Genomic DNA, 72,089 nt, shown 5'->3' on the forward strand with positions numbered 1-72,089 from the left:
CCTTATAACTCAATTTTCACTTGGAACCAACTAAGGGACAATTTCTTAGCACATTACTACCCGGTCTCCAAGAAACTAAACCACAAAGACAGAGTGAACAACTTTGTGGCACTACCAAGAGAGTCAATTAGTATTTCTTTGGATAAATTCACTTGATTTTTTAGAAGTATCCACAATCAAAGCATAGATGATGAGTCACTGAAGGAATACTTCTATCAAAGACATGATGATAATAATAAAGCGGTATTGGATACTATAGCGGGTGGTTCTTATGGGGAGTGTCCTTATGCCGAGATCACTGAAAAGTTATAGAAAATATCCCTGAATAATAATGCTTGGAGTACTAGGAAGTTAGATATTGGGAGAAATACCTTCGTAGTACAATCCACTCACAATCCATCCAAAAATGAGATTCGTGAAGAGATGGCTCAGATGAGAACTGAGCTCGGGTTGGTATTAAAACATGTCACTGGGTGCAGAAAAGATAAATGCAGTTAACTACTTGTCTAAACCACCACCACCAAATTATGAATGTTATTATAAGGAGGATTCCTATGCGGTAAATGAGCAGACGGGGGGGGGGGGGGTTTCGAGCGAGTGCCCTAGGCTCAAATTAGGAGAACTTGCGCCAACGTCAAGGAAACAAAGGTCGGATCTATGATAACTATAAATGTGAGGGTTATTATGTCCGAGATGAAACCACAACCGCGACAACAACTTCAACAGGGGTAACTATGGAAACCGAAATGATAGAAATGTGCCCTATGTCCCTCCTCAAAATCGTGAAGTTACTCCTAGGGATGGTGGATATAGTATGGCGCGAGTTGAGGATATGTTGCACAAAATGATGAGGAGGTTCGATACTAGTTATGAGCACATTAAAAAGTTAAGGAGTGATTTAGCGGGTATTGGGCAGAATGTCGATACACATGCAATATCAATTAAGCAGCTTGAGTTGCAAATGGCCCAATTATCTGCGACTGTGAACACACGGCAACGGGGCACTCTTCCTTGCAACATTGTCCAAAATAAAAAAAATGATGGACACTGTATGACAATCACTACTCGGGGTGGTAAGAAAATCATTGAGCCACCTATGCCATCTAATGAGGAAAAGATGATAAAAGATAATGATAAAGTGGTAGAGGTTAGTGGTGAAGTACAAGATAACACTGGAAAAGATGCTGAAATGCCTACAAAGGTAACTCCCATGCCTAGACCCCCCATTTCCTCAAAGATTAGTGAAAAAGACAAAGGATGGTAAATATCTGTGATTTATAACAATGTTGAAGCAGCTTTCTATCAATGTCCCTTTGGTAGAAGCTTTAGAAAAAATGCCTGGTTATGCCAAGTTTATGAAAAATCTGGTTACAAAGAAAAGATTGGTCACTTTTGAGGATGATGACTGAATGCAGCATTGTAGTGCTATTGCTGCAAGATCTCTAGTACAAAATAAAAAAGATTCGGGTGGGTTCACTATTCGATGTGCACTCGGTTCATTACATTTTGCGAAAGCATTACGTGATCTGGGGGCAAACATAAATCTCATGCCCTTCTTAATTTACAAGAAGTTGGGTTTGGGTGATCCAAAGCCCACTGCGATGCGGTTTCTGATGGCCGATCGAACAGTAAAAAGCCTATAGGGATACTCCACTATATGATAGGAAAAGTGGAGTTGTTCATATTTCCGAAAGATTTTATTATTCTTGATTATGAAGTCAATTATGAAGTGCCTATTATTCTTGAGAGGCCATTCCTAGCTACGGGTAGAGCTTTTGTTGATATATCTGAAGTGTCTGAAATCTCTGACCTAGCATGTGTAATTCAAGAACTAAAGAAATACGAAGCTAGGGTTCTGAAATTCATGTGATAATCGGAATAATAACATGATAATCTTATTTGGAACATATATTCTATAAATTCATGAAGTTCTAGCAAAAATCTAGAAATCCTAGGTTTAATCATGATAAGAGAATCAGGAACCGGACTAAAAACTAGGGACCCAATGGGTGAAAGGGACCCACTAGCGAAATTTCACATACCTGTTGATGAAATCCACTGAAATATACTTAAGTTTCAGGGCTGAAACTGATGAAGCTAGTGGCGTTCTTGAACTAGGGTTCTTGAACTTTTTCTCCTCTGTTGCTTCTAATTTTCTAGGTTCTGATTTGATGATTTGACTTAGATATGTTTTAGTTATGTTTCTAGGCTTAAACTTACTGAAATATGATTATTTAAGGTCAAAATGACGTAACTTAGGGTTTAAGCAGAGTGGGAAAGTTCAAAAAGAACCCTAGGAAAGTTGATGTCGGGACAAACAACGGCCAAGATTGACGGTCCATTGTCTGCCCGACGCCCCGTCATTGGGTCCGTCGTTAGGGCCTGTTCGACAGGTCTTTACTAAAATGGGCATAAATTTTTACTTGGAGGTTTTATTTTAGCAAAGTCAGTGGATATGGAAAGATAATCCAATTATCTATCTTTGAGTAGGTTATGGGACACCTAATTCATTTTGTGCTATGAGTTATGGCCATTTGAAGTTGACCCAACTTTATTTTCTCTTATCTGTTTGCAAATTTTGAACCTACGGAGCGTGCTAGTCATCCGTAGAATTTGTCAGAGAGTGGGTGAATGGGGGTCTCGATCGACGGTCACGAATTACGGACCATCGTCTGTCATATGGACCGTCAGTTCGTCCATCAATCAAGACTTAGCCAATTTTTCCTGGCTGAGTGTTTTGAGAGTTTCTGATCCCATCAAAGGTTGTGCAGGACGGTTTGTCGTATGTCCTACGGACCGTCGGTGCCACCGTGTGTTACACTTGCAGATTTTTCTGAAAAAACTAATTTTTGGTCTATTTTGGCTACGGGGTGTTACATTATCTCCCCCTTGGAAAAATTTTTCCTCGAATGAAGATTAAACTAGCTGAAATAGAGGGAGAGAGCTGCAAATTCAACTACTAAACACTGAGAATTGAGCTTCTGACTGAATTGAGTTCTGAGTACATGAAAATACGCTTAAAATGCAAGAACAAACAGAGGGAACGTGATTCTAAGACTGAATTTATGCATGAAGGACTGGAAAACTGAAGAGGAACTATTACCTCAAGCAGGAGTGGAATCAGAAGGAAAGAGGTGAAGATTCTTGGCTTTCATGGATCCTTCTGCTTTCCAAGTAGCTCCCACTATGGACTGACTGCTCCACAGAACCTTTACTAAAGCCACTTCTTTGTTTGTCAACCTTCTGACCTGACGGTCAAGAAGCTCAACTGGTACATCCTCATAAGAAAAATTATCTTTCACCACCACTTTTTTCAATGGCACTGTAGAGGATGGATCACCCACACACTTCTTCAAGAGTGAGATGTGGAAGACCGGATGCACTACTTCTAATTCTGCTGGCATCTCTAATTCATATACCACCTTGCCAACCCTTTTCATTATCTTGCAAGGGCCTACATATCTAGGACTGAGCTTCCCTTTCTTTCCCGATCTCATCACCCCTTTCATAGGCGAGACTTTAAGAAATACCCAATCATCTACTTGGAACTATAGTTCCTTTTTCCTTACATCTGCACAAGATTTCTGACGACTTTGGGCTGTCTTAAGTTTATCTCTAATGAGTTGCACTTTCTCCATAGCATAAAGGACTGAATCTTGCCCTATCAAGGCTGTTTTACCTACTGCAAACCAACAAACAGGAGATCTACATCTACGCCCATATAACACTGAATTGGACTGCTAAACTGAGTTACAAAAGACAAAGTCATGTTTGTTGTCTTTCCACTGTGGGAGCTACTAATAACCGATAATAAAACCATATGAGCTAAATGTGGAGTCCGATGTATACGCCCCATCGAGGGGACCCAATATACCCTGCCAAAGATATAAAGGCATGCAGGCATGATCACTAAACTGATTGCCCACAGAGGGGACTTACAACCTACTTGGCCAGTAGATCTGGGACTATTTGGGTATGCTGAACCCTAGTCCAAGTCGGTATTATGGTACTCCCAATGAATTCTGTAAATTTATAGATTATGTTTGAATTTTTGTAAATACAGGATAGCTCGAAACCGAACATGCAAACTAAGAATTCAATATTAATCTGGTAATTATGTATTGATAAATGAGGCATGTATATCTGACTTGTCTAAAATATCTTACCTAATATGTGTAATTAAAGAAATAAAGAAATACAAAGCTAGGGTTCTGAAATTCTAGCGATAATCTGAATAATAACATGATAATGTTATTTGAATATATATATATAATAAATTAATAAAGTTCTAACAAAATTCTAGAAATCCTAGGTTTAGTCATGATAAGAGAATCAACAACCAGACTGAAAACTAGGGACCCAATGGGTGAAAGGAACCCACTAGTGAAATCCCACATACATGGTGATGAAATCCACAGAAAAATAATTATGTTTCGGGGCTGAACTGCTGCTGGAGCTTGTGGCGTTGTTGAACTAGGGTTCTTAAGCTTTTTTCTCCTCTCTTGCTTCTAATTTTATAGGTTTTTATTTAATGATTTGACTTAGATATGTTTTAGTTATGTTTCTAGGTTTAACTGACTAAAAAATGATGATTTAGGGTCAAAATGACGTAACTTAGAGTTTAAACAGAGTGGGAAAAGTCAAAAAGACCCCTAGTTAAGTTGCTGTCGGGCCAAACGACGGCTTGGAATGACGGTCCGTCGCCTTCCCGATGCCCCATCGTTGGATCCATCGTCAGGGCCTATTCGACAAGCCTTTAATAAAATGGGCATAACTTTTTACTCGGAGGTCTCATTTTAGCAAGGCGGTGTCGATGGAGAGATAGTTCAATCTCTATGTGTAAGTGAGTAATGGGATACCTAATTCGTAATGTGCTTAGTGTTATGACCATTTTAAGTTGACACAACTGCATTTCCCCTTATCTGTCTTAAAATTTTCCACCTATGATCAGATGTACAGACCCTGCTGGTCATCCGTAGCTCTTGTAAGAGAGTGGGTGAATAGGGGTCTCAATCGATGGTCATGGACTATGGATAGTCGTCTCACCTACGGACCGTTGGTCCGTCCATCAATTAAGACTTAGCCAATTTTTCACAGCTGAGTTTTTTGGGATTTTCTGATCCTATCGACGGTTGTTCAGGATGGACCTTTGTCTGTCCTACGGACCATCGATGCCACCGTTGGTTGCACCTGTAGATTTTTCTAGAAAAAATAGATTTTTGGTCTGTTTTTGCTACGGGGTTTTTCAACAAAGGTGCGGGGTGAAATTATTTAGATGACGGACCAAGTATTTAAAGATACCTTACTTATCGTTTGCATGTATTACACCAGAAAAGGATTGTTATTGCTAGGATTACCACATAATGATCTTTTGGGGAAAACTTATGCCCTAGTTCTTCTCTCAACTTGATAACTACAAAAGTTTGAATATTTCACATTAATTACTTACATAATTTTCCGAATTAGCTACATAATTCCTACCCCTTTAATTACTTTTCTCCAGAAATAAATTTGATAACTAAATATAATTGCTAGTTAACTTTATGTCTAAAATATTTTTCTCGTGAGGTAGAGCCCAGCCTACAAGTTGGGTTCTTATCTTGATAACAATCACTTATGCTTCTTTAGGGAGGTGTAATTGGAGCGTATCAAATTTTGTTACCGATGCCGGGGAAATTGGCTTTTAGATTTATTTTAACGACATCGTTGAACATTAATTAACTATTTTTTTCCTCTCTGAGGTTGAAACTCTAGTCTATGCCAAGTACACGGAGTCAAGGATAACCACTCACTCCCTACAATATAGAACTCAACCTAACACTATGTAGAATGAATAATTAGGGAGTACAAGTTAACCCTATCGGAGGAGAACTAGAAGATTGTGTCGGAATGCAACCTACGAGGGTTGTTAATGAAAATAATCAGGATCCAACTGAAAATCGACTGAACGATGCACATAGGATGTAGGAGCCACGTGAGGCACAACCCTAAAATAGATATAGGGGTAACTATAACAATGTTGTATTTGATGGATCACTTGTTTTACCCCCGTTACCACTGGGTAACACCTTTGTGGTAAGTAGTATTTGATGCAGATGCTCATGAAAGAGGCTTATTTGTAGGGTTGGCATTGGCTGACCCTCATGCTCACATAGCCAAGATTAGGGTGGTTTGTAAAAGTTGTTTAGGACGAATGAGTTGGGATATGGATATTATCGGGCTGCGAGTGTTCCTTATAACTTTGACCAGTGAAGGAACAATTTGGCTTAATGAACTCTCTTAAAACTCTATCTAAGCATTGGACCAATTGACTGAAGAATTCTTAGCAAAGTTCTTTGCAATATCCAAGAAGCTGAACAAGAAGGATAATATTTATGATTTTGTGGCACCACCTGGAGAGTCTGTGAGTAGTTCTTGGGATTGGTTAACCAAATTCATTAGAAGTGTTTTGAATCACTACATTGTTGATGAGTCACTGAAAGAGTATGTCCACTGATAGAAGAGTGACAACAGTAAGGCGGTTCTTCATACTATTGTCGGGGATTCATATGGAGATTGCACCTTTAGGCAAATTATGGAAAAAATAGAGAAGATCTCTCAGAACAACAAAGCTTGGAGCACTAGAAATTCAGATACTAGTAAAAACACATTCGCAATCAAAGCCATCGGCAACGGATCCGCAGATAATAAGCATGAGGAGATGGAATAAGTGAGAACGAAATTGGGGTTTGTATTGAAGCATGTGAGTGCAGGTGCTGAGAAAAAAATGCTGTGAATTATTTGACTATAACTCAACCATTGGTTGAGTAGCATTATTATGAGAAAGATACGTATGCGATGAATTATCAGACGGGGAGTTTCCGACAAAACGCCCTAGGTTCTAAAATGGATGATGGCACCAAGATCAAGGAAACCAAGGTCAAAACTATAATAATTACAAAAGAGAGGTTTAGTATGTCCAATATGGGAGGTACGATTGCGACAATAATTACAAATGGAAAAACTATGGAAACAAAAAAGATCGGGTTGGGCCTTATGTTCCTCTCCAAAATCATGAATCTGGTCTTAGTTAAGCTAGAGGTATTATGTAAGATATTGAGGATATGATGCATAAGATGATGAGAAGGTTCAATGAAATTAATGAGAATAATATGGAGATGTGAAATCATTTGTCTTGTATTGGTCAAAAAGTTGAAGCTCATGCAGTATCCATAAACCACCTAGAGCAGAAGATGACGCAGTTGTCCACCATAGTAAATTGAAACCAACCCGAAGCTCTTCCAAGAAACACTATCAAAAATCCGAAGAACAATGGACATTGTATGGTAGTAACTACTCGCTGGTGTAAGAAAACTATGGATCTACCAATGCCGTCTAAGGTGGACATTGATACTAGTAGAGATGATGACGTGGTTAAGAAAGGGGGAGATTTCGAGAATGAGACAGAGAAAAATGTTGTGGTAATAAACAAAGTGGTTCCATACCTAGACCTCCGCCACCTTTTCAATATAGATTAGCAAAGAAGATCGAATGGGGAAATTACCGCAGGTTCAACAACATGTTAAACCAACTTTCCATCAATGTTCCGTTGATAGAAGCTTTGGAGAAACTGCATGGGTATACTAAGTTTATGAACTACATGGTTACAAAGAAGAGATCTTAAGTTTTGAAGGTGATATATGTTGCAACATTGCTGCTCTATTTCTACATGGTTCCTTGTGAAAAAAAGAAAGAGCCAGGTGCTTTAACTATCCCTTGTACCATTGGGTTATTGAACTTTGCAAAGGCATTGTGTGACCTTGGTGCTAGAATTAACCTCACACCATTATCCATTTACAAAAATTTAGGATTGGATGATCGAAAACAAACTATGATGAGATTGTTCAGGGTTGATAGAACTAATAAGAGGCCTATTGGAGTACGCCACGATGTGCGAGTAAAAGTGTAGTCATTCATCTTTCTGGCCGATTTTGTTATTCTTAATTATGAGATGGACTTTGAGGTTCTCATTATTCTAGGAAGACCATTCCTTGCCTTGGAGAGTTCTTTGGTTGATAAGGAGAAAGTACAGATGATGTTCAGACTTACCAATGAAGAGGAAACTTTTGACATTGTTGGTCTATGGAGTAGAATGTTCAGCAGCAACCGGTATCTGCCCTAACGTATAGAGTTGAGAGTGGTTTTCAGGTGCAAATAGATGAGAGACTAGGTGTTGAGGCATTAGCAGTAGTGATGATGAATTTTGAGAGTGATTGCATCAAGAGTATGATGAGTTTGTGGCCTCACTTGATAGGTGAGACTACTTTTTGAAACCTAAGAAACTGGAGTTGGATATAAAGAATCATGAGTCCCTACCCAAGAGACCGTTTGTGAAAGAGGCACACAAATTGGAGCTTATGTATCTATCTCCACAATTAAAGTATGCCTTCTTGGGTAATGATTCCAGTAATTATTGGATATCTCAATGGGCGACAACCAGAGTGTGTGGTATCAGTGTTAAATATGGTTCAAGCAAGCTACTGGGTGGACCATTGCGTACATTATTGGACTATCTCCCTGTGTTTGTTCTCACAACATCAAACTCATGTCGGATCATTATCCTAGCATTGAGCATAAGAGAAGATTGAATCCACTTATGCAAGACGTACTTAAGAAGAAGATCATCAAGGGGCTGGATATTGTAGCTATAAATCCCATCGCACACAATAGTAGGTATGACCTATTCATTGTGTGCCTAAAAAGGGAGGTATTATTGTGGTCCAAAAATAAAAAAATGAGTTTGTCTCAATGCGGCCGGTGAACGGATGGAGAGTTTTCATAGACTAACGAAAGTTGAATGTTTGGACGGAGAAAGACCACTTTCTAATGCCCTTCGTGCATTTGATATTGGATAAACTTGTAGGTAAGGGATGGTAATGCTTCCTTGATGGGTATTCAAGCTTCATTAAAATCTGTATAGCCCTAAAACACCAAGACAAAACCACCTTAATTCTCTCTAATGGGACCTTCTCTTTAAAACACATTCCACTGGGTTGTATAATGCTTCGACAACTTTACCGTGTTGTATGAAGTCAATTTTCTCTTACATGGTTGAGGAAACTATTGAGGTGTTTATGAATGATTTTCGGTGGTTGGTAACTCTTTTGATAGATTTTTGGATAAATTGATCGGGTAGTGAAAAGGTGTAAAGACTGCAGCTTGTTGTTAAGTTGGTAGTAGTGTCAGTTTTTGGTGAAAGAGGGTATATTGTTGGGGAATTGAATCTCCAATAAAGGTATTGAGGTGGATAAATCTACAGTTTAGGTAATAGAAATGCTTCCCCCCACCTATCTCCATTAAATGTGTATGATGTTTTCTTAGGCATGCGAGCTTCTATCAGAGGTCCATAAAAGATTTCTCAAAAATTGCACATCCATTGTGCAAACATCTTGAAAAGGAGAGTAAATTTGATTTTTATGATGCTTGTCTGATAGCATTTGGAGAGTTAAAGAAGAAGTTGGTCTCCGCTCCCATCATTATTGCTCCAGATTGGGGGGGGACCATTTGAGGTCCTGTGTGATGTAAGTGGGGTTGTGCTTGGCTTGGTATTGAGACAATGGCTTGAGAAAATACTTCACCTTTTTTACTATGCAAGCATGATCTAAACGCAGCCCTAAAGAATTAAACTGTTAGTGAGGAAGAGCTTTTAACAGTGGTGTTTGCATTCAAGATATTTCAATCTTATTTTCTTTGGAGTGTGGTCATAGTTCATATGGACCATTCGGCGTTGAGGCATTTGATAGACAAGAAGGATGTAAAAACAACAACTTATTAGGGGGGTGTTGTTAAAGTATTTTGATTTTGTGGTGAAACAACGCAAGGGGATAGAAAACCAAGTTTCCGATCACTTGTCTAGATTGGACGATGAAGCATTTCTAGATCTTGGTGATAAGGGTGCGATAAATGATATGTTCCTAGATGAAAAGGTATTGCCTGCTTCCCATGATCCCATTCCTTGGTTTGACGACTTTGCTAATTATTTGGCAAGCGATTTGGTACCCATTAATTTTTCGTCTCACCAACAGATGAAGTTTATGCATGATGTGAAAAATTTCTTTTGCGATGAGTCATGCTTGTATCGTAGTCGTGCTGATGAATATATTCATCGTTGTGTGCCCGAGGTTGAGATGTGGAGTGTTCTTGAGGCATGTCATTCATCACCAATTGGTGGGCATCATAGTGGTGTCCGTACTGTGCATAATATTTTGCATTGTTGATACTATTGGCCGACAATCCACCAAGGTGGTCATGACTTTGCCAAGTCTTGTGATCGTTGCTAAATAGATGGAGGTATTTCAAAGAGGCAAGAGCTTCCTATGAACCCAATCATGGTAATCAAGTTATTTGATGTATGGGGCTTTGATTTTATGGGGCAATTTGTGAGTTCATATGGGATGAAGTATATTTGTGTTGTTGTTGATTATGGATCAAAATGGGTAAAAACAATTGTACTACCCAACAATGAAGGAAAAAGTGTCACCGCATTCCTGAAGAAGAATAGTTTTCCCAATTTTGTGCCCCAAGGTAGATATCAATGGCGGACTTTTCTATTTTTGCCATAAGTTATTTAAAACATTTCTTCTGAAAAATAATTTCCAACGGAGCCACTCCTTACCATCCACAAACTAGTAAAAAATTCGAAGTATCCATCAGAGAGATAAAAAAATCTTGGCGAAGACTGAAAAATAACTAAATGAATTATTCAAGGAATCTTGAAGATGCTCTATGGGACTATCACACTGCATATTAGGCTTCCACATGTATATCTCCATACCAAATTGTATATGAGAAGTTTTGCTATTTGCGGGTAGAGATAGAGCATAAGTCCATGTGGGCAATGAAGAAGCTAAACTTGGATTGAGGCGCCACATTAACTCAAAGAGTGAATGACTTGAATGTGCTCGATGAGTTTCAACTAAAAGAGTAAGAAAGTTCATCCTTGTATAAAGAGAAGATAAAGAAGTACCACGATCAAAGGATTGAAAAGCGGGATTTTTTATTGGCGATAGTGTGCTTCTATTAAACTATAGGTTGACCTTTTATCTAGGAAGCTCAAGTATAAATGGACCAGCCATTTCTACTAAAGCGAGTGTTCACACATGGAGAGGTATAACTCAAAAACAGTGAGGGAATAAGGTTCAAGGTGAATAGGCAGAGGATCAAGTTTTATCTGGGGAAAGCAGAAAGTGTGCAAGAAATAATTAAAGCCTACTATCTTGATGAAGTCCTAGTAATCAAGAGGAATCTTTCATGGGGCAACATTAAATGTAGCGCTACTTGAGAGTCAACCTAAGGTGTAAAATCTATCCAACAATAGGTTGAAGATTTTCATTGAGTAGATTTCTTTGTTTATTTGATTTTTATACCAAAGTAATCACGTGTTAATTTTTGTTTTAGTTTTGGATAGATATATCATAGGGTGTGTGTCTAAAACCTATCCAGAAAATACAAAAGAATGGCCTAATGGTTGATATATGTGTAGGTGTACAACAAAAAACCTACAAAAAAAGGTCTGGTGCAGACTACAGAGGTCTCCGGACACCATCAACGATATGTAAGTCATTCCATTGACCGTAAATGGTGACCGTAGCTCCTAGGTACGTTCTCTATTTTCTTTATGTCTCAATGTGATATACCGTCTTCACATAAAACCCCTAGATTGACCTACGGACCGTAAATAGAGTCTAATAGGTCCAAACCATAGCTTGACCGACCCGATCCGGGTTGCTTATTTCTTAAACCCCAAATTTTCAAATCATTTCCCTTTTCTTGCAAAAACTCTCAAACCGCAAATCAATCCCTAATTTACACATATCACTCCCGAATTACCACATATCACTCCCTCCCATCACCAATACTTCATCAATTACAATCAAATCATCTTCCCTGTTCCCCAAAACAGTAATTCCCAAGTACTCCGGTGTTCGGCACCATGCAAATAGGTGAAATTTTTGTTGGTTATCATTGGAGTCCTAGTGTTGTCTCACAATCACACCAATCCTCGTTTCTTGTAAGGTAATTGGCTTTCCCCTCACTTTTAATTTTGGTTCATAGTTTGATTTTTTTAATTCGAGAGCTGGTCTTTACCTCGGATAGTTAATCGTCCATGAATGCATGCTAAATATAAAATATAAAAACCCGAGGGACGATAGTAAGTGATTCTGTATAATCATACCATAAAACCAATGAAATAAGCTGGTCTATATATAAGTTTGACTTAGGGTACCATATTGTGCTTTGAAATGTTGATTAAATTGAGTAATTGGAATCCTTAGGATGAAGAACTAACATTATTGAATGTTGAAATGCATGAGTATACTAGGATGCTATTGCAATTTATCTAATAATGAGTCTAAAAAATAGGACACATCTAAGACCTGGCACATACCCCATCTACGAGACCCCATCTATGGACCGTGAGTCAAATTATAGACTGTTGATCAGGTCTTTAAGTGGATGCACTCGAAAGTTCTTTAAGTGTTAGACTACTGACGTGGACTATGATCCGTAGCTCAATCTATGGATCATTCTTTATGTCCATAGTTTCCATTAGAGACCATGTACTCTAGTACTCTAACTTAAGGAGGGGTTCTACATACCGTAAGTCCTATTACACACCAGAAGTCCCCACTGTAGAAGGATATTGTAGCATGCTCTCTTAATTCGTATATTTTTTGTTTTTTGTTCTAAAATTATTTTGGGTGTATTCTAGGTTTCTTTGCTCTAACTACTACTCTCTAGGTTTAATGGCACCAAAAAAGGCACAAGTCACAAAGGGGAGGTCCAAATAAACTAGACCTTCACGAAATATGGTTTTGGATGACTCGTAGGGTGACAAATACCCCAATTACAGTCTCACCACCTCACGGACCCCAATAACAGCAGCCCGGGCTAATCAAAATCAACCCAAAAAGGTGAACACCAATGTAGTCACTTCCTCTCTGTTTGATGTGGAGGATACACTGATTGTGTCACAAGAAAGGTATGCTTCTGGTTCTTCCACACATTCTGGAGTCGGGTCTTCTTTGGAATCTACTCCTGGTTCCAGTGCCCGGAATTATGATGCCTCATCTAATGAGCTTGTAGCTCCGAAGAAGTTCCAAGCCCGGAAACCGATTGTGCATATAGGGGCAATGGAAAATCTACCGGGATGTTAAAATTATGAATGCTAAGGAGAAAATGGTCCACACCATTACAGAAGAGCGCAAAGTTGTAACAGAGAGCCTACATATGGTGCCAAATATCCACCGATTATATCAACGATATAAATATCAGTGGATGGCTCGTGATGTCAGTATATATAGCGAGGATATTATGCAGGAGTTCTATATATCCTATGCGTCTACTCTCTGGCAGTCTATTCACAAGAAGGCTAAGACCACAACACAGGATCCCTTGATCTCCACCATGGTACGAGGTGTCGCGGTGAACATCTCTCCTTCAACAATTAGTCAATTCTTATAAGGACCTAACCCTCACCACACTTGGGTATGCAACACGACTGACTTTGTTTATAGGTGGTACATTGTTCAAACTAGGCCCTTTGCATGGAATGAAGAACAACAGGAGGCTGTTATACTATGGTTGGCAAGGCATATGGCCCTAGACAGTGAGATAGCTGAGCAGGTCGCCTTACCCAAGGTAGGCATTCGAAAGGCCACCCTCGCTTTGGTGTCTAAGTTTTTTTTTGGTCTTGGTATGGAATAAAATGTCACCTACTCATGCAGACAACCTTGTTACTTGGGATAGAGCAGTTATAGTGGCTGCATTGGTCGTAGGGATTGAGATAGATTTATCCCGCTTGCTATTGGTAGAGATACATGATAGCGTGTTCAAGACCACTACCACTTTCCCATTCGCTTGTATGATATTTCAGATTTCCAAGGATGCTAGAGTGCCTATCTTTCACTTTGACAAATGGTGCATGCCATAGTGACGTTAAATATATAAAGTATGAGGCTAATGTTGCAGCACCATAGAGAGGGAACGAGTCAATGTGCCTTTAGGCACTGATCTTGTAGATGCAGTTGAGCATATGTAGGGAGATCGACATGTATCCCATACTCAATATGCACTGACTTCCTCTTCAAAGGAATCTATCCAGTCTCCGAACTCATCTAGCGGCACTGATTCTTACGCAACCACTATGTGACCACTAGGATGACTCTTGAAATTAGAGGCTCAAATGGACACCCTATTGCACACATCGAGCTCTGGATACGGAAGTTGATGCTTTTGACTGGAGGGTTTTAGAGAGGCTGGCCCCACTATTTATATGTCCTCTTTCCATGTCGATCTAGCTAGTCCCAAAGAAATTTATTTATGCCATCCTTGCTACTTTAGTTTCTAAGCAACGGGATGCACCTTCTTCACTTCACAGTGATTCGGTCCTTGGTGCGCTATTTAGTGGAGATTATGTGGAGGAGCAGCTCGAGCCAGCACGTGACAAAGGAATAAAAAATCTGAAAATACTGAGGCGAAGAGGGCTGAAAAGAAACAACTCAGGCTATAAAAGAACACAAAGAAGGACTCCATCATTGATGAGCAATTGAGGAAGTAGAGGGTTCATGAGATAATAGATGGGGCATCGATTTTTATGCCCGTTGTTGAGGTTCTGCATACTAGGGCGGAGGCTGTGCGCACTACTGGGGTGAGGTGAGACTAGCAGAAAAAACTACAGAGTGTGTTGTGATAGTTTATGTGGGCACTACTCAGGGTGACCCTAGTGTTGAAGCGAAGTTCGGGATACCGGATCAACCCTCTTGTGATTGATTCTTTGATGCTAAGTGCCATAAGTTTGCTTCATCCAAATACATTACTTTTTATCATTTTTGTGTGTGTTGGGGACAATTTCACCTATTTATTTTAAGGATGGGGTAACTTGATTGTGATTGATATAGTGAATTCTGAGTAACCCAACTCAAAGTCGTCTCTTAAGGTTTTCTTGCATGTGTTCTTTTGCCTCAAGAGACTACTTAATTTTCTATTGAACCAACTTGTTTTAGGAATTGTATGTGTACAAGAATGACAAAAAAGAAGCATGATGACATATTCTTGTTGAAAAATGATACCCGTTAAAAATTTGAAAAAAACATATGCTTAAAGTTGTAGACTATAATAAATTGAATGTGCTGGCTCTGAGCGTGACATGTTAATTAGCTGAATTCATTTACTGACTTAGCTAGAACATGAACTGGGTAAAATTATAATCTGGTAATTAAACTATGTGCCAAGAGTGTGTGAGAATTGTTGATGATTCAAGCAATGTTGTGCCAATCTAGAACTTGTGTGAGAGAAACTTAAAAAAATGACAATAGTGAAGGAAAAGAAGAAAAGAGAAAAACTAAGAGCTACAAATTTTAAAAGTGATATGAATGGTTGAAATGAATGAAGGGAGAGAAAAGAAAGGGTAGCATGTTAAAAAAAGGGTAAAGAGAGGAATAAAAGCCTATGTAATGTCAAGGAGGGCAGAAAGTCACTAAAAGTACCCAAAAGTTCCACACATGACCCTGAGCATACATAAAAGTCAAGAAAGTCCTATAGTGATCGTAAAATCTAGTTTGGAGAGTCTATTCATTGAAAATAAAAGGACATATATAATATTGAACACTAACTTGTGCATGAACATACTTCTGAGCGTCAGTTTTGAATGAATCCTTGTACTCAAAATTATTTGTACTGTGTGAAAAGAGGGATTTCATTGAAGTAAGGGCACTAGTGATACGATTTGAAAGTTGGTACCTTGGGGATAGTGAAACACTTCATGTTGTGTGTTGATTGGTCTATCGTTGTCATGTTTGGATCCGAAAAAATTAACTTGTTGAGTCTACGAGAAAACAATTTGTATTCTAAAAGGAGAGTTTACATAAAAAGTCATGTGAATGAATTTCTTGCTTCTATACAAGTGTCGTTTAGACTCTTAGTATGTCGCTTGAAGACAAACATCGATTTTAAGTTTAGGGTCTTCATGTACCATGATTTTATGGTACTTAAAGGTATTTTGCTTAGAAATTTTGTGTGTCTCATGATTTCAGGAAATAAACTCAGACATGGGGATTCGCCGATACAGTTGAAGGAAGTGCAGAAAAGGACATTTATGGAGGCAACGTACCGATCGTAGGTCAAATTACGCTCTGTAGATGATGACCATAGAAGGGCAAGTCAGACATTGCTGAAGATCAGGGAAGTCTTTACTAAGTGTGGAACCATAATGATGACTTACTGACCATAGAGTGATCTACATACTGTACTGTAACTCTATCGAAGTGATCTGAGAGGTGGTTTCAATACTTGTCGCTGAAATATCTAAGTGTGGATCAATAGAGAAGAGTTACGGACCGTCCTCTGACTTAAGATTCATACTTCTAGATCGTAAAACTTGACAAAGATCATGAACATTGTGAAGGTTGAAAATTTCATAAGTCCTGAGCGTTAAAGGTGTTTATTTGTTTAAATAATTTCACATAAATAATGTGGTTTAGTTGTTTGAATTAAGTCAAAACTAGTTAAAGTTAATATTGTTGAGTTATTTAAAAAAGTTCAAATAAATAACGTTGTTTAGTTGATAGATTTAGTTGTATTTAAATAAATTTAAATAAATAATGTGATTTAGTTGTTGAAATGAAGTAAAAACTATTTAGAGTTGAATAAGTTGTTTAGTTGAAATAAGTTCAAATAAATAATGTGGCTTAGTTGGTTGACTTAGTTGTTGGAATTACAAACTATGCTTAAAATCTTAGTGTAAAACCTAATTTATGAACACATAGACCGGTGGCCTACCACCTCTTGTAGGGGCCCTGGAAATTATCACTCCTGATTTTCCTTTCTACCTTTAATCAAGAACACTGAACCGAATGTAAAGCCTAGTATGTTTTTTTTACTTTTGCAGATTTGCAAAATCAAGCCAATGTAAAGGTCCAGGAAAATGTCTATTTAAGAAAGGAGATCACCATAGTGGAAGGAATTCCATTGATTAAATACTCAGAGAAGGAAGTCAATCTAACGAAACAAATTGAAAGACTCCAATATGCATTTATTGGAAAATTCATGTTTGATTGGGAAGATTTAGATGAATTGACGAATATTATCCATCAACAATGCGATGTGAATGGAAGTTGTCAGATTGGATTATTTCGTTGTAAATATATTTTGATTCAGTTATATAAAGAAAAAGACTTTGATAATCTAATTTTGAAAGGTGATTTTTATCTCACATGTAAAGATGGGTATTCCTATCTCATACGTACACTTATCTATAATTTGAAGTTCAATGTCAACGAGGAATCATCTAGTGCCATTGTATGGTTTTCTTTTCCTAATATTCTTCCTACTTTCTTTGTTAAATAATGTGTGTTCTCTTTAGCATCAGTTGTAAGAAAACCTACTCAACTGGACCAAGCTACCATTAATAAGACAAGATCGAGTTGTACGCGGGTGAAGGTGCTGGTTGATCTAAAAGGAACTTTTCCTAAATCAATGCATATCAACATTGAAGATGAAGATACTAGAGGAATAAAAACTAATGGTGTCGACATTCATTATGATTATCTACCCAAGTATTGTGGTGAATGTATATGCGAGGTCATGACAAGAAAATTGTAGGGTGATTAATCAAGTAAATAGCACCTAAAATTGACTAGAACCGAAGCACACACAAGAAACACAAAAGCAACTAGTGATACTTTTAGAAAGGAAAAGTTAGTGTCCTTTCAAGTGGCGAAATGGTGGGGGATCTAGCAAATTGGAATGTTGTGTGAGACAATCACAAATTTGTCAACAGGAACAACACACTTTCCATCAATGTGAAGAACGCATTTCAATCACTTAATCAAGAAGAGGAGATACAAAGAGTGCCAAGCAATGATAAAGTACAAGAGACGACTTCAAAAGAGTGGGTTATGAAATCTTTTGGTGCAATGTTACAAACTCATGGGACCAACCAATCATCAAGCCCTACAAAGCAAATATTTATAGCAAAATTAAGATGTACAAACATAAAGCGAAATAAGGGGAGGACAAAGAAGTATCTGGTTGAGGAAAAGCTAGCCGAGATGACAGTTAGATTGACGATATAAATGGTGCCTATGAGGTGAAGGACGAAAATTCACCTAGGAACTGTTTGGAGACATCTCTCTCCCTGCAAAACTACAAGGTTTAGAAGATATACAAGAATTAGTAGAGAGTGGTGAGGCACAAGAATGAAAACCTCGAGAATCATTCTTTTAATAATTTAATATTGGAGTTTATCCATGAAAAAAGACAAATCCAATGGAGAAAGCAAGCCTATAGATGATAATAATGATGAGAAAGAATTCAACTTGAACACCAAAGGTAATACAACAATGCAACTCCTTATTCATGGGTACGAAGGCAGAAAAATGAGCACGAATGACACACAATAGTAAAGCAATAATTCAAACACATATTGTTAAAATACATGACTTTGTTAGCTTCTATCCTACTTTATAGGAGCTTGTTGTCGGTAGGTTTCTATTCATAGGTGTAGTTATGATCCTAGAATTTGATCCGGAGTCAGTAACTTAGTAGGATATTTTATCTTTAACTATTTAAAAATTATTAAGCTACCAATTACGCTAGTTCCTATTTTTCTGCACTTAGTCGTTGTAACTCACTTGTATAAAGAGAGCCTGCAATAGTACAATAAAGACACATTTGCTTCATACATTTTTTTAGTATTCTCTGTCTTTCTACTGAATTCTTTATAATATTTGGAATCAGAGCTGGAAAACGAGTTTCTGATATCGAGTGTAAGTGTTGGTACTGCATATTGAGAGTTTTTTTTGCAGAACTATTGTAGTAGAAAAAATACTGTGGCCTCTGAAAATTTTGTTCAACATGTTATTCCATGCATTGATGTCATTATGACCATTGGATCATGATTATGGAGAATTTCCTTAGGTCCAAAGAATTCTGGCTATTTGTAAGTACTGGCGTGTAAGAGCCAGCGGCTGGAACCGCCTTGTCAGACGTACAAAAGGCAGAGTTGAACAGTTTAAGGTTGAAACATCATAAGGAAAAGAATTATCTTTTCTATGCTATTGATCTCTCAATATTGGATACTATTCTTTGAAAAAATACTTCTAAACAAATATCAGATTCCATGAAGAAGTATCAAGGATCAGCGGAAGCAAAAAGAGCATTATTGCAAACACATTGTGTTGATTTGTGACATTATAAATGAAGATTAGAGAATCAATTTCAAATTATTTCTCAAGGACTATGTGCAATAGCAAATACGATATAGATTTATTGTGAAAAGATGGACAATGTCACCATTATTGAAAATATTCTTCGCTCCATGACATAAAAATTCAACTATGTTGTTTGTTCAATTGAGGAATCAAAAGATACTACTGAACTTTCAATTTATGAATTACATAGCTCACTATTGATTCATGAGAAGAAAATGAATCGATAAAAGTAGCGAGGAACAAGATCTTCAAGTCTCATCTAACTAAAATCTTCAAAAGGTGGTGGTCGCGGAAGAGGTAGAGAGAGGAAACAATTTTGATGGTGGGAGGAACTCGCACCAGAAATTTGAAGAAAAATCTTAATATTCTCATGGAAGAGGAAGAAGTTTTGACGACAACAATAATTCAATTGATCATAAACCGAAGTCAATTACAAGTCAAAGATTGAGTGCTGTAGATGTCAAAATTATGGTCACTAAAAATGAGAATGTTGAACTAACTTGAGTAGAGATGGTGGACGGTAGTCTAATTTTGCAGATAAGGAAGAAGAAATCTCTTTGTCAATGTCCTATCAAGAGAAAGAACAAGCGGCTAAGGAAATATAGAAAAATATATGTTACTTAGACACGGGTTTCATCAATCATATGTGCGTAAACAAGTCAGGGTTATCCATATTAGATGAGTCATATCGAGATTCTGTGAAGTTTGGAAACGATGCAAAAGTTGTAGTCACCAATACAACATCTTATTAATAGCTGGGTCCCTACAATTTAGTCAGATTCTTTATTTTCTTCATTATGGTTAGTCTTAGGGTTCCTAAAACTTCAAATTATTGATTTGATTTAGTTGTTAAACTAATGTAAATAAGAATATTGTGTTTTCGTAACTATGGTTCTTTTAAATTCAGAACCCTAGTTGTGAGAATTTATTTTGTTCATGAATAAGACTTGCTAGATCGTTATATATATATATATATATATATATATATATACACACACACACACACACACACACACACATTACTCTTACCCATATGCTTTTAAAGAAAACGTATTCCTCTTCAATATTTAAGATAATTCTTCAAAAGATTTCTCTTATAAAGTGATGATGCTCAAAACTCCTCATAAACTAATTTATAAATAATTGGTTCTCTCATTTTAGGTGTAAAAGTGTTACATACTCGGGAATACTTAGTCTCCTCATACTCATTTTGAAAAATGAACTCACCTTTCCTTATCATCATACACATTTACTCAATTCTTAAAACAAGTTATAAATCATTGTAGAAGACTTGTCAAAATGACTCAATGACTTTCTCTAACTTTACTCTTAATATTTACTTTTATTTTAAAAGAAGCTCTAAGAGTTTTGATTTTGAATGTGGGATCTCTCAATTATTTATGAAGATTAGAGATTTCATGTTATGAAACGAGTGAATACTAAAAATAGACAACACTAGTGCTACGCGAAGTGTGAATTATATTTGTGGTTGCAAAAGTAAATTTTTAGGTTGAGGACTCTGTATCGTCTCCATGATGCAGAGACATGAGTTACTATCTTAAGGCTGAAAATCTTAAGTGTCTTCGCGACGCAGACCTTGGCAAAATTATTTTCCTAATGTTTTGTTTCTCTCCCAACATTACCCAACTCATACCCAAAGCAACTTTATCGTCCAAATTAACACATTTCACAAACCCGAAACAATTTTGATGAAACCCATATAAAAATCTATCAAGGGACTAAACTTGTTTGCAAAACCCTCACCTCAAGAACTCAAAGACCTGAATTTATCAATTTAACTCAAGACCTTCTCAAGAAATCAATAATAACCTTCAATATTTCAGTCACGAGTAAAGGTTTACATGATTGGAGTAAGGAACAACAATACCAACATTATTAAAGCTTACGTACCTTGAAAGAATAAGGTTCTTGGCGATTTCCCCGAAATCTTGAATAACTTCTTGAAAACTTCCTCTTTTCTCCTGTTGAACTTTGCCCTAGTTTCATAAATGCTTTAGAATGAATCCCAATTTAATTGATTTGATTACACACCATAACATAGGTTGATAAACGTTTTAGACTAGTGGGGTAAGTAAAAGACCAAATACCCCTCTTTAAAATAAATGAGTTTCCTTAACTAGACAAGTTGTACTCAAATGGCCATATATCATTCGTCCGAACTCGGAACATAGAAACTTTGTTTCATTGGAAATACGAATCAATGACCTTTGATTTGATATCTCATGGGCCACCAAAATCGTCTTGTGCTGAAAGTTATGATCATTTGAAATTATTCCAAGACTCACAATTTATGAGTAGGTTGAACAAAATCTCAGTTTAGCTCTTTCAAATTTAGTTCTTTCAAGATTTAACGCTTTCTAAGAATGAAGTGTTAAAATATCTCTCCCTTAGGAACATTCATCCTTTAATGATATCATTGTAAATAGAACTATAGGTAGGAACATCTAACACCTAACTCAAAAACACCCAACATTCGATTTAATACAATATAACATATCTATATGTATATCTATATCTATATCTATTTATCTCTATTACCTTAAAATATGAACTCTTAACTTGATTGTTAAATTACTATAATATCCTTAACTTAGATTGTCACTTTTTTAATGAGTCATGATATTTCTGATAGGTTGTGACTTTTTTCAAAAGGTTGTGATTATTACAAAGGGTTGTGACTTATCCAAAGAGATATAAATTATTCAAAAGAGTTGTGACTTTTTCAATAAGTTGTGATTTTTTCAAAGGGTTGTTACTTCTTGGAAAGATCATGAAGAAGACACAAAAAAACACTTGTTCACACTATCCTTTCTTGACTATAAATAAAGGGGTTTCCTCTCATTTGTCAACCACAATATTTTTTTTTAATCTTCTACTCTTTTCTTCTTGCATTTTAAAAAATTCCATGTGATTTATTATCGTTGTTTGAGTTTGAAGTTTACTAGAATATGAGATACTACTATATTCTAATGAAGTAGATTGTTCTATCCTATGAGGCTATGTTCCTTAACCTCGAGTACTTGAGGAAACAAATTCTCATGATATAATAATTTTTTTTGTAGTATAAACATTAATATGCAATGCTCCAATATATAAAGTTAATATGATATAGTCTAAATTCGTTTGTTTTTGTTAACAATTTTTAGATGTCATCTTTCTCATAAATTGTCACGACCCAATTCCGGGCCACGACTGGCACCCACACTTACCCTCCTATGTGAGCGAACCAACCAATCTAACCTTAACATTTCAATATAATATCAACAGAAAGTAATGTGGAAGACTTAAATTCATTAAATAAAGACCAATTCATTAACTTCTAAAATTCAACATCTATTATTCCCCAAAATCTGGAAGTCATCATCACAAGAACATCTACGATCAAATGACTAAACTAAGAGTATTCTAAAAGCTAAAAATACATAAGAAGCTAGTCCATGCCGGAAGTTCAAGGAATCAAGACTTGAAGAAGAAGACCCAGTCCAAGCTAGAAGCATTAGCTCACCCTGAATATCCGGTATGACCAAGACTGGCTAGAATCACTGCTGAGTTGAAGATGACGGAACGTTTGCTGCACTCCACAAATAACAAGAAGAAAACATAAAAGTAGGGGTCAGTACAAACCACGGGTACTGAGTAGATATCATCGGTCAACTCAAAATAGAAAACAGTATGTATCAAGCAATATCATGAAATCAACTAATATCCTTAGCATGCAGCATTTACAGTTACCATAACCCTTGGTTACAACACCAAGCACATCAATGAGGACTCACACTTCCTCATCATACTCATTTGGGAATTTAGTTCATTAGATTGGATATATTAACATATTTCAAGATTCATTATCTTTATTCCCCTCGTGTCGGTACGTGACACTCCGCTCCTCAATATACTATCCTCGTGTCGGAACGTGACACTCCGATCCTCATTCTATCCTGGTACCAGAATGTGGCACCCGATCCATATTCTATCCTGGTGTCGGAACGTGACACTCCTATCCTCATATACTATCCTGGTACCGGAACGTGGCACCCGATCCATATTCTATCCTGGTGTCGGAACGTGACACCCAATCCATATTCTATCCTGGTGTCGGAACGTGACACCCCATCCATATTCTATCCTGGTACCGGAACGTGGCACCCGATCCATATTCTATCCTGGTGTCGGAACGTGACACCCGATCCATATTCTATCCTGGTACCAGAACGTGGCACCCGATCCATATTCTATCCTGGTGTCGGAACGTGACACCCGATCCATATTCTATCCTGGTACCAGAACGTGGCACCCGATCCCCTAATCTCACCACTTTCGTTCATCAAGCCTTCTTTTATACCAAGGCATCATCATTAACAAAGTAGATTAGGGTTTCTTTTCAAGATTTGGGATTCAATAGCTTCATCATGCTTATTTATTCACAATTACATAATCACATCATTCATGCAAGCATACAATTAAGCATATAGAAGGTTTACAATACTACTAACACATATCATTCGCTATTAAGAGTTTACTACGAATAGCATGAAAACCATAACCTACCTCCACCGAAGATTCGTGATCAAGAAAGTGATTTTCCAAGCTTTGTGTTTTTTTCTCTCGTTCGATCCTCTTTCTCGTTTGACTTTCTCTCTCTTTCTCTTGTTCTTTCTTTTTTCTTTATTCAAACCCTCTTTCTTTTACCCTAATTAATATATAATTAAGAATAAAAGATGACAATAATAACCCACTAATTAACTTAAGGTTACCTCTTTTAACCCCCAAGTAATTAGACTTATTAACATTAACCCTCTAACTTTATAATTAAAGTAGGAATAGTCCAAAACGTCCCTTAAAACGTGTAAAGAAATCCGACCCAGACTGGGATTTCGCAGTCTGTGACGGCCCGTCGCGCCTGCGACGGTCCGTCCTGCTGCCCGTCACAGAGTTCAGAGACTCAATTTCTCTAAAGAGTCTGTGACGGTCCTTCACACCTGTGACGGTCCGTCCTGCCATTCCGTCACAAAGTTCAGAGAGTCGATTTTCAGTACACAATTTCAGATTTTCTAAGTGTTTTGAAACGAGACCCTGCGACGGTCCGTCGTGCCCTTGACGGTCCGTCGTGGGGTCCGTCGCTTCTGCCAGTTTTTCCAGAATTGAAGTCTGTTGCTCAAAACGACTAAACAGGTCGTTACAATAGATACCAATTTACCCATCGTTCGTCCCCGAACGATCACAAGAAGGAAAACAAGGGAGAAAAGGAGTACCTGAATCTGTAAACAGATGTGGGTATCTTTCTTGCATATCTGCCTCCTTCTCCCAAGTGGCTTCTTCAATCGGTCGATTCTTCCATTGCACCTTGATGGATGCAATCTCTCTTGACCTCAACTTGCGAACTTCTCTATCTAGAATAGCAACAGGCTCCTCCTCATAAGACAAGTTCTCATCAAGCAAAACTGAATCCCAACGGATAATGTAGTTTCCATCCCCATGGTATCTTTTCAACATCGACACATGGAATACCGGATGTACTCCGGACAGCCCTAGAGGCAAGGCTAACTCATAAGCCACCTCTCCTACTCGCTTAAGTACTTCAAATGGTCCAATGTACCTTGGACTTAGTTTACCCCTTTTACCAAACCGCATCACCCATTTCATTGGTGAAACTTTCAACAAGACTTGTTCACCCTCCATGAACTCTAAGTCTCTAACCTTTCGATCTGCATATTCTTTTTGTCTACTTTGCGCCGCTAGAAGCTTTTCTTGAGTAGACTTCACTTTTTCCATCGAATCCCTCAAGAGATCAGTACCCCAAGGTCTAACCTCGAACGCATCAAACCAACCAATGGGAGACCTACATCTCCTACCATACAATGCTTCAAATGGAGCCATATCAATGCTTGAGTTATAGCTATTATTGTATGAAAACTCCGCTAAGGGTAGGAAGCTATCCCAATGACCACCAAACTCTATCACACATGCACGAAGCATATCCTCCAACACTTGAATCGTTCGCTCAGACTGACCATCGGTCTGAGGATGGAACGCAGTACTAAGGTCCAACCTAGTACCCAATTCAGCATGCAATGTTTTCCAAAACTTAGAAGTAAACTGCGTACCTCTATCTGATATGATGGATAGTGGAACCCCATGCAATCGAACAATTTCAGAGATATAGATCTTGGCTAACTTCTCGGCATTGTAAGTCACCTTAACCGGAATAAAATGAGCAGATTTAGTTAACCTATCAACAATCACCCAAATGGAGTCATACTTACCCTTTGTCCTTGGAAGACCAACCACAAAGTCCATTGCAATTCTTTCCCACTTCCATTCCGGAATGGGCATTCTCTGAAGTGTTCCTCGGGGCCTTTGGTGTTCATACTTTACTTGTTGACAGTTTGGACACTTGGCAATAAAGTCAACAATATCACGCTTCATTCTACTCCACCAAAAGTGTTGTTTAAGGTCACGATACATCTTGGTTGCACCCGGATGTATAGAATACCTTGAACTATGAGCCTCTGTCAGAATAGTGTTGATCAAATCATCGACGCGGGGTACACATACCCTTCCCTTGATTCTCAAAACACCTTCCTCATCGATTTGTGCTTCCTTAGCCTCTCTTCGCAATACCTTATCTTGAATTCTGCGCAGTTTCTCATCATCAGACTGTCTTCCCTTAATTTTGTCAAGAAAAGAAGATCTTGACTCCACACTAGCCAACAATCCTCCCTTCTCATTTACTTCTAATCTCATCAAGTCATTAGCTAGAGTTTGAACCTCTCTAGCCAGTGGGCGTCTAGAAGCTTGCAAGTGAGCTAGACTTCCCATGCTTCCCGCCTTTCTACTTAAAGCATCCGCTACAACATTCGCCTTCCTCGGATGATACAAAATAGTGATGTCGTAGTCCTTCAGTAGTTCCATCCATCTCCTCTGTCTCAAGTTCAAATCCTTCTGAGTAAAGACATACTAAAGGCTACGATGATCCGTGTAGACCTCACACTTAACCCCATATAAATAGTGTCTCCATTGTTTTAATGCAAACACTACCGCAGCCAATTCCAAATCATGAGTTGGATAGTTACGTTCATGCACCTTTAATTGCCTTGAAGCATAAGCAATCACACTCTTCTCTTGCATTAGTACTGTGCCCAAACCAGAATAGGATGCATCACAATAAACAATGAAGTTCTTACCCTCTACTGGCAAGGTAAGGATAGGTGCGGTAGTCAACAAAGTCTTGAGCTTCTGAAAGCTTTCCTCACATTCGTCCGACCATACAGATGGAACATTCGTCTTAGTCAAGTTCGTCAATTGGGAAGCAGTAGAAGAGAATCCCTTGACAAATCGACGGTAGTAGCTAGCTAACCCAACAAAGCTCTTTATTTCTGACACATTAGTAGGTCTTACCCAATTCTTCACTGTCTCAATCTTAGAAGGATCCACCATCACTTCATTCTTAGAAACCACGTGTCCCAAGAAGGACACCGCATCTAGCCAAAACTCACACTTAGAGAACTTGGCATAAAGCTTTTTCTCCCTCAACATTTCCAATACCATTCTCAAATGCTCTTCATGTTCCTTCTTGCTCTTTGAGTATACCAATATGTCATCAATAAATACGATCACGAAGAGGTCCAAATATGGCTTAAAAATACCATTCATCAGGCTCATGAACGCAACAGGGGCATTCGTAAGACCAAAAGACATCACTACAAATTCGTAATGCCCATAATTCGTTCGAAAAGCAGTCTTTGGCACATCCGTTGCCCGTATTTTCAATTGATGATAACCGGATCTCAAGTCAATCTTAGAGAAGACACAATCACCTTGTAACTAATCGAACAAGTCATCAATGCGGGGAAGAGGATACTTGTTCTTTATGGTTACCTTGTTTAGTTGTCTGTAGTCTATACACATTCGAAAACTCTCATCCTTCTTCTTTACAAACAAAACCAGAGCACCCCAAGAAGATGCACTTGGTCTAATAAAGCCTTTGTTCAATAACTTTTGAAAATGTGCCTTTAACTCTCTTAACTCTGCGGGAGCCATTCTATAAGGGGGTATAGAAATGGGGCGTGTGCCCGGTTCGAGATCGATACAGAAGTCAATATCCCTATCTGGTGGCATACCAGGAAGATTTGCAGGGAACACATCCAGAAACTCACGCACTACTGAAACCGACTCAATCGAAGGCACTTGGGTAGTGTCATCCTTGAGATGTGCCAAGAAAGCTAAACACTCTTTACTAACCATTTTCTTAGCACGAAGAAAGGAGATGATACGCACCGGATTGGAAGTGTAGTCACCCTCCCACACTAACGGATCTGCCCCAGGCTTGGCTAACGTCACCGTTTTGGCATTACAATCCAAGATCGCAAATTGCGGAGAAAGCCAAGTCATACCAAGAATTACATCAAAATCGACCATTTCTAAGATAACCAAGTCTACATAAGTATTGCTCCCCAGAAAAGTTACAAGACACGACCTATACACCTTTTCAACTATCACAAACTCACCCATCAGAGTAGAAACACGAATAGGCATATCAAGTAATTCACAATGTAAAGTTAGACCATTAGAAAATGAGGAAGATACATAAGAAAATGTGGATCCAGGATCAAACAATACAGAAGCCATGCAATCACAAACCAAAAGATTACCTATGATGACAGCATCAGATGCCTCCGCTTCAGACCGCCAAGGGAAAGCGTAACAATGGGCCCTATCGTTCGTCTGTCCATTGCCCCTACCTTGTTGTGATGTAGTGGCTCCAGTTTGCCCATCACCTCGGCCATTTTGGTGACCACCACTTCCTCGACCACCACGTCCTCCAGAATAACGGCCTCTACCATGACCACCTCTACCTCTAACATTTGGAGGTCTGTAACTCCATATTGGATAATATCTCTTAATATGTCCAATCTCCCCACATCCATAGCACTCTCTGGGTTCATGCATAGGTCTCTCAGAGAAGTGTTGACCGGTCGGAGGTGGACCCCCAACTACAGTCTGTAGTGAAGACTGAATTGGTCGGACTGATTAACTTCCGGAACCTTGTCCTCTAGAGTAAGAACCATTAAACTCACCTCCCTTTCGAAACCTTTTTGATGTCGATGATGGGGTGAAGTCGTCTGGCTTCACTCCTTCCACTTCTATCACAAAGTCTACCACCTCTTGGAAGGATTTTGCCGTTGCCGCTATCTGTAAGGCCGAAATCCGCAATTCTGACCTCAACCCCTTCACAAACCGGCGAATTCGCTCTTGTGGACTGAAACGCAGTTGGGTGGCATACCGGGATAATGCACGAAACTTAGCCTCATATGCATTGACTGACATCCTACCTTGCTCTAGGCTCAAAAACTCATCCCTTTTCCTATCCCTCAAAGTTCGGGGGATATACTTCTCCATAAACAAGCTAGAGAATGAGGCCCAAGTCATAGGTGGTGCCTATGTTGGTTGACACTCAATATGTGACCGCCACCACATTTTGGCGTTCCCTTGAAACTGATAACTCACAAACTCAACACCAAACCGTTCTACTATACCCATCTTGTGTAGTAGCTCATGACAGTCAACCAGAAAATCGTAAACATCCTCAGATTCCGCACCCTTGAAGACTGAAGGTTTCAATTTCAAGAACTTACTGAAAAGTTCATGGGCATGATCATTTGTCATTATAGGTCCAGTAGTCAGACGTGGAAACGTGCCTATTTCCAATGGAACATCCATGCGGGGAGCCATAGTAGCCACATGTTGTACCTCCGGAGCCTGAGGTGCTGGTGCAGAAAACACTGGGGGTGTCTGCCCCTGATCAGATAACCCGCTAATATAAGCCAGAACCTGATTGATCATCTCTGGGGTAGGTTGGGGTGGCAATCCCTCATTCTGCACTTGTTTAGTTTCCCCATCATCCCCTTCTCTTATTACTTCCTCAGTCGGTGGAGGAGTCACTGCCCTAGTATCAGATGGGCTAGGCGCTCGTCCTCTTCCCCTAGAGAACGTCCTCCCACGACCTCTACCACGGCCCCCTGCCGCTGTTCTTCCTCGAGCCACAGCCCTTGTGGCTGGCTCAGTTGTTTCTTGTCTGGCCGGTGTTGGTGTTGGCGTAGTCGTTGCTCTAGTTCTAACCATCTGCGAAAGAGAGTGAAGATGGTCAGATACCAATTCGTATCGCCTAGATACCAATTGGACTCAAGTAGTAGCACGAAAGAAAGAAAGAAAGAATGGAATTTTCCTAAAGTCTTATAGCCTCTCAAAGAAAAGTAAAGACGTCTCCCTACCGTTCCTTAAGAGTCAACTAGACTCGTTCTTGTGTGATGAGACCAACGAACCTAAGGCTCTGATACCAAGTTTGTCAAAACCCAATTCCGGGCCGCGACTGGCACCCACACTTACCCTCCTATGTGAGCGAACCAACCAATCTAACCTTAACATTTCAATATAATATCAACAGAAAGTAATGCGGAAGACTTAAATTCATTAAATAAAGACCAATTCATTAACTTCTAAAATTCAACATCTATTATTTCCCAAAATCTGGAAGTCATCATCACAAGAACATCTACGATCAAATGACTAAACTAAGAGTATTCTAAAAGCTAAAAATATATAAGAAGCTAGTCCATGCCGGAAGTTCAAGGAATCAAGACTTGAAGAAGAAGACCCAGTCCAAGCTAGAAGCATTAGCTCACCCTGAATATCCGGTATGACGAAGACTGGCTAGAATCACTGCTGAGTTGAAGATGACGGAACGTTTGCTGCACTCCACAAATAACAAGAAGAAAACATAAAAGTAGGGGTCAGTACAAACCACGGGTACTGAGTAGATATCATCGGTCAACTCAAAATAGAAAACAGTATGTATTAAGCAATATCATAAAATCAACTAATATCCTTAGCATGCAGCATTTACAGTTACCATAACCCTTGGTTACAACACCAAGCACATCAATGAGGACTCACACCTCCTCATCATACTCATTTGGGAATTTAGTTCATTAGATTGGATATATTAACATATTTCAAGATTCATTATCTTTATTCCTCTCGTGCCGGGACGTGACACTCCGCTCCTCCATATACTATCCTGGTGTCGGAACATGACAATCCGATCCTCATTCTATCCTGGTACCGGAACGTGGCACCCGATCCATATTCTATCCTGGTGTCGGAACGTGACACTCTGATCCTCATATACTATCCTGGTACCGGAACGTGGCACCCGATCCATATTCTATCCTGGTGTCGGAACGTGACACCCGATCCATATTCTATCCTGGTGTCGGAACGTGACACCCGATCCATATTCTATCCTGGTACCGGAATGTGGCACCCGATCCATATTCTATCCTGGTGTCGGAACGTGACACCCGATCCATATTCTATCCTGGTACCGGAACGTGGCACCCAATCCATATTCTATACTGGTGTCGGAACGTGACACCCGATCCATATTCTATCCTGGTACCGGAACGTGGCACCCGATCCCCTAATCTCACCACTTTCGTTCATCAAGCCTTCTTTTATACCAAGGCATCATCATTAACAAAGTAGATTAGGGTTTCTTTTAAAGATTTGGGATTCAATAGCTTCATCATGCTTATTTATTCACAATTACATAATCACATCATTCATGCAAGCATACAATTAAGCATATAGAAGGTTTATAATACTACTAACACATATCATTCGCTATTAAGAGTTTGCTACGAATAGCATGAAAACCATAACCTACCTCCACCGAAGATTCGTGATCAAGCAAGTGATTTCCCAAGCTTTGTGTTTTTTCCTCTCGTTCGATCCTCTTTCCCGTTCGACTTTCTCTCTCTTTCTCTTGTTCTTTCTGTTTTCTTTATTCAAACCCTCTTTCTTTTACCCTAATTAGTATATAATTAAGAATAAAAGATGAAAATAATAACCCTATAATTAACTTAAGGTTACCTCTTTTAACCCCCAAGTAATTAGACTTATTAACATTAACCCTCTAACTTTATAATTAAAGTAGGAATAGTCCAAAACGTCCCTTAAAACGTGTAAAGAAATCCGACCCAGACTGGGATTTCGCTGTGACGGCCCGTCGCGCCTGCGACGGTCCGTCCTATTGCCCGTCACAGAGTTCAGAGACTCAATTTCTCTGAAGAGTCTGTGATGGTCCGTCACACCTGTGACGGTCCGTCCTGCCATTCCGTTACAAAGTTCAGAGAGTCGATTTTAAGTACCCAATTTCAGATTTTCTATGTGTTTTGAAATGAGACCCTGCGACGGTCCGTCGTGCCCTTGACAGTCCGTCGTGGGGTCCGTCGCTTCTGCCTGTTTTTCCAGAATTGAAGTCTGTTGCTCAAAACGACTAAACAGGTCGTTACATAAATTATTGAAATTCTATAAAGTTAGAAAATTGTCACAATTTAATTTTTTTATGGTCAAGACAAAAGAATGACTTTAGTTATCAATGCTATTTTTGTGATTTAGATCGTAAGGAAGTTTGTCTTAAAATAATTATTACTATATAATCATTGCCCTTTTGTTTTACTGATTTATTATTTCTTAATATTTAAGTATTTGCGGCGAATAAAAGTTTATATTGTAATAACGCCAGTTGAAGTTTCTATAGTTTAATTATTATTGTTGTCAAAATTCATTACTTTTAGTCAACAATTTCTCTTGTGATATAGATATATTCTTGTGAATATCTTTTTTTTAAAATTATTTTGCTTATCAAGAGTTAAGAATTGTCATGACTATGTAATTTAGACTGCTAAGAGGTTTGATTCAAAATAGTTATTACAATATAAACATTGCCCTTTTGTTTTACTATTTTATTATTTCTTAATATTTGTATATTTTCGACAAAATAAAGTTCATATGACTTGTAATAACGTCATTTCATGTTTGTAATGACTTATTTTTTTTCGTAGTTTAAATTCATTTATTTTTGTTAACAATTTCTCTTGTGATGTAGCTATGTGTATCGGAATGTATTTTTTCAAAATTATTAAAGATCTCAAGAGTTAGAATTATCACAATTTCTTTAAAAAATATGGAGTTCTTTTTTTAAAAGAGAAAGTACTCATAACTAATGTGAAACTAGCTGAATAAATATATGAATCATTTCATATTTAATATTAATAAAAAAAATTATATTCGGTAATATGGAAAAAACATATTCACTTTGTCCATATACTAAAAATTCTGTACCATAAAAAAATAATAGTATCATTTATTAAAAGTCCTATTTATTTATGTAAGTACCAAAAATTTATTAGAAATTCATCTATTGGACAGTAATTCTTTATTTATAACATTATAAATTCTCTTAGTTATCACAAATTAGAAAAAATTGATTCACACTCTTTTACATTCTTTATAATATTATAAATTCACATAGTGATCACATTAATTATTTTTATCTTCATCTTTTCCTATATTAATTTTTGACCAATAGTTTTCATATTATTATAACGCCCCTATATACGTGATAACATAGTGTTGTTGTTTTTGTTTGACGGATAGTGCTAGGTTGAATAACTTAAAAATTGTTTACAAGTATATGAACAATAACATTGTTGTATTTAAGATAAACAACTTACTATATATATATATATATATATATATATATATATATATATATATATATATATATATATATATATATATATATATATCATTTCAACTAAAATATATTCTTTAATTTTTACTTTTAGTTTTTTGTTACAAAAATAAAATTAAGTTTTCTTAGTTAACTATTGACAGTCAGATAAATATCATTAATTTATATACACGATCAATCGAGAAGTCAAATTTGAGATCCAATAAAATGAAAGTCATTTAGTATGATATAACTTATAAAATAAAAATTATTATACAAAAATAGGTATAAAAAATAAAATGTATTTGTTCTCCACATGTTCGTATGACATCTAAAGAGATTAAGTGAAAAACACATGCAAATCACATTTGGTTAGATGACAAGAAAAATACACAAAAATATCTTCTATAAGGTAATATTAGAGAGATACAACTAACTATATGATTGAACACAACAAATTGAAATAACTATATACATTATTGCATTTACCTAATAAAAACATTCATAGAAATGCTCGCTTAAATTTTTTGAATTGATAACGTGTTGATCAACTAAGTTAGTTTAAAGAGTACCATGAAAGTTAACACCTTATATTGGAACCTCCGAGATGTGAATATATGTGGGTATTTCTTGCTCATATCTTCTTCAGCCTTCCAAGTAGCTTCTTCAAGAAAACTGATTCCCCCATAACCTTCTTGGTTCTCAACTTGTGAACCTAATGATTAAGTATCTCAATGAGTAAATCCTCCATAGGTTGTCCTTAATACCAATAATCTATGTAGGTATAGTAAAAGAAGGGTCGCCCATACATTTTTTCAACATTGGCATGTGGAATACCGAATAGACCGCTGATAACTCTGACGGTAACTCTAACTCATAAGCTACAGGTTCAATTCTTTTAGATAATGTGTAAGGAAGAATATACCAGGAACTAAGTTTTCCCTTCTTACCGAATCTCATAAAACCCTTCAATGGTGAAAAATTCAAGTAAACCCAATCATCCACTTTAAACTCCAAGTCTCTCCTCCTAACATTTATATAAGATTTTTGACGACTTTGCGTTGTTTTCAACCATTCTTGATAGATCATAACTTTATTCATAGCTTGATGACCAAGTCTATTCTTATCAACCCAACTTCACCAACATCAAACTATCCAATAGGAGATCTACATATTCTCCCAGAAAGAGCCTCATAGGGAGCAATCTGGACTCTAGAGTAATAGTTATTGTCGTAAGTAAACTCTTTGAGAGGTAAGTGGTCATCCCAATTACGTTTGAAATCTATCACACATTCCTTCAACATATCTTCCAAAGTCTGAATCATACGTGCATCTTAACCATCATTTTGCGTATGGAGGGTAGTACTAAGGTTCACGAACCCAAACCTTTCTGAAAAGACTTCATAAATTGTGTGGTGAATTATGCACCTCTATCTGAAATGATGGACACCAAAACCCCATGAAGTCTGTCTATCTCTTCAATATAAAATCTAACATAATCTTCTATCTAATAAGTAGTCTTTACCTGTAAGAAATGGGATGATTTAGTCATCCAATCTACAATGACCCAAATTGAATCATATTGCCTGTGAGATCGTGGCAACCCATTAATGAATTCCATGTTAATCCTTTCCCACTTCTACTATGGAAGATCTATGTTTTAATCCATACTACCAGGCCTTTGATGATTAGCCTTGACTTGATTCAAATTCGCGCGCTTAGCAAATAACTCTACAGTACACCTCTTTATACTACTTCACCAATAGACTTCTCTCACCACGGTACATCTTTGTGGAGACAGGATCGATCAAATATTTGGAGGTATGAGCTTCTTACCTTGTCTTCTCTTGGATTTAATCCATATTTGGTAGACATAATCTACCTTGATACCTCAACACCCTATCTCCCCCTTGTTCATAAGCCATCACATTTTTCTTATGAACATTTGCCTTCAATTCAAGAAATACATGGTCTTGGTATTTTTTTCTCTTTCACTTCAGATAAGAGTGTTGATTTAGCGCCATTCATCATCGCAACTCCACCTTCGTTGGAAACTGTTAACCGTACTCCCAATCGTGCAAGTTTGTGCACAACTTTACCTAATTCTTCATTCCTTTATCAACATGGGCAATACTACCCATAGACAACTAGCTCAAATCATCAAAAATAGCATTATAATTACTTGGGTGATACACGATACTCATGTCATAATGCTTGAGTAACTCTAACTCCCCACCCCACTATCTAAGATTAAAATATTTAGTGAAGACTCTTGGCATCGGTTAACACATCATTATGAACACCATAGAGATAGTGACGCTATATTTTCAAAGAAAACACTACTACTGCCAACACGAGATCATGAGTTGGGTAGTTCTGCTCTTGAATCTTAAGTTGCATAGAGGCATAAACTAGAACTTTACAATTATGCATCAATACAGAACCCATTGTAACACTGGACGCATTACAATACACAACAAAGCCTTATCTACCCTCCGATAAGGTCAACACTAGGAAGTAGTCAATAGTGTTTTCCATTCCTAAAAGGTTTTCTCATAATCTTTAGACTATTAAAATTTCACTGTCCTCTAAGTCATTTTGTGAATAAGGATAAAATAGTTTAGAACCTCTTGACAAACCTTCTATAATAACAAGTCATTTCAAAGAAATTTCTTATATCAGTTGGAGATGTGGGTTTGGTCTTGTTGTGTACACTACTTCAATCTTCTCAGTGGCAGCTCAAATCCCTTGACCAAAAATAATGTGGTCTAAGAATTCCATTAAATCAAGCCAAAACTCACACTTGGAAACATTGACATACAACTCTCTCTCTATCTTTGGGAATTTGGGGAACTACTCTGAGATGACTAGCATGATCTTTCTCATTCCTCGAATAAATTTAAATGTCATCAATAAACATGATAACAAACATATCAAGATATGGTTTAAACACAATGTTGAAAAGGTCCATGAATGTTGTGGGAGCATGAATCAAACAAAATGACATAACTCAAAACTCATAATGACAATAGCAGGACTTGAACATAGTCTTCGGGATGTCACTTTCTCTTCCTCTCAATTGATAATAGCAGATCTGATGTCTATCATAGAAAAACAAATGGCACCCTAAAGTTATATATAAGATTGTCAATTATCGAAAGGCGATACTAATTCTTTATAGTAACATTGTTCAATTTGCGCTAATTAATACACACCCTAAGAAAGTCATCTTTCTTCATCACAAGTAAGACCATAGTGCCCCAAGATGAGACATTTGGTTGAATTAAACCTTCATTAAGATGGTATTTCAATTTGTTCTTTTAACTCTTTCAACTCAGCTAGAGTCATTCTATAAGTAGAATGGACATATGTCGAGTATAAGAAAGAATATCTATGCAGAAGTCTATTTGTCTCTCAGGAGGGACTCATTAGACTAAATATGTTGTGTTTCAACACTAGACTAATTAACTCGGACTAAGTGATAGATACACCCCTTGGAAACTAACTTTCTGTCCTTAAGGTATGAAATAAACCGACCCTCAGGTACTACTGAACTACTCCTCCACTCTATAACTGGCTCATTCTGAAATTGGAACTTTACCGCTTGAGTTCTACAATCAGGTTAAGCATAAAAAGCATGAAGCTAGTCCATACCTTGAATAATATTAAAGTCCACCATGTCTAACTTGACTAAGTCAGCCATGGTGTCCTTTTGAATGATAGAGATTATACAATCACGATAAAGTCTCTCAGCTAGAACAGACTATCCAATAGGTGTGGAAATACTGAAAGGCTCAAGAAGTTGCTCGAGAAGAATATCCAAATCCATAGCAATATACGAAGTCAGAAGATATAGATTCGCACCTATATAAAACAATAATTCTACATAAAAAGTAAAGACTTTGATAATACCAGTGACAACATCAGGTGAATCATCTTGCTCTTAGAGACGGGTAATAGCATCTAAATGGTTTGCTCCTCTGCATGTCCTTTAACTAGCTCCTCTAGGTGCAACTTTGTCCACTAGAGCCGCTAAAGAATATTAGGCTCGATTTCCCGAATACCATTATTTTATTTTCTTAGGAAACTCTCTCATGAACCAATTTGGAAATAGAAAAATCTAAAATTTCACAAGTTATGCTTAAGTTGTGAGTTTTATGTCAACTTTAAATGGCCAAAACATTCAGCACATTATGAGTTAGGTGTCCAAAAATATATCAAACGAAAGGTCTTGGAAACCTCTTTCTTACGCCACTAAATTTCAAATTTCGAGTTCAGGTGAGGGAGATATGCCCATTTAAAATTAGGTTGTCTAGTTAAGGAAAGTTAACCTAATTAATGAGGGGTATTTTAGTCTTTTTCTTTAATACTCACATTAAAACATTTTTAGTAATAGTTTGGGGTCAAATCTGATATGGGTTATCTTACAAATCATAAATTACAGTTAGCCTTTTGAGAGGAGAAAAGTGAAAAAGGATCAAGGCGTTTGTCAAGATTTGGGATATTTATTGATTGATTTCGCCAAATTAAGGTATGTAAGTTTTCATAGTGTTTGGTTCATTCACCCATACTCCAGTCATGATCCACCTATTTGAATTCATCCATAAAAAGAAATGATGAATTAAGTTCTTGATGAGTGCTCTTGAATTGTTGCTCTCCATTCTTGAATTTTGATGTTTGGTTGAGTTTTTTTGGCGATAATATTGTTAATAAGTAAGTTAATTGATAGTTCTTGGTTGTCTTTTGCTTAAATTATTCTAGGTTATTAGATTTCGAGAGTTTTTAGCTTAGAGTTTCAATACAGATGAGTTTAATCGAGTTTGGGAGAGAAAAAAAAAGATCGAGAAAACAATAGGTGCCAGGTTCGCGTTCGTAGAGAGAACAAATACTCCATTGTTTCAATATTTATTTCATAACCAAATGTTTTAATTCATCTGCCCATCATACCCTTTCCCCCGATAGTATATTTTGCTCATTTCCAATGATTAACTATCCAAAACACATTTAATCATCACGAGATCCTTCCTATCAGAAATCATAATTCTTGATTCATAATTCAAATTAAAGATAGAGTTAAGAGTCAAGTTTGAGAGACACTTCTGAGAAGTCTTTTACAATCTTTTAAAACTATTTTTAGGACTTGAGTACTCCAGTTGAGGAATAATAAAGTTGATTTTAATTTTTTTAATATTAATATATAGTAACTAAGTATTTCTAAGAGTAAATGTTTTTACATTTAAGAAAAGAGGAAACATCGATTTCCAAAAGAATTTATGAGGAGTTTTGAGTACTATATCTATTAAGAGAAATATTTTGAGTAATAATCACAAATTGAGGAATATGAAATGTTCTTTTTTGAAATATGAATTTATATTTTGGGAGTAAGATTGAGCATCCATATTGAAGAAGAGTTCAAATCAACTAACCGCCCCCATAAACCATGTAGTTAGTGTGCATAGAAAGGGTCATACTTTTTGGATGATTCCTCATTTATTTTTAAGCATTAGTGGATCCACTTATTTGAGACGCTGTATCATCAAAAACCTCATAGTAATGGTTGTCAATTAGAGAATGTCAAAAACTGAGTTTATTTTGTATATTTACATACAAATATAATTATATTGTATTTATATCGAATTATTGCTATTACTTTTAAATTGAAATGGATGAGATTGAGTTGAGCTTAGATAATGTAAGTTGTTTCGTCAGATCCAGTTTGAGCTTATGTCGTGTTTTAGATTTTTCCTTGCATACTCTTATATTTTATGTACTTACCCCATTTCGCCTGTATTTTCATGATTCAGATATAGGTTACGAGGATCATCAATTACCACTTCGTTGATCTAGTTGACTTTCGGAGTTATTTGGTGAGTCTCCTTGCTTCCGTAGGATTCCTCATTTAAGTTTTATCATTTCATGTTTTTACTAGGATGACGTGGGTCTTTTCTCGACCTCCATATCAGTTAGTATAAGCTTCATAGAGAGATAGACAGTAGTTGTTGAACAACCTTAGATTTGATATCTCATGGTCCACCTAACTCATCATGTGCTTAAAGTTATGGTCATTTGAAGTTTTTTCAAAACTCACAACTTAAGAATAGCTTGAAAAAAGCCTCAAATTAGCTCTTTCCAATTTAGTTCTTTCTGAATTTAGCTCTTTCTATGACTAGGGTGTACAATGCAGATACAGGTGTTCAGAATAATTAACTGGCGCTCCGTTGAGATCACTCTCCACTCCAAACAGTTTTGGTGAGCCTCCTTTCATTCCGGAGGACTTCACATTTGCTTTCAATCTAGTTATTTTGAGGCGTGGGGTATATTGTCCCAACACCTACCTTAAACATTAGAGGATTCTTAGATAGATAGAGTTTAGGAGTCACTTTTCCTTGATGTTTTTGTAAACTATTATACATAGTTATTGAGTATTTTAAAGATGATTTGAGTTGGGCATTTGGTTTCACTAAAATATTCAAAAACTTTGTTTTAAGTCGTTCCTCTTGTTGTCAGCCAAGATGAGGGTTCACTTCGGGACTAGTAATGATTCACAAGTGTCGGCTACGTTCAAGGTGTAAGCTCGGATCGTGATAGTATATCACAATAAATTTTTATGTGGCATACGAAACTTTTATATTTATAAAATAAATATCAAATGCCAAAAAATATCAAAAGACATGTCAAGTGTCATTATATTTCACACCATGGTATAATTTTTTTAAATATGTGATACAATATACATCGGTATATGGTATACACCATTGAAAGTATATTCCTATGTGTGCGTATAATACTAAGGATATATAGCAGTTAAAAGGTCAAGTAATATTGATTAACTAAATACAGACATTTACCAATACTTCGATCCTCGTCATATTTTCAGACAAAACATGAACCTCAACACATATCATCATGACTACAAAAGATTAAAAGTAAAAAACATAAAATCAATTTCCCAAAAAATTATGAAACAAAAAAACACAAAAAGAAAGTTAGAATCCAACATGTAACATACATACTACAAAATTATAGAACAAATAATACACAGTCAATATCGTTTATTAAAGCTTCAAATCACATCATATCGAGCTAAGAAGCAAATCAATATTGATTAAATTTTTTGGCCTTTAGTAAATGATCCTATAATAGACAAAAATAATTTTACTATTTCCTCAAATTTATTTTTTTATTATTAATTTTTTCTTTAATTGAATTATATCGAAAATCCTAAATCAAGAACTTCAAAGTCGATTAGAATTTTAACTTGTATAAGTTATTTCATTATTTAAAGGATGTTTACTCTTTTCGAATGAATAAATAGAAAATAGTGTTCCGTTGAAAAAATAAGATATGTGCATATTAAAATGTTATAGTGCATGTAATTTTTTTTTTTGGTAATTGTAATGTTTTATTACCAGATTTTTCAATATGTACTTGGATACTCTGGATGTGGACATCTTCCACTCTCAGAGCCCAGCTACTTCAAATCAAACGTCCTGCTAGTTCTATTCTAAGGATAAAAGTTAAGCTTTTGCATAAAACGTTTAAATCTAGGTAGCATATTAGGTCTACAATGTATGTTGTGTATGATTGTTCTAGTGATCAACTCCACATTCCTCTCCTCTTTTTGAAAAATCTTCTAGTTCCTGTCTTACCAAATGTAGTATATTGTTGTTGCAAGAGTTATTCTATATACGTCTGCTTGTATAGTTTTGTTTGATGCATGCACTTCGCCCATATTAGTTCCTCATTCCATCCGTTGCTGCCTCTACTTATTGCTAACCAGTGTAGAAGCTTTTGCCATATCCCTATTGAGAGTCGACAGGAGAAGAATAGATGCTGGTGTGATTAATTTACTTCCTTGCAGAGTGGACATATTACTTCACTTGTGATCCCCCATTTTCCCAATCTATCTCTGGTATACAATGCAAATATCCGTCTGGGATTTTCTTGATTATTGCATATCATTCTTTGCCAGGGTACTTTTATCTACTCCCGTCTCAGCCTCTTATACATTTCTTTAATACTATATTATTCTGCCTCCAAACTTTCTGCAACCTGCAGGCCCTTTTCTTCCAGCCACATTCCTGCTTGCATGGTTTTCTCACAATCCAAGAAGCCTGATTTGCTCTCATTTCCCATGGTCTCCTACCTTTGATGTATAAGGTATGTACCGAAATAATCCATAATTTATCTTTCTTCTTGCTTAATTCCCACAGGTGTTTCAGCAGAGCTGCTTTGTTCCACACATATCTATCAGTAATATTGAGTCCACCTGCAACTTTTATCCAACAAAGTGTATCCCATTCCGTTAGCTTGTATCTCTCCATTCCATAGGAACCTTTTACATATAGTCTCTATCCTTTTGAAATTTGTTTTTGTAGCAGGAAAATTTGTGCCCAGAAAGCTTGCATAGTTGTTAAAACACTATTAACCAGTTTTAACCTTCATGCATAAGATAAGAGCGGGACTGTCCATGTTGTGATTTTCCCCAATATCCTGTCTATTAAAGGTTGACATTGGCCTACTGACAGCTTCTTTAAACTCTACAAAACCCGTTTGTTGCAGAATTAATTGTAGCATATCTTCTGAATCTCCTCCAAAGGAAACACAACTCTTGTCCTGATTTGCTTTGATGCCTGATACATTTGAGAACTGCTGGAAGCACTTGTACAGGAGTGCTCTTTATCTTGTGTCTCCTCTACTGAACAGCGGCAGATCATCAGCAAAGCTTAATTGTATGATGTGTTGTTTGTGACATCTATGGTTATATTTCAACATTGGGTTCCTTCTCGGTGGATGTAATTTACTGCTAAGTAAAGTTATGTTTTGTGCACATTAAATTTTAGAGTATAGGTATGCAAGGAAGTATTAATCTTCGTTCTAGACAAAAAGCGGTAACTTGAACATACTCTTTTACTTTAAGATTTATTACTTAGAAGATAGAACCATTATTTTGTAATATCATGTTCCTTATCATATGTTGGATTTTGAATTCGTTTATTTGTCTATTTCATATACATGTATTTTAAGGATGATACATATCAATTAGTGTATAGAATTAAGATATGTAAGTGATAGTCATTAATAAATAATGTAACACTCCGTATCCAAAACAGACCAAAAATCAGCTTTTCAGCAAAATATGCAGGTGTAACCAGTGGGGCCATCGATAGACTGTAGGCTGACCCACGGTCCGTCCTGTACACGCATCAATGGGGTCAGGAACCCCCAAAATCTCAGCCCACGAAAATTTGGTTAAGTCATGATCGATGGACGGACCTACGGTCCGCAGGTCAGACTAGGGTCCGTAGTCCGTGACCGTCAATCGACACCCCCTTCTCCCACTCTCTAATAAGAGCCAGGACCAGCACGGTCCATAGGTCTGACCGTAGGTGGGAACTAGTAGACAGTTATGGAGGAAATGCAGTTGGGTCAACCTCAAATGATTATAACTCGTCGAACAAAATGTATTAGGTGTCCTACAACCTATTCTTGGATACATAGTTTAATTAGCTTTCCATAGCCACCGACCTTTCTAAAATCAGACCTCCGAGTTAAAAGTTATGACCGTTTTAGTAAATGCTAGTCGAACAGGCCCAACCTACGGACCAAACGACGTACCGTCAGTCCTGGTCGTCGTTTGGTCCCACTGCAATTTATCCAGGGGTCTTTTGGTCTTTTTCTACTTCGTTTAAACCCTAAGATACATCATTTTGACCCTGAATCGTCAGATTTTAGTCACTTTAAGCCTAGAAACATAACAATAACTTACCTAAGTCAAAATCATAAATGAAAAGTTAGAAAATATAAGCAAGAAAGGAGAAAACCCTCAAGAACCCTAGTTGTAGAACGAAGCAAGTTGCCAGCAATTCCAGCCCCAAAATATAAGTGTTTCTCCATAAATTTCATCAACAAGTATGTGATTTTCACTAGTGGGTTCCTTTCACCCATTGGGTCCCTAGTTTTCAGTAAGTTCTTGATTCTCTTGTTTTGATTAAACCTAGGGTTTCTAGAAGTTTGATAGAACTTCATGAATTTATTAAATATATGTTCCAAATCAGATTATAATGTTATTACTCAGATTATAGCATGAATTTCATAACCATACCTTTATATTACTTTAGTTCATGAATTAGACATGCTAGGTCAGACATTTCAATTATGCAGCTATACATGTTTCAGTTTTTATTGCATCATTATCAGATTAAATGTTGCATTCCAGTTTGCATGTTCAGTTTTGAGCTTTCCAATATTTAAAGAAATTAAGATATAATTAGTTAACTACATAAATCAATGAGAGTATCATAATACCGAGTTGGACTAGGGTTTAGCATACACAAATAGTCCTACAAATACTAGCCAAGTAGGTTATAAGTCCACTTTGTGGGCATCGGCTTAGTGATCACGCCAGCATGCCTTTATACATTTGACAGGGTATATAGGGTCCTCTTGATAGGGCAAATAAATCAGACTCCACATTTAGCTCATGTGGTTTTATTATCGGTTATTAGTAGAACCCACAGTTCAGTCAGACTCTCTGCATTGACTATTTATCAGTATATTTAGTATTCAGTTTTAACATGTTATAAATTTTTCATTGCATCCAGTTAGCTCAGAAATTAGCATATCATGTTCAAATTATTATACTTGCTTTTGTGCTTGTTCTTTTATGTTTTATTTCAGATTTATTCTATCCTACATGCTGAGTACCTTTCATGTACTGACGCATACGTGCGCTACATCTACTCGTGATATTGGATCAGGTTCTCAACATCCACATCACACATAGATCGATTTTAGATCTCCAATTCAGCAGATTCAGTGGTGAATTCTCATTCTCCGAGGACAATAGTCATGGGTTTCTTTTTCAGTATTTAGTAGAGTCCTTTTCATGGGTGTGAAGTTCACCACATCTAATGAGAGGAAGGCTATGAAGTGTATTAGTGAAACTACACCTTGTTGTTACTCTTATCATGCGTAAGATATGATCTTATTCCATTGTAACTTGTTGTTCTACGTTTCAGTTCATGCCTCCTCGTAGAACAAATGCTGGGAATGCGAATGCCAGAAATGCAAACACAGCTCCTCTAGTCCCAAATCAAGAAGTCTCCAATGTTGAGTTCAGGAATACCATACAGATGCTGTCTTAGAATATGACAAACCAGAACAATCGGGTTGATGCTCATGTGAATGAAAATGGTGGATCAGTAGCATGAATGGCATGTGACTTCGTTAGGATGAATCCGCCTGAGTTCTTAGGATCGTAAGCTAATACGGATCCTCAGAATTCTTCGATGAGATCAAGAATATCTTTGAGGTAATGCAAGTCACTGAGAATGATCGGGTTGATTTGGCATCATACTAGTTGAAAGATGTGGCTCATATTTGGTACACTTAGTGGAAGGATAATAGGGGTGCAAATGCAACTCCTATCACTTGGGATTGCTTTAGGGAGACTTTTCTCGACGGGTTTTTCCCGATAGAGTTGAGAGAAGCAAAGGCTCAAGAATTCATGATCTTGAGGAAGGGTAACATGATAGTCCAAGATTATGGGTTGAAGTTTAACCAAATCTCCAAGTATGTTCCTCACATGGTTGCTGAATCCAGGGCTTAAATGAATAAGTTCTTGTATGCAGTGTCAAATTTTGTGAAAATTTACTGCATAAATGCTATGTTACTTGGAGATATGAACATCTCTAGGCTTATGACTCATGCTCAGCATGTTGAGGCTGATAAGCTTAGGGAACAAGCGAAGGAGAATAAAGAGGCTAGGATTGGTAACTATGACTATTCTCAGCAGAAATTGAGTGGTTGAAATCACTCGCAAAGTCTACAAAAGTTTTCAGCTCTAGTCCCTTCATCAACTAGTGTTCCATCCACCAAGAATAGGTTTGACCAGAAGGGTAGAGCACCATACTCTAAGTCTCAAGGAAGTATTTCAGGTTGCAAGACTTACACCAGTTGCCCAAGGTGTGGTAAGAACCATCAGGGTTAGTGTCTTGCTGGAGAACAAGGATTTTTGGGTGCGGTCAGTCTAGTAAAAGATTGAGGGATCGTCCTTCTAGATAGGTTCAAAGAGGTGTTAATGGAAGCGCTTAGTCTACAACTTCACCAGCACCATCAAGTCATCCAACTAAGTAGGGTAACTCATCTGGTACAGGTGGCGGTCACCGCTAGAACAGGTTCTATGTTCTTTAGGCTCACCAGGATCAGGAAGATTCTTCTGATGTAGTCACTAGTATGTTATGTGTCTTTGACCTTGATTTTTATGCATTGTTAGATCTAGGGGATACTATTTGTTTTGTAACTCCTTACATAGAAATCCAATTTAGTGTAAGTCCAGAAACTCTCTTAGAACCTTTATCAGTGTCTACTCCGGTCGGTAACCCTGTTATAGCTAGATTGGTATACAGAAATTGCCCTATCATAGTCTCTTAGAAATTCACCTTAGCAAATCTATAAGAGATATAAATTTTAGACTTCGATGTCGTTCTAGGCATGCATTGGTCACTCTCATGTTATGCCTCAGTTTATTGTAGAATTAGAATTGTTCGTTTTTTAGTTTCTAGACAAAGCAATCTTAGATTTGAAGGGTAGTATCTAAGCACCTATGGGTTGATTTATTTCGTACCTTAAGGTTAGAAAGATAATATCTAAGGGTTACCTCTATCATATAGTTGGGTTTAAGGATGCTATCCTTGAAACCCCAAATCTGGAGTCAGTTCCAATAGTTTGTGAGTTTCTAGACAGAAGATCTTCTCGGAGTCCCTCCCGAAAGGGAAATCGACTTTGGAATTGATCTCCTTCTAGATACTCAGCCTAATATTATTCCTCCTTACAAAATTTCTCCAGCAGAGCTTAAGGAATTGAAGGAGAAGTTGAAAGACATTCAAGATAGGGCTTCATCAGACCTAGTATTTCATCATGGGGTGCACTAGTGTTGTTGTAAAGAAGAAATATGGTTCTCTCAGAATGTCCATTGACTATAGACAGTTGAACAAAGTCACAAACAAGAATAAGTATCCCATCCCCAGGATTGATGACTTGTCCGACCAACTTCAGAATGTAAGCCATTTCTCAAAGATAGACCTCAAATCAGGTTATCATCAGCTTAGAGTCAGAGATTGTGACATTCCGAAAATAGCTTTCAGAACTCGATATGGTCATTATGAATTTGTAGTTATGTCATTTGGACTAACTAATTCTCCTGCATCTTTTATGGATTTGATGAACACAGTATTCAAATAGTACTTGGACTTATTTGTTATCGTCTTTATTGATGATATCCTCATTCACTCTAGGAGTGAGGAAGAACATGCAAGTCATTCGAGAGTTGTTCTATAGACTCTCAAAGATCACCTGTTATTCTCTAAGTTTAGTAAATGTGAGTTCTGGTTGCAATCCGTTGCTTTTTTTTGTCACATTGTATCTAGTGAACGGATCCGAGTGGATTCACAAAAGGTAGAAGCAGTGAAACAGTGGCCCAGACCTACCTCTGCTACAAATATCATAAGTTTCTTAGGTCTAGTGGGTTATTATAGAAGGTTCGTGGAAGGATTCTCCTCCGTAGCCTAACCATTGACTAGATTAACTCAAAAGATCGTCAAGTTCAAACGGTCAGATTATTTTGAGAAAAGCTTTGCAGAATTGAAAACTATATTGACTACAGCTCTTGTATTGACTCTACCAGAGGGTTCGGATGGTTATGTGATCTATTATGATGCATCCAAAATTGGCCAAGGTTGTGTGCTGATGCAGCGAGATAAAATTATAGCATACTTTTTAAACAACTTAAGGTTCATGAGAAGCACTATCCAAATCATGACCTCGAGCTTGCAGCAGTGGTGTTTTCACTAAAGATATTGAGACATGTTCATATAGATGTGTACACCGATCATAAAAGCTTTCAGTACATGTTCACCCAGAAAGAGTTCAATCTTTGCCACAGGAGATGGCTTTAGTTCCTTAAGGATTATGATATGAGTGTGCATTAGCATCTTGGTAAGTCGAATATAGTAGCCAAGGCTCTTAGTAGATTATATATGGGTAATGTGGCCCATGTTGAGGAAATAAGGAAGGATCTTGTAAAGGATGTTCACAGGATTGCTCGCTTGGGAGTTCGCCTTATGAGCATATCAGACAGCGATGTAATAGTTCAGAATGGGATCTTCTTTGGTAGTGGAGGTTAAGGAAAAGGAAGAAAGTGATCTAATCTTTCTGGAACTTGAGGTTGTAGTCCATAATCAGAGAGTGGAGGTTTTCTCACAAGGGGGAGATGGTGTACTTCGCTACCAGGGTAGATTGTGTGTTCCGGATGTGGGCGAGTTGAGATAGCATATTCTTGTAGAAGCCCATAACTCTAGGTATTCTACTCATCCAGGTGCCATTAAGATGTACCGCGATCTATGGGAAGTCTACTGGAGGAATGACATGAAGCGGGATATAGAGACTTTGTGAGTAAGTGCCCAAATTGCCAGCAAGTCAAGGTAGAACTTCAGGAACTAGTAGGTATGACTCAAGAGAACGACATTCCTACTTGGAAGTGGGAAGTGATCAATCTGGATTTCATCACAAGGCTACCGCGTACTCGCAAACATCATGACTCCATTTGGGTGATAGTTTATAGGATGACTAAGTCTTCTCAATTTTTGGCGGTCAAGACTACAGATTCGGTAGAGGACAATAAGAAGCTTTACATTAATGAGATTGTGAGGTTACATGGGGTTCATTTTTCTATCATCTCAGATAGAGGTCCTTAGTTTACCTCTCATTTCTAGCAGTCGTTTCATAAGGGTCTTGGTATTCAAGTCAACCTTAGCATAACATTTCATCCGCAAACGGACGGACATGAAGAGTGTACCATTCAAACACTATAGATTATGCCGAGGGATTGTGTGATCTATTTCAAAGGTAGTTGGGATGATTACCTTCATCTTATTAAGTTCGCCTACAACAATAGCTACCATTCCAGCATTCACATGCCCCCCTATGAGTCTTTATATGGGCATAGATGTAGATCTCTTGTTGGTTGGTTTGAGATAGGTAAAGTAGCTTTGATAGAGCCAGATTAATTCCTTTATGCTATGGAGAAAGTGCAAATTATTAGAAATAGACTTAAGACAACCCAAAGTAGTCAGAAATCTTATGCATATATAAGGAGAAGGGAATGAGAGTTTCAAGTTGATGATTGGGTTTTTTTGAAAGTCTCACCTATGAAATGGGTGATGAGATTTTGAAAGAAAAGGAAGCTCAGTCCTAGATATGTAGAACCTTACAAGATCTTGAAAAGGGTTGGTAAGGTGGAATATGAGTTTGAGTTGCAAGCAGAATTAGCAACAGTGCATCGGGTCTTGCACATCTCACTATTGAAGAAGTGTGTGGTGGGCCAGCCTTTATAGTGCCATGAGAGAGTGTGGCGGTGAAAGATAATCTTTCTTATAAGGATGTACCAGTTGAAATTCTTGACCGTCAGGTTAGAAGGTTGAGCAACAAAGAAGCCGCTTCAGTCAAAGTTTTGTAGAGGAGTCAGTCCATAGAGGGTGCTACTTGGAAAGCAGAACTAGCCATGAAATCCAAGTATCCTCACCTCTTTCCTTCAGATTCCAATCTTGAGGTAATAGTTCCTCATAAGTTTTCCAATCATTTAGTAATGAATTCAGTATTAGAATCATATTCTTTAACTTTATACTTGCATTTTCAGCGTATTTGCATATTCTCGGCACTCAATTCAGTCATAAACTCAGTTCTTAATATTTAGTAGTACGGTTTGCTGCTCTCTCCCTCTATTCCAGCTAGTTTAGTCTTTATTCAAGGACGAATATTTACAATGGAGAGATAATGTAACACCCGTATCCAAAACAGACCAAAAACTTGCTTCCAAAAATTTGAATATGCAACCAATGGGGCTATCGACAGACCCTAGACTGACTCACGGTCCTTCCTGCACATCTGTCAATGAGGTCGGAAACCCCCAAAATCTAAACTCAGGAAAATTTGGTTAAGTCATGATCAACGGACGGGCCTATGTAGTCCGTGACCGTCGATTGACACACTATTCACCCACTCTCTAACAAGAGCCACAAATGACCAGCACGGTCCGTAGATGGACCTACAGTCCGTAGGTAGGAACTAGCAAACAATTAAGGGGGAAATCCAGTTGGGTAAACTTCAAATGGTCATAACTCTTAGCACAAAATGAATTAGGTGTCCTATTACATAAAATGAATTAGCTTTCCATAGACACCGACCTTGCAAAAAATAGACCTCTGAGTAAAAAGTTATGCCCGTTTTAGTAAAGGTATGTCGAACAGGCCCAACCTATGGACCAAACGACGGACAGTCGATGGAACGATGGACCGTGAATCCTAGTCATTATTTGGTCCGACAGCAACTTATCCAGGGGTCTTTTGGTCTTTTCTCACTTTCTTTAAATCCTAAGATACATCGTTTTTACCCTAAATCATTAGATTTTAGTTACTTTACATGTAGAAACATAACAAGAAATTACCTAAGCCAAAATCATAAATCAAAAAATAAAATATTAGAAGCAAGAAATGAGAAAAAGCTCAAGAACCCTAGTTCAAGAATGAAGCAAGTTCCAACAGTACAGCCCCGTAATCTAAGTGTTTCTCTGTGAATTTCAGCACCAGGTATGTGGGATTTCACTAGTGGGTTCCTTTCACCCATTGGGTCCCTATTAATCATTCAATTCTTGATTCTCTTGTCAGTATTAAACCAAGGGTTTCTAGAACTTCTATACAAATTCATGAATTTATTAAATATATGCTCTAAATCCGATTATCATGTTATTATCAGATTATCGCATGAATTTCAGAATCCAAGCTTTGTATTTCTTTAGTTCTTTAATTACATATGCTAGGTTTAGATATTTCAGTTATACAGTTATACATGCTTATCTTTTAATCGATCAAATTAAATGTTGCATTCCATCATTGCTTACTTAGGTTTTGAGCTATCCAGTATTTATAGAAATTAAGATATAAGGATATAAATACATAATTTAATGGAAGTAGCATAATACCGACGTGGACTAGGGTTCACTGAACCCAAATAGTCCCAGAACTACTAACCAAGTAGGTTGTAAGTCCCCTCTGTGGGCATCAATTTAGTGATCACGCCAGCATGCCTTTATATTTCTGGCAGAGGATATTGGGTCCTCTCGATGGGGTGTATACATCGGACTCCACATTTAGCTCATGTGGTTTTATTATCGGTTATTAGTAACTCCCACAATTCAATCAGACTCTCTGTATTGATCATTTATAAGTATATTAAATATTTGGTTTCAACATGTTATAAATTGGTCATTGCATCCAGTTAGTCAGAAATCAGCATATCATGTTCAAATTATTATACTTGCTTTTGTGCTGATTCTGTTATGTTTTAATTCAGCTTTATTCTATCCTCTATGTTCAGTACTTTTCAAGTACTGACGCATACGTGTGCTACATCTTCTCGTGATATAGGTTCAGGTTCTCGACATCCAGATCACGCATAGATCGATTTCCGATCTTATTTTACGAAAATTAGTGTTGAGTCCTCATTCTCCGAGGACAATAGTCATGAGTTTCTTTAGAATATTTAGTCTTTTAGTTTCATAAACATGTACACTTTATCAGATTCATGAATTCTTATATATGTTTGTATATTTTTTTAGATACATACACGCCTAATTAGAGACATTTATAAAAATATATAAATATAATTTTTACTCAAAAATGTTTAATACATTAATAATTTTTCAAATACATGCGTAAATCACTTGTTGTTTTCATAACAATTTTTCTTTTGACGAAAAAACAATCGCAATTTTCTGATCTTTCTGTAAAGTTTAAAATATCCTCCGCCTGGTCGTTAGTGACATCAAAATTCACTATCGATAAAAAAAATATTCAGCGATGCAATTTTAATGTCGTTTTTCAATCAACAACAGTCGACATTTACATATTGCACTTTAAACATAGAGAAAGAGTTCAATACTATTTGTATGCTCTCCTTTCACTTATTTGTTACATAAATTCGTTAATATGAATATTTATCTAAGAATTTAAACCCTTTCTCCAAAAATAAAGGTAGATTTAATTTAAATTCAATGATATATAAAATATTTGTTTCAAGAATACTATGACTAGAGGAAATAGAGGCGTGATATATTACTTATACTTCTAATAATAATTTTTCTGAAAATAATCACACAACACATAAACTTTACAAGTGAAGCAAAAAATATTAATGAGCAAAAAGGCTCTTATACCAAAATTTACTTAAACCAAACCTCATAAAGAAAATTAGTTACATTGATCTGGTGAATCCTTGTACTTGTATCAGTTTTTATCCTCAAGTATCCTTGTACTTATCCCTAGTCATCTGAATCCTTAAACTCAATTAAAATGAGAATTTAAAGCCCCTCCAACTATGTGTGTATCTTACTCTCCTTTATGTAATTGACATGTCGTATCCACGTCAGACATATTAATGTCGTATCATAATTATCATAAATATTTTTAAAAGTTATAAACCATAATTATTTAATATAATTTAAAATAATAACATTTTAATTTATTTTGGCATTTTTTTGTTGTGAAATTCTGTACATCGAATTTTCCCTATTTTCACGACCAAAATAAACTGGAGAAAGCCATCGCCTCCATCACCATTTTTGTCGGTGAAATCACATATACTTTCTCCCTCACGCATCTTCATCTCCGCTACATACCATCACAATTTTTTCTCCTCCAACCTCCACAAGAAAAATAACCTAAGCCACCGCACCATCAGATCTTGCCAAAAAACCACTTCACCACCACTCACCCTCCTCTTTCTCCTCTCCACTAGCCAGTGTCGCCTCTCTCTCACACCCTTAGTGTGAAACAGTGCTGGCGTGCATCAATAGCGTCGCTTGTCTGTCTCAAGCCACTGCAATTCATCTCCGCTACACACCATCACAATTTTTTTTCTCCTCCAACCTCCAAAAAAAAATAACCTAAGCGACGCTATTGATGTTAGTAAATTGTGGAGAAGATTAAAAAAAATGTTCAGGCATGAAGATGGCCAAAAAGGAAGGGGTAGTAGGGAAATGGAAAAGACCTTTAATTAATTATTTTTTAAACAAAATATTTCTTTTTTAATTTAATTTTTTTAAATCTAAAAAAGTTATTCACTCGCCTTATATAATTAAGGTGCCTGAAGTCATACACTTTCGCCAACTCAGTCATCTAAAAAACTCATATGTCTGGTCAATGGTAGGAGGGATTTGTTAAATTGTGTTTTATTGAGTTTAAGAGTCCAAATGGAAAAGGGTTAAGTAGAAGGGTTTAAAATATAAATAGATACATCAATAAGGATTTATCAGACCATTTGGCCAAAAAAAATATAAACATGTCTTAATTACATACAGTTAAATCATTCTCTTGCCAAAGGAAGTTCTATTCTTTCTTTTCCACTTGATCTCTAGTAAGTTGCGAGTGCCATTGTCAAACTTTTGATTTTCGAAGATGCTGAAAGTCTGCATTAAATTTCAATAGGAAGTATTACATTTGCATTGATAATGTTTTGAACTATAAACTAATTATTCTAAAAGAATATAATCGAGAGAAAATAAAAAGAGAAAGATTATTTTTCGAATAACTCATTTATTTATAGGAAAAAGTTTATTGGACTTAAAATAAATACTAAGTCTTTTAGGTTTAATAAATTTTCTCCAAAAAGCATACAAAAATTGAAATTTATCATAATATAATAATATTTAGAGTTGAGGATCAAAAAACTAAACTATCCCGTCTTTTGAATTTCATACATGAAATATTTATGAGAGAGAGAAAGTTCTCCACTTAAACTATCATCTAATAGTAGCGAAATATACCCGACTAATTGCTGATAATGTATTTGCACTTTCTCTTTTGTTTATATATTATGTCACATAACACTCCACGTGGAAAAATAATTTCATTGTAGCAAATGTAAATGAATCAATATGAAGTTGAAAATTTAGTTTAAGGTTAAAATTATCACCGTATAAATTAATTTATTCCAACTGTGGCATCCATCACATCTTCTCTATCTTCTTTGTCGTGATCTCGTTTCTGCCATTGCATCGATATCTCTAACCTAAAAGGGAAGAATTTGGATTTTTTTTAAAAGTCAATTAGAGGTATGTTGAAAAAAATTGAATATTTCATCAAATAGAAGTGTTATAGATGCTAGGTGGATGAAGATTTTACGGACAGAAACACATAGAAGCATATATACACGATCATTTGATCTAGTCAAAAACTAGGTGTATTTCGGTAGCTATTGAATGATAGTTCACATAAAGAACTTATAGTTTAATAATGTAAGATGGATACATATCAAGTAGTGTGTCTAATTAAGATATATAACTCAGAGTAATTAACTTAGGTGTGTATCTAATTAAGAGATATAAATAAAAGCCATTAATAGGAGGAAAATGTGTTTCTAACAACTTATGGAGGAAATGACATATCAGATTTCCTAAATAAATCAAAACAACAAAAATTCTTCTCTATTATTTTGGTGATTCAAATTTTTTTAGACTTCTTAAGTCAAAAACATATACACTTTATCAAATTCATCAAAACCTTATTCAGATGTATATTTTATCAGGTTTATGTAAACATAATAAGATACAATGATAAAAGTTAAATAATGTCTAAAATACATGGTAGCAACATACATTGTCATATACAAGAACTCTACTTCGATACAAGTATATATAATTTGTCAGGTATATAAAAATAAAATACATAATGTCTTAACTCAGAAATATGTATCATTTATCAGCTTCATGAACTCTTACCAAGATACATTTGTAAATTTTATGCATACATATATATTTAGTCAGATATATTAATAAAATTAGATACATATAATGTAACTAAAAAATGTGAACATATCTCAATGTTGTATAAGACATATGCATACATCTCCACTTATTATCTTCACAACAATTGTTTTATACCAATAGACCTCATATTTTTTTAACCTTTCTACAATCTTTAGAATATTCTCTGTCTTGTTGCTAATGACATTAAGAATCGCAATCGATCCTTTCTAGAAAATTGCCAGTGATGCAACTTTTTTATATCATTTTTCAATCAACAACAAGCCTTGAAGTAGGGCTAGCCAACAAAGAGTTCAGTAGCATTAATAAAGTTAGAAAAAAGAAGAGAGAAAAATAGTTATGAACTATTTGTTCATGATGAAAGTTCAATAATGGAGGTGAGTGAGTGAGAGTGATAAATAATTGTGTAGTTAATTAAGGATTCTATTATAGGAGAGAGTATGTTGATATGGAGTGAGTGCATAAATTTTCAAAAATAATTAAGTGAGTAGTTAATTAGGGATTCTATTATAGGCTTATTTCAAAGAATAATATATATAAATTTATCTAACTTAAAATATGGCACAAACTCTTAATTAATGAGAATTTATAGACGCGGACCAACACCATACGGTGGGGGTGCACGTGCATCCGATAACTTCCGAAAAAATCATATGTACATATGTATATATATTTTGAAAAACGGATAGAAATTAAGATATAGGTAACAGTGCACCTATAAAAAGCGTAGAAGTGCCCTAGTGCAATCGGTAAAAGCTAGAGTTACCAACCTCTAGACAAGGTTTCAAATCCCACTTAAGGATATTTTTACTTTAGTTTAGCTTAGACCTTACATGAGAGCTATGTTTATATTGGTTCACCCAAAGCTTTCAAATCCTTGGTTCGCCTCTCAGAATATATGCAATTATTTTATAACATAGATAGAATTAGTATATAAGATGTATGTTTAATCGAGTAGTTTTTCAAGAAAAAAAAACTCTTAACCATATTGATTCTTTAAAAACAAATTCTATTGATATTTTCAAAAATACCCTTTAACTTACATTTATATATTGACTTTACCCCTTATCATCAATGTAAAATTATTAGTGTCCTCTTCGTCTACAAACTTAACACATATACCCTTGATTTGGATGGAATATCCCAAATTGACTTCATTTATCATTGTGTTAATTATCAAAATGGTCCTTCACGTATTGGGGTTGATTTATTTTGATCCTTAATGTGTATCACTTGATAGAAATAGTCCTTAATATATGTTTAATGGTATCATTTTTTTCCTAAGCCTTAAATTTAACTTTTTCACCATTAAAAACTAATGTCCCATTCCCTAACTCATTTCTCTCTTCTCCTTGGTTGCTTTGTCTTATTCTCTCTAAAATTGCATCATCTTCTTCAAATAGATTTTAAAAACTCTTTTCTTTTGATTTTTTTACTGTCTTCTGTGTTGTCTTAGTTAATCTCTGAAATAGATAAAAATTTATAGTTTCCACATATTTGGAAAAGTGCATACCTATCGGGATGTTTGAAATTTAAGTCATGTTAAATGTCTGATGATCAGCAATTCACATTGTCAACATGAATAAAAAACAAGTCTTCTACGAGTCCCAAAACTCCTACTAGTTTTTTCACTACTCTTTCACTTGTCAACTCCATCTTCTTTTAGAAAAATTCAATACTCATTATGATTTTAGCAGCTTGTTACATTTTTTTGTTAATGGTATGATTCTTCAATTTTCGAAGCTATGATGGAATCAAAAAGTTTGTTCGAACTTTTAATTTAATGATATAAGTAGCATATCCATGCTTTGAATGACAGAAACAAAAAAAATCTCTATTATTTTATCACTGTTTAGTTTATAATCTCATTTGAATAACTTAAATGATCTTTGGATTGGATGAGCAAATTGGTTAATTCGATGAAACATGCAAATTGCAATCAATAGGTGAGTCTTTTTTTGTCCTTCTACTGAATCCAATAAATTTTCAATTGATCCAGAAGTAGACATTACTCGAAAGAAATAACAATAAAGTTATAGATGAGTTTGAATAAGTAATGTATGAGGTGGATTAGTGTCATCTTAATTCCTCGTACTAAGGAAAGAACCGGAGAAGGGGGACCTTGGGAGAGGCGGGTTTAGGTTTTAACCATGAAAAAGTTAAATTTAGGGCTTAGGGTAAAAATTATACTCATTTTACATACATTAAGGATTATTCATATGATATATATTAAGAACATAAATTCTTATTTCTTGTATAATAATAAGTAAAAAAATATGAAAAGTAGTAAAAAAACAAATGAAGAAAAGATAAATAGAATTATTGTCAAAAGAGAGGTGCAACTTAACTTTTATAACATCTAGCTTACAATATGTAGATTTATAAGAACAACAAATCTAATAGTCATGAGAAATGTACCATATATAATATTTTCTCTCGATCATGGTATTTTTTTTAAAATTGAAATCAAAACAATACATAACACCAATGAATTTTTAAATACTGAAACCATTCAAACTTTATACAAATATGATCATCTCTCTTGATAAATTTGTTAACATAATTAAGCTTCCTTCATTGTTTTTATGAACTTCTACTAAACTAATGTTAACATTTTTTTGTAATGAATCATTGAAGAATATATCTTTGATCTCCATCAAAAGTGAATGACATATTATGTCACTATCTTTTCTACAAATTCTTATGGAAAAGATGAAGAATAAAAAACAAACAAAAAAAACTATAATAACAGAAAGATAGAATGAAAAATGAATATTCTTTGGAAAAATGGACACGTAACCTTCAACCTATGCCCAAAATCTCAGAGACACACTTATACTATACTAATGTCCTATTACTCCGTTGAACTTATTTTATAAGTAATTTTCTAACCCTTTTAGGACTACGTGACACAGCTTGAAAAAAAAGACAATCAGCATTGGGACCACAGGATTGTGCCAGATAGGCCAAAAAGGGGTAGAAAATAATTAATAAAATAAGTTAAGGGGGGTAATAGGACCTTAGTATAGTATAAGTGTGTCTGTAAGATTTCAAGCATATGTTGAGGGGGTACTTGTTCATTATCCCATATTCTTTTGTAAAACTTAAGAATAAAAGAACAATATAAAGATGAACACAAGAAGAATATAAGACAAGATAAACAATATAAGATCATAATATTTCTTTCAAGTATTCACCGAATCTTCAAGCGTATACAATATGAAGCCTTATGCCTCTATTTATAGGGTAACATAGAGGTATACAAAGGTTAGTCATAAACATGACATTAACATGAATATAATGGAAAGGTTATGAAAGTGAAAGGTTACAAGAATAATGATTATAATGGTAGAGGTTCTGGGGTTATGTTCATCTTCATAATAAAAAAAGTAGTGGAGATAATGGGTGAGTAATTTTTTGGTGTAGTGGACATCCACACTATAATATTTTATAACACTCCACCTTTGATGTCTATAGATAGTATGCCTCGTTAACACATTAAATGGAAAAAATCCTGTGGAAAAAAAAATCCTAGTGAAGGAAAAACAGTACATATACTTTTTAATACTGTTTGAATGTTGCCTCATTAAAAACCTTACTAGGAAAACCCAATTGGAAAAAAATCATAGTTAAGGAAAAGAGTAAAACACATTTTTCTCCCGCTGATAAAAACTTCACTTGATATATCGAAAATAATGCATTTCAATCTTGTATCACAACTTCCCAAATATTAATGTTGGTAATTTTTAGAGAATAAGTTTACAAAATTACATTAGAATGAGTCTTTGAACATTTATCTCACCATTTTATTGAAGTTCATGTGTGAAAGACTTTTGGTGAACTATACTTTGTCCGATCTCTTTTGATTGTATCCTCACTTCAATTGAGTTATATATTATTCTCGTATATGGTGGATGAAAAATCACATATATTCTGAATATGATAGGTCATGATTCCAATCAAACACACCCCAACTTACTTCATAGATCTGTATTATTTCTTCACGATTTGAAGAAGTGGTTACCAATGTTTGTTGAATGCTAAAATATTGTTGTTCCCATATGTAAACAAATAACTCTTTTGCGATCGAGCATTGTGTAGATCAAATAAATATTCTACGTCTACATAATCAAATTATTTTGACTCATAAGATATTTATGAATTTTATTGAAGCTCGTGTTTTCTTCTCAAAGAAAATTATAAATCTTCTAGCATTTGCATAACAAGCAATCTGTAAGTGCACCAAATGCACCAATAAATAACATTTTAAATTATTTTCATGAGGTTGAAAAAATTCTTTCATTGTTTTAAGAAATCTCCAAACCATTAGGCGATCAATGGAATTGCTTTAAGGTCTTTTAAATCCTTAAAGGATTTTCGTATAACCTTCATTGTCTAGTTAGATGTAATAATCAATCATTATGCATTTTCAAGTATTTAATCTATTGCCAGACTAAAATAAGTTTTATTGCATCTACCACTAGAGAATATATCTTCATTTAATAATATTAGGATTTTTGAGAAAACTCTCTATGCCCCGAGGCACAAATCGTACTTCATATGTTACGCTTATACTTTCGCACAATGATTAATTTGTACCCCACTGACATATATTTTGATCTATGAACTATATGTTCAAAAACATCACTTTTCTAAGTGAAACAAAATATACTTGAATATTGCATTTTATTTGGCTAATCATTTATCTGTCCACACTATATGGCGTATTCAAATTTAAGATCCTCCTAACCATTTAAAGCATTGAGTGGTACTTCATATCAAATATACCGTCGACAGTCATTTTGATATTGATTCTAATACGACATAACTTATTAATATCTCTTCATTTTTCATCATTTTCAGGTACCTGAACCTTTGCCAAGATTTTATGAAGTGTTATGTACTAGTGCCTTTCAAAGCACGTAACTCATTATCAATGATCATTTTGATAATATTCTCCTCTCCTTACTTAAGAAGTTTAACATTTAGAATCAATTGGTGTATCATGCTTCTGGCTTACCATAGACTATGTCCTTCAAGGACTATTTATTGGAGCATTTGCACCTTAATTAAAATATTGGGTCAGGAAATACATCTGGCAATTATTTGTAACATTTTGCAAATGAATTATCTCTTGAACTTCTAGTTTACTTTTTTTAACGAGAATCCAGATAATTCACGCCACACATATTTTTCAGCTGCTACACATATCTCCCCCTAATGTTAGAAACTCTAACATTAACCCTTAATCTCAATTGGGGATCCATCTTTGTGCATGGTGGATCAATAAAATCATATGTGGGTACATCATATTTTTAGATGGAAATTATTTGGTTCTTAACCCTGAACAAATTGTGTTGGGAGAACCTTGTTGGCTTGATGCATACATGTTAAATGAACTCATCTCATACCAAATTTTAATTGAGAGATTGGTTCTCATAATGAATGACCTAGCTATAATTGGAGACAACAATTTTTGCTAAACCAACTAGCATTATCAACATGACTTTATAGTTTGAAACTGTGCTCTTAATTTAGTAATTCGAGCAAATAACCTTACAAAATCCAATTTGTAAGTTAATACAAATGCACATGTGACCATACCATAGTGGAGGGACTCATATTCACCTTTTTATATGTTCCAAAGATACGATCACAACATTAGCTGGTACAATGATCATTTTATCACAAGAACAAACTAAAAAAGGGAATTCTTGAAGAATCTTTTATTTCTTTAAGATATAGCCATGTGAATTCTCAATTTATTTTTGATCATATTTGAATCAGAATGGTCAACCTATTATGCCAATTGATATTTATTTTAAGTAAACTTCTTGTCTACTTTTTCATGTGATTCCATCAGTATGCCCATGTTTGTATACAACAAACAAGAGGGAATATGAGTAATCTTTTACATAAATATTTACAACCCACTTTTGTTGTAGTAATATGAAGATATTATATCTTCTCACAATTTATAGTCTCAATATAATATTTTTCTTTTCAACTCCTCTAAACTTAAAAGTTTCTTTTGAGACTCACTACAACCCAATATTATGAACAATTTCATCCCTCCAGATACTAACAAATTAGTCCTTTCGAAACCCTCAACTAATTTTGTGTACTACTATAAATTTCACAACGACATTATTACGGTGACCATCTCCTTCAAGGAGAAAATTGTTATTACTATTGTCATGGTTAAATTATCAAAACGTGTAATTCACATGCATATCAGAATTGATATCTTAACATCACAAGGTCACTTAACATGCATTCATACAAGTCATACATAACATAAGTATTTACTTCATAAGGGTCTCCAACCCTATACTTTGTTGAATTCATCTAGTGCAATGTATATATAGGGTCCATTGTCCTCTCGAACCAAGTACATTTCTCAAGGAATTCATATTAAAGTTCATATTCTTATCTTGGTTTATTTATTAATGTTTGAGAGACGTAGCCATAACCGACATAGACCATGTCAAATCCGGTGTTATACTCTCACACCGAAAAGAGAGGGTTAACACTTGTCGAAAGTGCATCCATTCGTACATAGAGTCCTATGTGGGCACATAGTTATGGAACAATGAGATTTTATCTAGAAACCTTGACTAACTAAGCGTGAAGGTTTCCATATCATGAAAAAAAAATCTAGGTTGGGAACCCGGACTTAATAACATGAAGGTTCTCTTGTGGAAAGCCGTACTTACTAGAAGTCAACTTCCCACTCTCTTTTGTTATGTTCATTGGGTTCTTAGCAATAACTCTCTTTATAGACATAATTAATCCTTTATATAAATTTAAATCATAAAGAATAGGCCTTAGGGACTTACTCCCTGATATAGCATATAACTCAAACGTATCTGGAGTGATAATTCTATATTCACAATGATAACCTACATTATGTGAGAATGTCCATTCACATAATCATATCATATTCATACATGCGTGTGTGTGTACATATATGTGAGATCTACCTTCACATAAACACTTTTAGGCACACATGTTCATAACTTCATTAATCATATACTTTACATGCATAGAAATAGGTATTGATGCATAGGAGAACTTTCCTTTTCTTAATTATTTCAAATCTATCCTACTCATAGATATACATGAAGTGTATCTGTATACATTGGTCAACGTCACCTAGTGGATGTCACATAATATTGAGGAAGTCACCCTCTAAAGATCATAAAACATGTACAACATTCTTTAAGTCTCAAGTCATACACACATATAGGGTATTAAGGACTATAGAATACACACACTCACATTACATAATAGGAGGCAAGTACATATTAAACTATAGAATATAAGAGTCCTAGAATACTTTGATCCAACGTTCATATAGGGTTCATATGGGTAGGGGTCATGATATAAAGATATTCTTCATCATTAGCCATATAGACCATACCTAACCTTAAAATTATCATCACACATATGTGTATAAAATCATATCCATACCTAGATTAAACAGGTAGTGTAGATGACTATACACATAAAATCACATAACATCAATTCACTTAGACATGATATTAGAATCAACGCTCAATCCTTCAAATTTCTAACATAGAATTGATCATATCAATTCATATTGCATCTAATGCATTCAAGGACATGATCATAACGCATAAATATGTACAAGAATGTAAAAACCGCAACCATAAGTGGACCATACCAGTCCACACAATTCAATGTACATTCTAGGCTAATTAGAAGAAATAGGTCAACTTACCAAATCTCCAGCTAATGATCATCTTTAATAATTCCTCCACAATTCATATTCAATTGATACATATAGTAACAACAATAAGAAATTCAATACAATCTAATCACAATTCCATAAACATCAAATCAAGATCACAAGACCCACATTATAGGCTTGTTTGAGAAATTAGGAGGATCATTGGTTCTTCATAAAATTGGATAAAATTCATCGTAGAATCAGTATATAAACATATATTCATCATTAAAATTCTTCTGAAATACATTCGAGAATGTACCCATGGCTAGATTGAAAGGTGAATGGTTATCTAGGGACTCCAATAGAATCAATAGAATCATGTTTTGAAAACCTTTGAAGGAAATAAATAGATGAATTGTTATCTATAGATGAAAGGATCACCATACCTTATACATTAAAAATCCTATGAAAATCTGAGAAGGAAGCTTCAAGAATCAAACTCCGCAACTTGTTCTTAAGCTTGGTCTGCAATTGTTGTTTTGTGGCTTTTGGAAGAGAAGAGATCTTTGGAAATTTTTATTTCTTAATGAGTGTTGGAGTTTTTTCTTGGGAAATGGTATAAAGAGGTCTTAAAAACAGTTAATAAAACGTCCCCCTAAGTTACGAAAACACCCCCACACGAATCGGAACTCTTAGACATGTAAAAATTGACTTAGAAACGACGTGAACGGATTTGGGAGTGGGCTGCACGTCGCGGGGCAGCCTCTCAATTCTGTCCCAAATAATTTTTGGGACAGTGAGTTACTTTCTAAGCGCATGTCGCACAGGGAAAGCTGAAATCTTGTTCTGCTTCCATCCATAGGCAGCCTCTTGTCCAAGGTTTGGGTCCTCCTTGGGGACCATGTGTGGTCCCCGGGGAGTCATACCCAGAAGTTTTGACCCTTAACATTTCTATTAAGGTAGTAGGTTCCCTACACTTCTTCTCAACTAAAAACAACACAGATAACCAAGCCAAACATACAAGGACTCACTAGCATGTCTAAAGACCAACATTCGAACGTCTTGGGCATTGACGTTTGACCTCCAAATGACTTCAAATAAATTATACAAATTATAAAACACTTAATTAACATGTTATTAAACATTTTATGGCTCATGTGAGGCTCTATCTACCTTAGCTCATTTTAAGGGTGTAGCAATACTCCCCCACTTGGGAACATTCATCCTCGAATGACACTTCAAAATTTCTTAACACTTTCAAGTAATCAATGACTTCCATATCATCTCACAACACTTCAAAATTATATCACATAAAAGTCAATGCACAAAACTTTCAAGGAACACCAACTTCATTCTAGCACGCATTCAAGGCAATATTATCAAACATGGATTACTTTGATTCATTCCATGCATACATACATCTTCATGTTCATTTCCATTTGGAGGAACTAGCTTCTCCAACTTTACGCATGTCTATAATTTCATCAGAAGGTTAAACATACTATGGATTCCAAATGCACGCTTAGTCATAATCCACACTTCAACTCATGAGAAAATTAGAACAATTCATTTTGTTGCACACGATTCATGAATAAGGTATATTAACAACTATGTTATAGTCTAGATATAATACCATAAAGGTCATACATGACATTACAATGCTCAACATAGTTAAAGGAGTAACTAACTTTTCCTAGTCAAAACATATATACATGGCATTATAGAGTTTTAAAAAAAGCAATGCGTAGAGGTTAATTAATGTTATCGAGGATTTATTTTCTCCAAATCACATTTTGCTTATACTTCTTTCCTAATGAAATCAACATGGTAGGTGATACAAAGCATATCACTATATTAGGAGTAAATTTTTAGCATTAAATTTCTAGCACATCCCTAGATTTCATAGGCATTCATCGTTTTATGGAAGTTTAAAATAATTTATAGGCACCCCTATAAAAATAGGTTACACCAACTATCACTTGTCAAGAGTGAGTGTATAATAACACTTCCCAAATCTCCAAAGTCACCCTTTTTCAAAGAAAATCATCTTATCTTATTTTAAAGGAGACTCAATTTCTCATTGTGGAGCGTAGGAATCACACATTAAAGTGACATAAATCATGCTTTCTATGCTATCTCTTGAAATCATATTGCACATTTCTCATATAAGGATGATCAACAACATGAGAAACATGCAAATTTATCAAAATTTCTTTTTTATGCAATAATGATTTTTCATAATATGCATAACATAGTGTTATTTAAGACATGCATAACATATCGAGAACATGCAATTTATCCTTTTATGCAAGAATCCTTTCATGAACAAGCTACTTAGGAACTTTTTGATTTAAATCTTGAGTAAGAATAGAAGGAAAATGTAGGGATATCTACAACCTTACAACTCAAATTATCCTCCCCCACTGAGAATAAAGAGCAACTCATCTCAACTCTAGGGGAATCGTATCTTACCAACATTATTAACTAAGCACATAATCCTTCTCTTGGGATCTAACTTACGAAAACCCTTCTTAACATCCCTACAAGGTGATTTTCAAACTAAAGAAGTTCAAGGGAACTCAGCTTAGGGACAACAAGGGCCCTAATAATCTTACCTTCTATGCACATTAACCACCACTTGGGGTAAGCCTTAGCACATCATGCCCTTAAACACCAAGTTCAACGCAAGTTAATAGCAACCTACAAAGGTCAACACTTTTGGTGGGAACTTTCCAACCAACCATGCCTAGGTAAAATCTAAGTACTTGTTCAGTTGACCATACTCAAATTCAAGGTTAAAAGACAACTAACCATTGCTTGATTGAAAGATAGGATTTTTGACTTAGAATCATGTTATAAGATACTTTGAAGGGACTCCATAGATTAATGGTTATCTAGGGCGTAAGGATCATCATACCTTCTACATTAAAAAGCCCATGAAAATCTAAGAAGAAAGCTCCAATAATCCAACTCTGTAGCTTGTTTAAGCTTGGTCTTCAATAAAAGTTTTGAGGGTTTTGGTTGAGAAGAGAGCTTTGGAAATTTTATTTCTGGGTGTTGGGCTTTTAACTTGGGAAAGGGTTTAAAGAGGTCCTAAAAAAAGTAAATACAATGTTTCCTAAGTTACCAAAGCACCCCCACACGAATGGGAATTCTTAGACATGTAAAAATTGACATAAAAAATGATGCAACCGGATATGGGTCTGGGCTGTGCGTCGGGGGGAAGACTACTAATTCTGCCCCAAATAATTTTTGGGAGAGTGAGGTGCGTTGTAGGGGTGCATCGCACAGTTCAAGTCCAAATCTTTGCCTGCTCGCTGCCTTGGGCAGCCTCTTGTCCATGGTTTGGGTCCTTCTTGAGGACCCTTCGGGTGGTCCTCGAGGAGTCGTACCCAGATGTTTAGACCCTTAACATGTATATAAAGTTACTAGGGTCAACTAAAATGATTCTCAACTCCAAACAACACGAAGAATCAACCCAAACATACAAGGACTCACTAGCACGTCTAAAGAGCAACTTTCGAAAGCCTTGGACTTTCTTGGACGTTTGACCTTCAAATGACTTCAAATAAATTATAAAATCTATAAAACACTTAATTAACAGTTACATACATTTTTAGGCTCATGTGATGCTCTATCTACCTTAGCTCATTTTAAGGGTGTAACAGTAACACAAACCTACAAAATCTGGAAAAAAAGAAAGAAGATAAAACACACTGAATGCACAGTGTCCTCTTAAGTAAATTATTCCCCTCTAGAATTCGAGGTTTTACTTGGAATATGTCCTCCTAGGACAGAATGATCTAAATTACCAGTGTAATGATACTCAAAATTATGGTATCAGTGAGCCACTCAACGACAGTAAAGCACACTAAGAATACTAGATTTAGTAGTAGTAGGAGAATTCCAGAAATTCTATATTTAAAAGTAGAGGAAATCCTTCAATTTATAGAAAACAAACGGTAGTGCAAAAAGGTTCTTATTGTGCCTTACCAGAAAGGTCACAAACCTTTTGAAAAGTCACACTCTTTCATAAAGATCACCACCTTTCATAAAAATCGCACTTTTCAGAAAAAGTCACAACTTTTCATAAAAGTCGCATATTTTCATAAACATCAAATAATTCCACTAGAGAGAAGTTTTCTAACGGTACCATGTATATGTCGTATATGACTAGACATTCCGTTGTACATCATGTTTCATGCCCTACCTATTGCATCTTAACTATTAAAGTGTATGCATACTAATACCAATGGTTTGGGCCTAAAAAGGATATCTATCAAGAAAATCGTGAGATTTTCAACATATTCACCGACTTTATCTTGAGCACTTAGATCAAAGATCATTGTAGGTCTAGCTATACACGTCATTTTTGAAATATTTCCAAGAGACTGCTCCTCTACCAAGAGTAAATATATATGCACTCATGGATTTTACTTCATTTGTCTTGTGATCAAATTTGCATCACTGTATCATTTCAATATTATTATAGTGCAAGGCATAGTTTTAAATTATTTATAAATACTCCAAAACGTTATTTATTGTCATCTAATGAGTTTGACTAGGATCATTTGTGAACTGACTCAGTTTATTAATAGCAAATGATATATCTCATTGCGCACACTTCATGATATATATCATACATCCAAATACTCTACCACAATATAATGGTGAGTCACTTTCCCTTTCACTCTTTTGAAATGCAAAGCTCACATTTATTGGAGACTTGACAATATTAAAATCAAAATATTTGAACTAGTCAAGTACGGTCAATGCAATGAGACCGTGAAAATGTTTGAACCAATCGTACTACTGATACCATCGGTCCAAAAGTATAAGTCTACATAAGAAACAAGAAATGTTACAAAATCATATTCTAAGGAAGTAATTATCCTTTGACATTTACTACGCCTCTAAATCTCTTTATTAAGTACATTTTCCTCTTATTCTGGCCAAGCTAGACTATTCAAGTCTAAATTTATAATCAACAATCTTAGGACCTATTTTAATCATTTTAGGAATAGGAACTTGGAGTTTAGATAGAAACCCCCACACTTTGAAATATTTCAAGTTGGATTTCCTTCTTTACATTTCTCATGTGGAATAGATTGTGTCCCGAACAAACAAAATTGATTTCTTTATAAGAAAACATTTTACTGTTTCCTTTTGCGTGTAAGATACTTTCTCCACTAAAGTTATGTGGTAACCCCGAACTTTTACATAATGCATCCATCATTTCTTTCTACATTCGGTTTTGTAAGATTGAGGTGAATAGGACAATAATTTGATGTATAATTCTACTTTTCTAACACATTTATGCAAATTGAGATTTATACTCTCCATCTTTATAACTTCTTATCTTTTTCTCAACTGATTTTCAAGCTCAATATTATATTGTCTAGATGTTTTTGTTGCTTCATCGTGACCATTAAACAAATAGACATAGTCGTTTCTAAAGCAATTCAATTACAGTAATGATATACTTTTTCCCACATTGAGATTATATTGATTTCAAATCACAAATGCCAGTGTAAATCATTTAAGGGATTAGAATCCCTTTCAATAAATTTATAAGAATGTTCAACATACTTAGGTTCCATACAAACTTGAAATTTTTTATTGCACTCAAAGTTAGATTAAACTTCTAAGTTGATTAGTTTCCCTTATAAGGTTTTTAAATTTACATGCCCCAAAAGCTCATATCACAAACTTTGACAGAATCAAGTGATAACAAATAAAAATATTGAGTTGGAAAAGCTCTTCGCGAGGATGTTTTTTTCTCAAAATAGTTTGTTTTAACTTCTGACAATTTTGTGGGATACAAACATTTTTTAGAGTCTTCTTTTACAAAATATGACATATGACTATTCACATTATTCATCTCTATACAAATAATTATATATAAGAGACATATCTTCATATGAAAAATCACAACATGATAAGTGATACTTTTTTCATAAAAGAACTCAATCATTTTGCACAAGTATACATATAATTTGGTAGTTTTATACTAATAACACCATATACTAGCTAGTACTAGAGAAATTGAACAACCAAAATACAAAATATAGTTTAAAAAATTTGTGGATCTAACATAATGTAAAAGTATTATTAAATTTCATATCTTTTACTCCAAAATTAAATTATACCCAAGCCTAATTTTATTTTTATCGTAACCAAACAACCCCCACATTTTAAATATAATCTAAAAAATATTCTTCAAATATTTGAGAATAGTTTTCTACATATTTTCCCAGTATATCAAAATGTCATTGGTATTATGAAACCTCTTTTGAAAATATTATTTTATGAAAGAATTATAGAGTTTCAATTTTTTTTGACAATCTTTACATTGTTTTAAATTTCATTCCACAAACTCACCAACTCTATGCAATTGGTCTTTTACCTCTACCACAAATAGACATACACATACTTAATAGGTGAAGTTTTCATATTCTTAAAATCAATTGCATAGTCTAATTTATTCAGAGTGGAAAACTACAAATATTTTTAATCCACAAAAATCAGACATAATCAAAGTCACAAGGATTACAAAACTACAAAACTTTTTTAGTCTTCAAACAGATTTAAACATATTCTTTATCACATATAAATGTTTTTTTTTCAAATAGTCTTCAAACTTTAACATTTTGACATACTATTTTATCAAATAAAATTGTGCATGATTGTTTTTCTTCCATAGATTGTAGGACAAAAATTTTCAAGTTCAACATTCTGAATTAACCTGTCTTAGAGAGGAAAGGGGGAAATTCTGTTCCTAGAGGTCATATCATCTCTTGTCTTAAGGCTTGTAAAATGATATCTAAAGGGTGTCTATACCATATTGTAAGAGTCAAAGATTTGGACTTCGAAAATCCCCCCATTGATTTAGTCCACATAGTGAGGGAATTTCTGGAGGTCTTTCCTAATGATATTCCAGGAATCCCTCCCGAACGGGAAATTGATTTTTGGTAATGAATTGCTACCGGATGCCAACCCCATTTCAATTCCTCCTTATCAGAGGGACCTGACCGAATTTAAGGCATTGAAAGCCCTACTCAAGGACTTACAAGACAAAGGCTTCATTAGACCTAGTACTTCTCCATGGGGTGCACCGGTATTGTTTTTAAAGAAGAAGGATGGGTCCCTTAGAATGTGAATTGATTATCGCCAACTGAATAAATTAACTATTTGGAACAATTATCATCTCTCTTGGTTTGACAACTTGTTTGATCAACTTTAACAAGAAAGCTACTTTTCTAAGATTGAGTTGAGATCGGGGTATCACCAACAAAGGTTGAGAGGTGAGGATATACCTAAAATGGCATTTCGAACTAGATGTGGTCACTATGAGTTTCTAGTAATGTCCTTTGGTCACACTAATTCCCTGGTGACTTTTATGGTCCTGACGAATATGGTGTTTAAAAAGTTACCTAGATTAATTTGTCATTTTTATAATTGACGATATATTGGTATATTCGAATAATGAGGGTGAACACATGTACCATTTGAGGGTGGTGTTACAAGTGCTTAAGGAAAACCAATTATTTTCCAAGTATAGCAAATGTGAGTTTTGGTTGAGATCAGTGGAGTTCCATGGTCACATCATCTCTAGTGAGGTAGTTGAGGTAGATCCAAGAAAAACCAAGGTGGTTAAGAAGTAACTTAGACTATTGACTCAAACTGACATTAGGAATTTCTTGGGTATAATAGGATACCATAGGAGGTTTTTGGATTGTTTTGCGTCCATTGTATTTCCTTTGACTACCTTGACTAAATATAGTGTGAAAACTAAGATGTCGGAGGCATGTGAAAGAAGATTCTGAATCTTGAAAGATAGACTTACCTCCGCTCCGGTGTTGACTTTATAGTAAGGTACAAAGGGCTTTGTTATATATAGAGATGTATACCGAGTGGTCTTGGGGTGTGTGCTTATGCAACATGGGGCTATGCAGAATTGGGAAGTAGTACCATATACCTCTAGACAACTTAAGGTGCATGAGAAGAATTATCCAACTCATGATCTTAATTTAGCGACCGTGGTGTTTGCCTTTAAATTATAGAGGCATTATACTTATGGGGTTCATGTTGATATGTATACCGACCATAAGAGTCTTCAATATGTGTTTACTTAAGAGGAGTTAAATCTTCGACAAAGAAGATAGTTTGAATTGTTAAAAGATTACAACATGAGTATTCTATAAAATCCCAGAAAATAAAATATGGTTGCGAATGCTCTAATTCGTATGACCATGTGTAGTGTTTGTCATGTAGAAGAATCAAAGAAATACATAGTGAAAGATGTTCATAGGTTTGCTCTTTTGGGTGTTAAATTGGAAGACTGTCCAAATGGTTGTTTTATGGAACATCATAACTCTGAATCCTCTTTAGTGGTTTAGGTGAAGTCAAAGAACACCTTCATGAATCATTGATGGAGTTGAAGAAATTGATTCTTGGTAAGGTTAATGATCCATTCTCCTTAGGAGGGGATGGTGTTTAAAGGTATCAAGAAAGGTTGTCTATGCCCAATATATATGACTTGAGAAACCGATTTCTTGAGGAAGCTCATGGTTCTCGTTATTCTATTAAGCTGGGCTATACTTAGATGCATCATAACCTTAGAGAAGTATTTTGGTGGGATGGCTTGAATTGAGACATAGCAGAATTTGTTGCAAGGTGTCCAAATCGCCAACAAATTAAAGTTGAACACTTAAAGTCAGGTGGCCTTCTTCAAGAGATCCAAGTTCCCACTTGGATGTGGGAAAACATTAATATGGCCTTCGTGGTAGGTTTGTTTCGGATACAAAGGCAAAATGACTCTATGTGGGTCGTTATGGATAGGTTGACAAAATCCACTCATTTTGTTCCCGTCAAGTCCACTTACTCGAAAAAGGATTATGCAATGCTTTTCATAGATGAGATTGTGTGTCGTTATGATATTCTGTTATTCATCATATCGGATCGGGGTTCCCAATTCAAACTAGGTTTTGGAGGTAATTTCAAAAATGATTGGGTACAAAGGTGAAGTTAAGCATCACCTTTTGATCCCCAAATGGATGGTCAAGCCCGAGCGTAGTATTCAAACCCTTGAAAATATGTTTAGAGCTTGTGTAATTGATTTCAAGGTATATTGGGATAAATACTTGCCTATTGTTCAGTTCTCTTATAACAATAGTTACCATTAAACTATATCCATGGCTCTTTTTGAGGACCTGTATGGTAGGAGTAGTAGATCTCCGATTGGATAGATTGAATTTGATGAGTCTTCACTATTTCATCCCGAATTTATTTATACAACTTTGTAAAAGTTAATATGATAAGGAACCGATTTAAAATAGACTATATTCGGCAAAATTCTTATGCCGACACTAGGAGGTTAGACTTAAAATTCGAAGAAGGTGACAAAGAGTATCAAAAAATTTCACCAATGAAAGGGGTTGTGAGATTTGACAAGATATGTAAGTTGAATCCTCTTTATATAGTTCCCTATGGTATTTTGCAAAAGAGTGGAGACGTTGCATATGTGTTGAGACTACCTAGTGAAGTAGCTCGGTTCATTCGTTGTTCTATGTCTCCGTTATTAAGAATTGCATTGTCGATCCCGAGTCCATCATTTGTATTGAGGGTCATGGTGTGGATAATAACCTCTCCTATGAATAGGTTATGGTGGAACTAATTGATCGGCAAGTGAATAAATTGACAAACAAAGAGGTGGCCTCCGTAAATGTCCAATGGAGAAACCACCTATTTCAGGGAGCAACATGGGAGATGGAGGCTGACATGATGTCCCGTTTTACTCATATATTTGTTGATAAAGGTTAGTTATTACTAATAATAATTATACTATGAATGAGTAAAGTGAATTTTTTCTTGTTTTGCAACGATGTGAATATTCATGATAACAGTTTTTGATAAATGATGTTTCATATAAAATGCTCTTTTACTTGATTTGAAATCAATTGCTGTATTTTTGTATGTGGTTGCCTATATAAAATTACATTGAGCATGTGAATATGCTTTGAAACAACATATTGGCATAATTGACTCATTAATGTTATGTTGAGATCCTATGTTTATTGAGAAAGTAGTTCCTAATGTTGTGGTTTTGAGCTCTTATGTGTTGAAATTAATGCCTGGAGTTAATTTGTGTAAATGTCATGTTGGTTATGTTTATTTGAGTTGTAATTCATTTTGTATATATTGTTGTTGGTAGGCTACTACTATTGAGTCTTTTCTTTCCCCTTCAAAAGATTTTTAGTGTCATTCGGGGGACGAGTGTTCTTATGGGGGGAATAATGTAACACTCCAAAATTCCAAACCCTAATCTAGAGTCTCACATTAGTTTCTAAGGTTTGTAACACTTTTTTAAGGTCAATAATAGTGTACAAAAGTAATTTAGGAAGTTTCAGAATCAAAACGTGAAAGAACCTCTAGAGACTAGTGCAAAAGATGCTACTGTACCTTAACATATTTCACGGGGTTTTAGGAATAAAAAAATAATGAATTTAGGTGAAAATGTGTCTAACACATAAAAGAGTAGGTTTAGGGTCGAAACTTCATGGGACGACTCCCAAAGGACTACCCTAGGGGTTCTTGGAGAGGACCCAACCATTTTGACCCAAAGCGGCCAAGTGAGGCAGCATGGAAAGTGTCCAACAACGGTTGCAGGCG

The sequence above is a fragment of the Solanum lycopersicum genome, chromosome 1, assembly GCF_036512215.1.
Source record: "Solanum lycopersicum chromosome 1, SLM_r2.1".
In the NCBI taxonomy this organism is placed as follows: domain Eukaryota; kingdom Viridiplantae; phylum Streptophyta; class Magnoliopsida; order Solanales; family Solanaceae; genus Solanum; species Solanum lycopersicum.